The sequence below is a fragment of the Perognathus longimembris genome, chromosome 2 (assembly GCF_023159225.1).
Source record: "Perognathus longimembris pacificus isolate PPM17 chromosome 2, ASM2315922v1, whole genome shotgun sequence".
Taxonomy (NCBI): domain Eukaryota; kingdom Metazoa; phylum Chordata; class Mammalia; order Rodentia; family Heteromyidae; genus Perognathus; species Perognathus longimembris.
This window is the reverse complement of record NC_063162.1, coordinates 115,006,042-115,071,774: the sequence shown is the minus strand read 5'-3', so window position 1 is coordinate 115,071,774 and position 65,733 is coordinate 115,006,042. Positions and strand designations below refer to the sequence as shown.

General features: G+C 36.5%; 2 protein-coding genes across 5 annotated transcripts; one reads left to right on the top strand and one right to left on the bottom strand.

Annotated features, from left to right (window-relative positions):
• Positions 1 to 5,380: 5,380 nt before the first annotated feature.
• Fam237b (family with sequence similarity 237 member B) lies at positions 5,381 to 5,797 on the top strand. The gene has a single exon (XM_048337882.1). The coding sequence runs from the start codon at positions 5,381 to 5,383 to the stop codon at positions 5,795 to 5,797; it is 417 nt and encodes a 138-aa protein (XP_048193839.1).
• Positions 5,798 to 9,818: 4,021 nt separating this feature from the next.
• Cfap69 (cilia and flagella associated protein 69) lies at positions 9,819 to 59,553 on the bottom strand. Of its 4 annotated transcripts, none has more exons than XM_048339973.1 (23): positions 59,232 to 59,553; positions 54,786 to 54,845; positions 52,558 to 52,623; positions 49,874 to 49,983; positions 47,693 to 47,769; positions 44,424 to 44,522; positions 40,944 to 41,093; positions 40,664 to 40,841; positions 38,041 to 38,164; positions 36,809 to 36,857; positions 36,596 to 36,717; positions 34,184 to 34,400; positions 30,893 to 31,057; positions 27,334 to 27,452; positions 25,555 to 25,673; positions 23,596 to 23,677; positions 21,474 to 21,666; positions 18,481 to 18,618; positions 17,878 to 17,954; positions 16,257 to 16,454; positions 14,398 to 14,484; positions 12,470 to 12,574; positions 9,819 to 12,332 (listed from the first exon to the last, which is right to left on the bottom strand). In XM_048339973.1, exons 1-23 carry the CDS (start codon positions 59,355 to 59,357, stop codon positions 12,162 to 12,164), a joined length of 2,832 nt encoding a protein of 943 aa, XP_048195930.1. In that variant the 5' UTR covers positions 59,358 to 59,553; the 3' UTR covers positions 9,819 to 12,161. The 4 variants fall into 4 exon arrangements, with proteins under 4 accessions (XP_048195930.1, XP_048195932.1, XP_048195931.1 ...); XM_048339975.1 differs by having other exon boundaries at positions 44,478 to 44,522; XM_048339974.1 differs by having other exon boundaries at positions 49,874 to 49,962.
• Between the last annotated feature and the right edge of the window lie 6,180 nt (positions 59,554 to 65,733).

Genomic DNA, 65,733 nt, shown 5'->3' with positions numbered 1-65,733 from the left:
AAAGGAATCAGATCTTGTATACAGAGGAATAAAGAATATTAGAAATTATAACATTGTCTGTGGGCATTTTAAAAACATATGGCTATAATGCATGTATATTAACTATAGAGAAAAGGATGAGAGATTGAATAAATAGGCTGATAATTCACAAGATCTTTCACATTTTCTGTGAATTGGTTCAATAATAACCCAACTAATCTGTGAGAGTTGAGGGTATAAATTGTAGCCCTAGTGAAACCACCAAAATAATCAGAGAAATGAATATCCAAAAATAGTTAAATACCTTCAATGTTTCAATATTTATATCCTGGGCTGGGAATATGGCCTAGTGGCAAGAGTGCTTGCCTTGTATACATGAAACCCTGGGTTTGAATCCTCAGCATCGCATAATAGAAAAGGCCAGAAGTGGTGGTGTGGCTCAAGTGGCAGAGTGCTAGCCTTGAGCAAAAAGAAGCCAGGGACAGTGCTCAGTTCCTGAGTTCAAGCCTCAGGGCTGGCAAAACAAAACAAATCAATATTTGTGTCCTAATGAGATAAAACTATACTTCCTGTTAGTCTTAAACAAAAATATTTTGAAAGGCTGAAGTATTCATGATCTATTTTTGAACTGTGGAACTGAACTTTTTCTTTTATCTTCCTCCTTTATTTTATCTTCCTCCCTGCTGTTCCTTAAAAAAAAATAGTGCCCCTTTTTTTTGTTTCAATTTATCAGCAAACAATAATTGCTGTTTTCTCTGCACAGTGCTGATTTCAGCTTCATTTCCTGAACTCTTTTCCCCACAAGGTCACATAATCACACTCTGATAAATATGTTGTTACTCAGGCTTACTAGAAGCAAACTGGAACTATAGGTATTTTACATTAGAATCTTTCATTCTAGTGCGTCAGAAAGTCAGAAAACTGAAACATTATTCCTTTTGTAGGGACTCAGCAAAAGGGCTCAGTCCCCATGTCCCTGCTGTGTGTGTGTGTGTGTGTGTGTGTGTGAATCTGTGTGTGCACATGCACGCTCATACATCGTTCTGGGAGTGATAGTGTTTTAAAGGGAAAATAGTGCTTAAGGAAGAGGTAGAATAAACACAAGTGGGTTATGAGTCCACTCAAGTACTTGTAAATGATCATAATACTGGTAAACTGAGCACTTCATCTCTTATCTGGAAATAGTCAGAAGTACCCATTTGGCCTGCAAACCTGGAACTTGCATAACATCAAAAACTGCAAAAGGGAGACACAGATTAAGTAGAAATCAACTGAAACTCTTTATCGAATACCCTTTGCACTTTATGCTACTTACTAGAAAAATATGAAATAACGACGTCATTTGTTTAAACTAATAGGGGAAACAACAATGTAGTCTAGTGGTAAAATAAAAAGTCAACAAGTTATAGTAACACAAATGGATGCTATGTTATGTGGTAAAAATGATCACTAGATATAGTGATAAAACTTTTGTGAAAGGGACTTTGGCCTGGGGTCATAACCTATTGTAACAGAGAAAAATAGTCTGTGCTGTCATTCGGAGATGAAGACTGTGGACCATGAGGATGTTTTGAGATAGGATGGTCACACATACTTGCTAATTACAGTTTGTTTTTGAAATAACCAACTGAAGTCTCATCTTGTACATGTATGCTTTAGCGAAGTAGAATACAAAATCAACTTACAAAAATCAGTAGCTTTCCTATATACCAACAAAAAACTTGCTGAGAAACTAATCAGGAAAACAACCATATTCACAATAGCCTAAAAAAGAAAGGAAGAGAACTGGGTGCCAGCAGTTCACACCTAAAAAATCCCAGCTACTCAGGAGGCTGAGATCTAAGAATCACGGTTTGAAGCCAGCTGGGGCAGGAAAATCTGTGACACTTATCTCCAATAAACTACTCAGAAAAGGCCAGAATTGGTGCCTTGGCTCAAGTGGCAGAGTGCTAGCCTTGAGCACAAAGAGATTATAGCACTCAGGCCATTTACTCAAGCACCAGAACAGAAAGAAAGAGAGAGAGGGAGGGAAGAAGGGAGGGGGGAGGGAGGAAGGAAGGAAGGAAGGAAGGAAGGAAGGAAGGAAGGAAGGAAGGAAGGAAGGAAGGAAAGAAGGAAGGAAGGAAGAAAGGAGAAAGAAAGAGAAGGAAGGGACAAAGAAAGAAACAAAGGAAGAAACAAAGAAAGGGGAAAAATAACCCCTAGGAACAAACTTACTAGGAGGTGAAGAAGCTATATGAAAGGATGAAACAACAAGGAATGATGTTGAGAAGCACTGGGGAACAGAATACTCTCATACGCTATTGGTAGGAATATAAATTAGCCCAACCACCATGAAATAAATATGGAGATTCTCCACAAACAAAAAATAGAGAACGGCCCTATGTTCCTGCTATACCACTCCTGGACTGATAGGAATCTAAGTCAGCATACAATAGAGATTCCTGTGCATCTATCTTTATACCAGAAATACTCACAATAGTCAAAGTATAGAAGCAGTGTAGGTGCTCATCAACAGATGAATTGAAGAAAAGTGTGACAAATATGCAACAGATAATTATTCTGCAATAAAGGTCAAATTATGTTATTTACAAGTAAGCCAGATTCAGATAGATAGATCACATGTTTCTCTCATGTGTGGAATTTAGACCTAAAATAAAATATAAAGTGAATGTAAAAGGGGGCCTGTCTGTAGGAGGAACCCATGGGAAGAAAGTGAAAGTAGAGAGTGGTCAGGGAGTGATCACAGTGATATCACAAATAACATATAAATAATACATATCACAGTAATATCACAAATAAACCAGTTCATGAGTTATCATGCCATTTTTGGATATAGGTCTTGTTATATAGTCTACATTTCACTTGAACTTGAGAGCTTCTTGCCTCAGCCTCCTGACTATTGAGATTACAGATTTTTACCACCATACCCGGCTTTGATGGCCATTAAAAAATGTATTCTATCCTCTTGGGTTTCGCCACTGCACCACCTTTCACCACATTCCTTCAACTGTAAGTCTAGTGGACCTTCTAACTATATGTTTCCTTTGATTCTGTGACATTCCATTATCTGTTCTTTCTCCTCTTCCTTCAATGATTTGCTTTGTAGTTTATGGCATCCTAAATTTGAGCACTGTACCCCAAATTCACTTTAAGTTTATTTCGTCAATGTAAGGAAGCATCCAGTTTGTCTGAACAGAAGCCTTGAAAGCTAGCTGTTTTTCTAGATAACTTTTCCATATTCAGAATCATTTCACGAACCTGTGAGGATAGGTAGCCAGTTTATGGGGTTGCTAAAGCAACTGTTCTGAATTGACTTTCTCTCCGGTCCCATCTGTCCTTTATTATTGGGGTTTGGTCCTAGTTAGTCCAAATGATGTATAGAGGCTGGAACTTACACACTGGAACGACACAGGAATTGCCTGATCTTCTACTTAAGGCTAGAGGAAATTATCTGAGTTAAACGCAGGTGTGTGTAAGTTTATGTATGAATTAGTGTTAATTTAAATGATTCCTGGTTACACCTTCGACCCACAGAGAGGTTTAGGATTGCAGCACCTGTTCGGCTTTAATAAGAGAGTTTTCTTCTGACACAACATTGTGTGAGAGCAGGTGGAGAGAGGGAGAATAGCTCGGGTATGTTGACAGACTACTGGGGGGGTTGGATATTGTAAGCTAAGAGGAGAAAAAGAAAAAAGGAGAAAAAAACAAAAAGGAGAGTGCTAGGGTGGAAGCCCAAGAGTCCAGAGTCGCTGTCATCTCAAGAAGTCCTTGGAGTTGGAGCGAGGCTGGAGACAGGCCAGGGCAGAGGGTCTAGGGGCGGGTCTAGGGGCCCCGCGTGGGTTGGCAAGGTGAGGGCGGGGCCTCGGGAGCGCAGTAACGCACCCTAGAAAAGGAGACCGGGTTCTGGCTGGGAGTCTGACCCTGAGCGCCCCCCGACCCCTACACACACCATCCACCCGGAGAACGCCCGCAGCTTTCAGGGAGCCTCAACCTTCCAGAGCAGAGCGCAGCGCTGGCCAGAGGGTTCCACAGACCAGACAGAGGTCGCGGGGAGAGCGCCCCGGGAGGGACCCTTGAGAACCATCTCCGCCTTTCCCTTGCCTGCCTGGTAGATCTCTGCGATCTCGGGTTTTCCCCACTCGGAGCCAGAGCAGAGGCGCCCGCGTCCGCTCCGCGAGCTCTGCGTCTCCAGGATTCCCCGGCGGGACGCGCGCCTGGAGACTCGCCCAGAGGTAGGGATTCACACGCAGGACCCCTCTTCTGCGTCCGATGATGAGCCCAACCGGGGGGAGAAAGCACTGGCCATGAGCCCACCTGAAACCGAGGGGAAGAAAATTCACAGATTCCTGAGTCCCCCTCCCTTTTAGAACTTATACTGCAAAGTGGCTACCCACCGACAGCTCAGTTTCCACCCTTCAATTCTCTTTTGCTCACTTTCTTTGAGGGGAGGTGACTCCGGGTGGCACAGGGAAGGTAAGTCCAGTGTTCTGGATCTGCCCTCCTCATCCCAGCTCTCGGAGCTGGCTGTCAAGGCTGTGTCATGTCCACGAGGGGTTATTTCCAAGGCTAGCCTGGAATAGTAGCTCTGTGGTAATTCATTCCTTTAGACCTCGATTTCCACCTATGTTGTGAAGTGCTGATTTACTGAGCAATCACTTGGTGGGAAAACTGGTGCAGAGCAGTAGAAAATGTCAACAGTTGACTGAATGTAATTGACCCTGCTAGTTTATATCTATTTTCCTGCTCCATTGTGTGTTCATCTCCAATCAGTTCCTGAACAACCTAAAATAAGCCAGAATCTACCAAACAACTGCTCTTTTCTGTTAAAAAAAAATCAGAGTGTATTAAAAAATAATAAATGGTGCATGACATATCCAGTACCACTTGTTAGGTGGTTGGTAAAACCACTGAAAACAACAAAAAGCTTCTCATGGTTACAGGAATTAGGCTACAGCTTGACTCACTTCAAACGTGATATGGTCAGAGTCTTAGGGAGAGGAGACCCAAGAACATGCTCAGACACATCACTAGGTATTTTCTAGTCTTTGAAAAGAGTAAGGGTTGAGCAAATGCTCCGTTCCAGATGTAAAAGTGTGTGATGAAATCAATCTTTCCTGTCTTCATGAACATGTGTTGTCTTCTGAAGACTGTCAGGACATTGGTTGTGAAGTTAGAATTGCCATGTTCTTTCACAGGAAGGTCTGAGAGTCAGCAACTTGGAGAGAAACCATTAGAATCTGGTTGTATCATAAACATATGATAGAATTGTGATATTGTAGACATGATTAAATTATAACTAGTCATTGTATTTGAAGTTAAATGAGATCACCCAGTAGCTGGATACTTTTCTGAAGTTAACAAAATATTCCTTCTTTTTTCCTTTTTTTCTATATAGAATATGGCTTCTGCCACAAGATGGTTCTGCCTACAACTGGGCTGCATTATGCTTGTTAGTCTGGTTAATTCTGACTTTGAATTTCAAAAGGGGGTGCTTGCCAGCATCAGCCCTGGAATCACAGAAGACATTGATCTCCAGTGTTGGAACACTTGCTCTTTGACATTAATAGATCTCAAGGAACTCAAGATAGAGCACAATGTGGATGCTTTCTGGAATTTCATGTTGTTTTTGCAAAAATCTCAGCGGCCTGGACATCATCATATCTTCTTAAACATAGCTCAGGATTTCTGGGACATGTATATAGACTGCTTGCTTTCAAGGTCTCATGGAATGGGTAGAAGACAGCTAGTGTCTTCCAGGTATGATTTTCCACAGAAAACAAGAGGAGGCAATTTCAATGTGTACTTAACAAAGTAGCGAGTCACATTTAATCCGAATTTTCAATTTATAAACAAGATTGTAAATGTGTGCTGTTTAGTTTTTCTGAGATAATAGCCTTCATTTTTACTGATTTTATATAATTTAAAGATCCTATCAACACTTGGAATATAATACATTTTGGTAGATCATAAATATTATCTTATTTTCCCTATTAGTGTTATGTAAACCACTCAAACTTGTACACTTTAATGTGTTGGAGAAATTTTAAACATCAGAAATGTTTCTAGCTTTTGGGACTCATTTTTTTTAATAGGGTTGTAGGAAAAGAGTGAGATCTTAAAAAGTCATTTTGAATGAGTATTAAATCTCCTCTCCAATCTTTTAAAACTGTTTTTAAGCATGGGTTTTATATTTAAGATGGAAAACACAGAAAATACATCAAGCAAGAAGAGGCCACCACCTGAAAGCTTTTTCAGTATATATAAGATCAAATATTTCCTGTCATAATCACAAATAGAATTTCTATTTCCTTAATGATAATGTTTTTATTTTTGCTGATTTGTAATTGCTTTATTGATATTGAATTATCATTCTCATATTTCAGGCAATTTTTCAAGAATTTGATTTAGAAAGCATCTTTGCAAAGCATCTTTGTTGTTTTTTTTTGTTTTTGTTTTTGCCAGTCCTGTGGCTTGGACTCCGGGCCTGAAACTGTCCCTGGCTTCTTTTTTTTTTTTTTTCCTCAAGGCTAGCACTCTGCCACTTGAGCCACAGCACCACTTCTGGCCATTTTCTGTGTATGTGGTGCTGGGGAATTGAACCCAGGGCTTCATGTATAGGAGGCAAGCACTCTTGCCAGTAGGCCATATCCCCAGCCCAAGCATCTTTGTTTTAAAGAAAATACCACTTTAAATAAAAATGTGATATATTTTTAATACAGTAACGCATGGAAGAAAATTGTAACCAATTTTATAAAATATTAATTTTAATATTATGCCAACATTTTAGTACACATTATCTTGAAAAGTGATATTTAATCCTTATTTAATATACTGTACAACTTCTGCAATGTACATTTTATCACCAAATCATTTAAGTCAAAAGCTTTGTTCTCACATCTTAATTTTGAAAAAGAAACAACAGAAAAAGTCAATAAGAAACTTCATTTTAGTGAGGTATAGATTGATCAACTATTTTGTTTTAAATCTTATTCCAAAAAAGATCTCATGCTTTATAGACATATATCAAGCAATGGGATGACATGAAGTAGATTAGGAAATTAGAACGATAGGAAAAGAGATCAGAAAGCTAATAATTTGCATTATGGTTTACATTGATTTCATGACGTAAAAGCCTGTATTTTTTAAATAAGGGGAATCTGTAAATTTGATATGAGTTTCTCATTTTTCAAAGTAAAGAGAAACTCATGAGCAGATTCAAGATTTATGAGCCTACAAGAAAAAACAAACCACATGTTTAGAGAATCCTTTCATTTCCCAAGACTATAAGACCCAATATTATGTAGATTTTCATAATGGCTATCTTGGTATAGAATACTGGTTTCAAGCATCTTTATGATGACAGCTTCTCTTCTGTGAAGGTTGATATAGGCATACCCAATGTCAAACTTAAAGTTTTAGAAATAACAAAAATAATATAGAGCAAATATATAACTATCTGATAGTTTGGCTTGTTCTAGGAATAAGCACTAAATTAAAGGAGGAGACACTCTGAGTTTGGGGCCACTTTGAAATTTTGATGAATATATATTAGAGGTTCAGTAAGGACTTTATACACAGACACACATACACATACTTATGGAGAGTACATGATTAGACTAAGAATCTTCAATATTCAAGGGCGAATGGACTTTGTAGCCTTTTATGTATTCTTTTCTATTTAGTTAAGAAATAACTAGGGGGGCTGGGGATATGGCCTAGTGGCAAGAGTGCTTGCCTCGTATACATGAGGCCCTGGGTTCAATTCCCCAACACCACATATACAGAAAATGGCCAGAAGTGGCGCTGTGGCTCAAGTGGCAGAGTGCTAGCCTTGAGCAAAGAGAAGCCAGGGACAGAGCTCAGGCCCTGAGTCCAAGCCCCAGGACTGGCCAAAAAAAAAAAAAAAAAAGAGGGCTGGGGATATAGCCTAGTGGCAAGAGTGCCTGCCTCGGATACACGAGGCCCTAGGTTCGATTCCCCAGCACCACATATACAGAAAACGGCCAGAAGCGGCGCTGTGGCTCAAGTGGCAGAGTGCTAGCCTTGAGCGGGAAGAAGCCAGGGACAGTGCTCAGGCCCGGAGTCCAAGGCCCAGGACTAGCCAAAAAAAAAAAAAAAAAAAAAGAAAGAACTAGGAATAAGGGCAAACACAGTATTGACCTACATATTCAAATGGAAAGGGAAAAGAGTAGATATTTACTAGCAGTTTAAGCTAGTACTTATTTCTGGTTTTATTCTTCCTCTAAAGCATTGGAGGCCGGACTTACCTGGGATTTCAGGAGAGTTAATAGTGCTATGACGCTGGTGTCATAATAAACAGGTAAATAACAATGGATACTTGCTTGAAAAATTGTAGTTTCAAATCTGAAAGTAAAGATCAGTAGTTCACTCAAGTCCACCTCAAATACCTTGCTGAAGCCTATGGACACTTCTACAATTTGCCATTCTGACCGCACTTCATCAAAGCCTAGCACCCCTGGCATCCTGGTCCTTTGGCTCAGTGATGATACTGCAGTCTGTTCAAATACTAATGGGGGAAAAAATTCCCCAAACAGAATAGATAAAACACTTTTAATATGAATAATCATATTCAGATCAACCTCTTTTGCAAAAAGCATGTCCATTGATTTTTTTCTTCATATGATTTAAATATTGCTATTTTTTGTGCCTTTACTAAAATCACACGTGTGTGTGTGTGTGTGTGTTTGTCCTGGGCTTGAACCCAGGGCCTGGATGCTGTTCCTGAGCTTTTGTGCTCAAAGGTAGTGCTCTAATATTTGAACCATAGATCCACTTCCGGCTTTTTTTTCCCTTCTAGTGATTAATTTGCGATAAGAGTCTCATGAACTTTCTTTTCCAGGCTGGCATCAAACTGATATCCTCAGATTTTAGCCTCTAAAGTAGCTAAGAGTATAGGCATGAGGAGATTAGTGCCCGTGGCACTGTTAGTTTTATTTACATTGGCTATGTTTTTTTCTTTTTCTATTTTCCTGTGATTGATTCCTTATGTTATTCTTTTTGATGTATCTCCTAATTCTCATTCCAGAATATTTGTTCTGTGATCAATTTTACCTTACTATGTGAATAAATTTCTTATCAAGTCAGTAAAAATCAAAACATAAAGACTTGGAAAAAATCATACTAAGTAAAGTGAGTCAGACTTGAAGAAATATAGACTCTATGGTTTCCCTTATTAGTAATAATTAGTACATGTCTAGGATAGTCCTAGCAGAAGATCACAATAACTCAATAGCTATGTACCTATGAATACATAAGATGATGCTAAGAGAAAAGAACTCCAAGTTATGGAAATAAGTGGTTTATTAGTGTTGTCATTATGTTCAACATACAATGTGAAATTATGCCATTTTCTTTTGTCTTTCTTTCCCATGGTTTTACCCCTGATGTTACTGTAACTGATTTTGGTACCCTGGGTATTGTAGATACATTTATCGGAAGTAGGGAAGGGAAAGGGAACATCAAAATGGAGAGACAAAGGGTAAAAGGCAAACCAATGCAACAGCAATACTTACAAAACTACATGCTGTAAATCAACTGTACAACTTGGAGGGGTATGGGGAGCGGGTAAGGTGGGATAAAAATGAGGGAGGAGGTAACAAGTTTGATAAGAAATGTACTCACTACCTTACCTATGAAACTGTAACCCCTCTGTACATTACTTTGACAATAAATAAATCAATTTTAAAAGAAAAGAAAGCAATGAACGTGGGTTGACCATATACTTTTTAAAGAAACCATTCATTTTTATTTTGGAATCAGAGCATACTCAAATAGATTGACATTCAATATAGATAGCAATCTAGCTCAGAAACACATTCAATATATAGAATCTCAGCAGCCTATTAACAAAGTGCAGAAAACTTTTTGTTATGGTGATAAGAACTCCAGAAATGTTTGGATATTTTTAGTAAAGCTAGATAAAAGCTACTCTAGTCAGGAGATAGATCATCTTTAGGCTTCAAAAACTGGTTGTCATGAACCACAATGAAATATTAGTTTTGGCATTCTTTTATAAACATTTCACATAACTGTTATGTATAAAAATTTAACAATCAGGTAGAAAATAAAATGAGATTATGGGGGTTAATTTCTAGATTGAAAATGTGTTGTCTTGTTAATCAAGGGAGGATTCTTAAGCATATGAAATCAAATGGATTCCATATGTTGAGCTCAGCATTTTGCTGCATTTGCAGAATTTCAGGAGAAGACTGCTAGGACTTGAGGCCCCTATTACACCCAATAACTTATTTACTCAAATGGTGATTACCAAGATGAGGTAGGGTCTCTACCTTCTCTATAGGTAACTTAAGAGTGTCAGAAAGAGGTTATATTCTGTACATGGTAGAGATTCTTAACTGTGGACACTTCATATCAATTCTGGGTATATTCCAGGTGATGTACTTTTTGTGTGAGTATATTCTTGGGCATGCCTCAATCTATATACTTTTTCTGTTTTGGTAACTTTTACATAAAATCTTTATAGTTAATCATTCTGGTGAAGGGAAGGAATAAATTTGGCCTTCTCATATCTTTTTGGGAGTGGTGATAACAAAGTAATTCAAGAAGAAATAAATGCACATGTATATGTATAAATATGTATGTATATATGCATCAGCTTATCGCTGAGCTATACTCCTTCTTGAATTACTTTGTTATAACCACTCCCCAAAAGATATGATACATATCTACCCCTGTGTGCCACAAAGGGATTGGACAGCTCGGCCAGGCTGAGAGTCCACCAGCTAAAGGTGAATCAGAAATAAAATATTGTCTCTTATTGAAGACACTACCCTTTTCACAGAGGAGAGTGGAAAACTGCCAGAAGAGACAAAAACAGACAGGGAAGGGAAAGGAAGTGGGCCTTGTGGGGCAGTGGAGCCCATTGCTATCTGATGATAAGAGTGGATTCTTTTCTCTTCCCAACTCTGTGTTCAATAGCACATCGGTAGCTTGATTTTGGCCACAGTGAGATATTTACACCATGTAAATGAGCAAACGCTGTAAACTAGGGCTTTTCCCCTAGAGAGTCAGTTGTTACACCTATACCATTATGCTGTTGAAATAAATTCCAGCTTACTTTTCTGACTAAGAAAACAACAGGTTTTTCTCTGTCTATGCCCTAGATAAGAATTCAACTCTGTGATTTCTTGTCTGGAGGAAGGGTTTGATGGTGAGGAAGACAAGAGGTGGAAATGTCACAACGACACCCAGAGACATGGACACTTTGCAATGCATCCAGCCTTATGGCACCTACCTTCTATTCTTTGATGAGATACCTTAACTAGCAAAGGAAGGGAATCTCTCCTCCCTTTCTATCTTTTCATTCCCTATTAAGGAATGAACATTAGGCTTTGCTTTCTATATTTGCAAATTAAGATTAAAACCATATGTGTGTTTTTGGTGTTACTGCTTAGCTCCTAAGGTTTGCCTTGTACAGCAGTTGTATCTTATTTTACCATGACCAACATATTTGTTGTTGTCTAGTACATGTATATACTTCTGATAACAGTCCCTTGATTGCCCGATTCCCCTTCTCTCCACATTCTGGGTGGTTTGGCCTGCTTCTGGCTTCAGATGTAGAAAGTGCTCCAATTTGACTAGTGCCATAAGGAGGTACTCAAGAGTGGCATGTAGCTACCTAGTCAAGGGTTCCATAATGCATAGCCAGTTGCAAAAATGATTGAGAAACAGTCATAGACTCTTCTGTGCTGGGTATGAACCTGAGAGAATGTAAACCAGAAGCCAGAAAAGAAAAAGATTCCACTAACATAGCTGTAGTCCCTTGATAAAAAACAATGCTTATAGACTATGATAGTTTCAGATATGTGTATATGTGTATATATACACACATACATATATGAGTGAGAGAGAAAGAGAGAGGTTATAAAGTCTATACTATAGAAGGAGAACTGAAATCCGAAAGGGTTTGTGAGTATGGTTTCAGTTGAGAGAACTAGCAGTCTTTTCTAACAACTTGCCCAATATTATATGTTGATATTCTAAAAAAATAATCTATATGTCCTTATTATATTGTTTGTAGAATTTTACTAAAATAATTTATTCTAAAATATTTGCTTTACATTTGTATACAAATATATATTTTCCTAAAAATTAAAAGCAGAATTTATTTCAAGAATTTATTTCTCTAATGTCTCTTATTAGGTAGGAATATTCTTTTTTGGCTCATTCAGAGATTTGGCTGCTTTCACCCTCTGCAAGGCTCCTCCTTGAACAGGAAGCTTTTTAAGAGCAATATCTGTATCAGCCAGAGGGCCTCCTAGTAATCGGACAGGAGTACTTTCCGCTGTTACTACCGGACCAGAGGATACCTAAAAAAGCAAAAGTAAATAGCTAAGAATCTTTAAAAAGTCTCAGTGAGGGAAAGAAGACAGTCATCCTATAGAAATAACATGTTGAGGGCCTAAACTTCATAATAAGAAAAATATGTGGAGTAAAAGAATCTTACCGTTGTGTTAAGGCCTTTAATGACTGTTCGATGACATATTGCATTATGTGGTCTTTCACTGTATTTGGAAGATTCTATAGCCTTTTCTTGAAGCTTCTTTGCTTTCTGAGGATTACGTTAGAAAGGAAATAGCTGTTTTGAAAGCATTCACTCAGATATTACTAATTACATGTAAAGAATAAAGTTGCATTTCGATGATTCTTTTTGCTACTTTTTAGGCTGTCCTGGATTTGTCTGCATTTATGCATTTAGGCAAAGAAGATAGTCATTAGTGTTAAATTGGATCCTTTGGCAGTAAAGAGATATCAGGAACTTATAAAACTAATCTGGTGATTTCCTGAGGTAATAGTCACATGTGAGCAAAGAGTAAAGCAGGTCTTAAGGAAGTCAGATTTAGTTAACACATTAATTCAATAAAATGCTAAATTTATATCAAACCATGAATGTTTCAAAATAGGAGGCATACAAGTTCCTAGAACTGATTAATAACTTAGGCAAATTAGCAGGACACAAAATGAACCCACACAAATCAGTAGCCTTTCTGTTTATCAACAATATATAAGCAGAGAGGGAAATAAGGAAAACAACCCCATTCGCAGCAGCCTAAAAAAAAAGTGTCTGGGAATAAACCCAATACATTAGACAAAGGCCTAATATCAAGTTTATACAAAGAACTCAAAAAATGACCACTCCCATAAATGAATCACTAAGTTGTCATAGGAAATAAAGAGAGACTTATAAGAAGAAGTGGTAAGAATGGCAAAGAAACACATGAGGAAATGATCATTATCACTGTCCATAAAGGAAATACAAATCAAAACAACTCTTAAGATCCCATCTCACCCTAGTTAGATTAGCCAACATTTAGAATTTGAACAAAAAATGGTAGGGATGTGGGGGGAAAAGGAACCCTATTGCACTGTTTGTGGGAATGTAAATTAACACAACCAACCACTCTGGACAGCAGTTTGGTGATTCTTCAAAAAACTAAACATGGGTCTTCCCTACTACCTAGCCAAACCACAACTAGGCATCAACCTGAGCATCAAGAGCCAGGATATAATAAAGACACCTACACATCCATGTTCCGCACTATTCACAAGGGCCAAGATATGGAAATAGCCCAGATGCCCCACAATAAATGAGTGGATCTAAAAAATGTGGTACCTATACACATGGAATTTTACACATCCAGTAGAAAGAGTAAAATGTGCCATTTGCAGTGAAATGGATGGAACTAGACCAAATCATGTTAAGTGAGGTAAGCCAAGGTCAGAGAGACAAATGGCTCGTATTCTCTCTGATATGCAGAAATTACACTTAAAAGACACTGAGATATGATAAGTTTTTCAGGACTCTAGGCAATCATACACAATGAGACCAAAGGAGGATATTCTTAGGAGATGAACAGTAAAGTGCTTATGGGCATCTGATCATATAAAATAATATTTATGGACATGAACTCCAGAAAATGGATACAAGAGTTGTTTTTTTTTAATCTTTGCTGATGTCTTTGTTTCCTTTTCATCCTGTTTGTTCCTTTATCTGTCTTTGGGAGGGTTAGAGAGACACAGAAGTGGAAAGACCTTTCTTACAGAAATGAAAGAGTTGAGGAAGAAGATTCAAAGTGAAAAGTAGTGCACATTCCTGCTCATACAAAATGGAAAGCAGTGCACATTCCTGGCTACCATCTTCCTTTACTTGGACATGAACAACAACACCCTTACACTTCCTCTGTCTTCCCAAACCAAATGCAAAGTATCCTCTCCTGTGACTGTGAAAATGCAGTTTGGCTTACCTAAATTGCACATGAGGATCTAATGTGTATCTTCCACAGAAAAGCCATCAGAAAATAGTAAATAGATACTTCTTTTGAAAAAACATCTGTTCTGAAGAGCTGGCTATTTATAATAACTTTTAAATCTTACCTTTAGTGTTTTAATATTAGATGTCCTAGCCAAGAAGTTTTCCCATGATTTATTAGCCAGTTCTCTTTGCTTGTATGTACCTTGTATCTGAAATAGAAAGATAATCAAGGGTTATAATATTGATAAAAGAATACTAAGTGGCTGGGAGAAGTTACTTTTCTAAGATAAATTTTAGGTTTGATTATAAAAAAGGATTAAGTATTCACACAACTTAATTTTTTAAAATCTCATTAAATGGCTGAAATTTATTTTCTCATAAAAATAATGTAAAACTGATATATATGTGTATATATACATACATATATATGTATGTGTGTTTTATTTTTGCTGGTGGCCTGGGCACTGTCCCTGAGCTTTTGAGCTTAAGGCTAGTGCTCTAACACTTGAGCCACAGCTTTACTTCTGACTCTTTTTGTAGTGTTTTGGAGATAAGAATCGCATGGACTTTCCTGCCTGGGCTGGCTTCAAATTGCAATCCTAGGATCTCAGACTCTTGAGTAGCTAGGATTACAAGTATGAGATACCAGTGCCCTGCTATTTAATAATAACTGCTATTTTAATAATAACTCTCAGCAAGACTGATTGCTTTACATGATTATCATATATGAAGGTATTACAAGCCAAAGTAAACTAAATATATAATTTAACAGTAAATTTACAGGAAAAAATAAAGAGATTCCCTGCTAGCCACTGACAATTAGTTTAGACAAAATTTTATTGGTAGAACTACTAATTAATGTCTGCATCATAGCAGGCACTTTTGTCAATTTCAAATTTGTCATTTTAGTAGTCTAGAGAAGTGACTGATGAACTGCAAAATGTATTCTCAACAGGTTACCTATTATAATCAACATCATTTAGTTACTATGTCAAACATCCTGGCACTCAAAAGCACTAACGGTAAAAAGCAGTATAAGGTGCACTTCAAGACAAACCATAGGTTAAATGACAGGATTTACACACACACAAAATGTGTTGTAAGAGTGCAGGTATGGCTCAAGTAGTAGAGTACCAGCTATGAGCATAAAAGTCTTTAGGAAGTAAAACTTTCATATAACTAAGAGTATAAGATGGAGAGGAATCCATAGGTGGACACATTGTTCCTACTAGGCTGAAGATATAGATATTTATAGTCTATGTGAAAAGATCAGGCATACTTTGGAAATCACCAAAAGGAGTGTAAAGTACTTAATTGTATTCATAAAAGATCACAAAGCAGAAGTGAAGAATCTATATCACCATATCTATGGGCAAGTTCAAATTAAGAGACCATTTAGCTTCTCAAAAACAAATGATACATTCACTTTCCTGCTCCTGTACCTTTAGGCAAACAACTGATATGCTCCTGATAGGCCTTTACAGATTAGATAAAGTCAGAGACCAGTTTTTCTCTGATTTGTAGTTTGGCACTGAGATGAGGATAAATTTGACTACTTGTTGCAAACTAGTAAGAATGAGAAAATAGGGCTAACTTTCACTCTCATGAAGTTATGATGCAGATTCAAATAAATGGTCATACAGAATTAGTTATACATATACATTTAAATAGGCTATAGTTTTTGGAACCTTGTTGAACATTTCAGAAAATGGAAGTGATTTGCGTTCTCTTTACCTGTTAAAATGACTATAGAAATATAACAATAATAATGATGATGCCATAACAGTACTGTACATATAAATTATATCTTAAATTCTTAGCTTCATGGTTTCTTTTAAAACTTCCAGAAGACACTGACAGTAAGTATTAAACAAAATAACTTCAGCCTGAGATATTCACAAGTAAGGAAAATATGTCCTATATATTACAGTTTGAAATTAGTATCCTGTGCTTCAAAGAATTAATGGTTTCTGCAACTTACTTTTGAATATACTTTTTGTTCATTTTGCATATCTTGACGTGCTTGGCTTTCAATCATTTCACTTTGCAAAGAAACGACCATCTTTCCAATATTGTGTGATGCTGTTGTAATAGATTCCAAAATTGTTCTATCTGAAGTGACTGGTATTAACTTTTCCATTTTTATTTCTTCATATATTTCATTCCATATTTCTCCAACCTATTTAACAGAGTTTTACAAAATTAAATTAACCAAAAATAGTTGATACAATTAGGTCTTCTCCTTTAAGCGGGTGGTCATTTCTGTTAACATTCAAGCTTTTTAATTAAATATTGAAAGGTAGGTAAATTGGGAATAACTTAGGCACTAATCACACTTGAGTATTCAGAAGTTATTTATCAAGTGTTTAATTTACACCTTTAATCAGAGGCTGCAATCTGGAGATCATGGTTTGTCAGCACAGGAAGAAATTCTGTGAGACTCTATCTGCAGTTAACAAATTAAAAAAAAAAAAAAAAGCTGGGCCTGAGGTGTGGCTCACATGCTGGAATGGCAGCTGGGAGCATAAATGCTGAGTAAGGGTGTCAGGCCCTGAGTTCAAGCCCTGGAACTGGCACCAAAAGAAAAAGAGTCGATTACAAAATGTTTTTCAGTGATTCAATGTGTTCATTTATAGGGCACTATCACCTATGCCTAGTTCCCTGCCATACTCCATGCCCTCAATATTATAGTTGCTTTGTTTAGTTAGTTACCACTAGTCTAGGCTAGTCTCAGTTTTTAAACTAGTGCTGCTTTTCCTTCCTAAATCCCCATTGAAGGCTAGGTCAAGCTAAACTGGTAGGAGAATGCACATAAGGATTCCTGGTACCCCATTCAGGTGACTCAGAGAAATAGGGCACTGGCCCTCCCCTAGCAAAGACAAATCACAATTGAATTTTAACTTGTTAGCTCTATGGTTCCATCTGCCAATAGCTTCACTCATAGTCTGATATGAATGTGTTAGAGTATTTAAAACTAGAAAAGTATTTATGCAGCTAACAATTTGATAACTTATAGTTGTCATTAGAAAATAGGGGCTTATTTATTTATAATGCTAAAATAATGGTACTAATGTTAGTAGAAAGAGGGTATTTACTGAAGATTTTCTTAGAACTCCAAAAGCATTTAGTTACTGATAAAAATATAGACTGTAATCAACTTTATTTCTTTTAACTGAATTTGGTGAAATGATTAATAATATATTGATAAAAATAATATATAAGCGGCCTTTTATAAGTTATATATTTTATTTTAACTCCTGATGTTCTCCAAAGAAAAGAAATTATATGGTAAGTTCCTATTAGGTTCCTGAACAGCTCTATGTCAGGAATATTATCTTCTTTCATAAATTCATACTTGGATGACATCTTATTCCATGAAAAATACCAAGTTAATGTTTTTAGCTTCCGAGATGAGGCGAGATTGGGCGTGTTCAGGATGGTATGACCGCAGACCAAGTTAATGTTTTTAAACAGCATTGGATATAAAGCAAAATAAAACTACACATGAAAAAGCATATGTACACAGTTATGATTCTATATTTTAATTCTCTATTTTCTGCCATAATATATTTTAATAGTAAAGTTATTAAAATTACACTTACTTTAAAATCAAGGTATCTGTGTATGATACAGAGGGTGACAAAATCTTCAGCAGATAGACCAGGTAAATTTTCAAAATCTAAACCAAGTTTATAAGGAGAAAATCACTTTGGTTCCAAGAAGTACATATTTATCATAAAAATAAATGTAAACATTTACTTCTGATATAATCCTAATTTATGAAAACTTTCTGTGAAAGTCAGATCCTCCTATAACAAAAAACTTGTGCCAGATCATCCTTATCTATAGCCCTTAGAAGATAAATCATCCTTTTCATGTTGTGGTTAAAGACCTTTCTTAGAAGCCCAAGTTTAACACAGACCTTTTTCCTTAATGAAAGCAAAGACTTAAAAAAAATCCAACCCAAACCAAAACAAAATAAAAGACTCAGGTGATTCAGAATGCTAATGTTTAACCCTAAACATCTGAACTATGTCTTGAGTCCTGGCTTCACACTGGAAACTTTTTTAAATTGCTGCTTGTATATTGGGAGACAATGCATTTGTTTGCAAACAGGGAGGTTGATTCATGGAGAAATGGACTCCAAAGTAACACCAGTGTGCGGTAACGCTCAGAAACACAGGGGATCAGAGGTAGCATCTTACCTAGTTTGCTCAAAACAGCATAAATTTTTGCTCTGATATTCTCAGCAACATCCATAACTGCAATGGATGGGCAGTTAGCAGGCAGTGGCATGATTCTTTGCTCTTCTTGAAAACTAGTAAATAGAGGGTTCTTTGTATCTAATCATTAGATAGCATGAAAATATAGAAGGGTCAGATAGAAATGAAAGTAAGTAAATACTTAATCCTCACATTTGGGTCTATGTATAAACTGTATTACAACATTACAATAGGAAAACAGTGCCATCTATCTACATCTATCTATCTATCTATCTATCTATCTATCTATCTATCTATCTATCTCTATCCATCTGTCTATCTAGTGATATATATATATATATACATATATTCACATATATACATATATTTTTTTACCTTTCTCCTCTTAACTTTTCCCCTCACTTTTTTTTTGCCTTGGTAGATAAAGAGGCTTGTTCATGCTAGGCAAACCCTCTAATACTGAGCTACATTTACAGCCATGTTTTGTTGAACACATAAACAGAAATTCTCCTTCATACTCTGTGGCAACACGTATAGCTTTAATTTATATTACTTGCATAAATATGAAAAAATTACAAAATTATTCATTGGATGTGGAATTTTTTGCAAACAGCTTCTAAAATTTTGAGATCCAGAAAGAAAATGTCAGATTAACAATGTCACCTCCTTCAATTTTGTTTTCAGTAGTACACTACAAATATAAAAGCTACTTTATGATGATATTCATCAAAATTCAGAGTAAAAGCAGATTGAAGATAGTTATCACCAGAAAGTAGATCACAATAAGAATTTGTTTTTAAATGTGATAGGAAAGTTTATTAGAAAAGACATATGGCAAAGAAAAGGAGCACATGACATAGATATGCCACGGGAAGCAGCATTACAGCTCATTCCAGCCGTCTTGGGATGTCTTCCACACTAAGAATCTTGAAGGGGGGCTGGGAATATGGCCTAGTGGGAAAGTGCTCGTCTCGTATACATGAAGCCCTGGGTTCGATTCCTCAGCACCACATATATAGGAAAAGCCAGAAGTGGCACTGTGCCTCAAGTGGCAGAGTGCTAGCCTTGAGCAAAAAGAAGCCAGGGACAGTGCTCAGGCCCTGAGTTTATTAAGCCCCAGAACTGGCAAAAAAACAAAACCAAACAACAAGAATCTTGAAGGCTTCATGAAATGTAATGTAGTATTATGAAAATTGTAAGAGAACAATACATTCTGACACTAAGCCTCAGTAAAGTTAGGTAATAAAAACTATGAACACTTGATTTTATTAGCAAACAATATATTCTTTCATGTAAAAAGTAAGTTACATAAACACTTATTAATGATATATTGTAAAAATTGCTTCCAAGCAGTTTGTTTACATTCCCAAACTTTATTGGTAGACAAATGTTCCTGAATGCACTTTTAAAAGCAGGACATCTAATTAAATTTCCTTATAAAGTATTATTAGTTTTTGAGGTAAAGAATGAAGTCAGGCTGGGGATATGACCTAGTGGCAAGAGTGCTTGTCTCGTATACATGAGGCCCTGGGTTCAATTCCCCAGCACCACATATATAGAAAATGGCCAGAAGTGGCGCTGTGGCTCAAGGGGCAGAGTGCTAGCCTTGAGCAAAAAGAAGCCAGGGACAGTGCTCAGGCCCTGAGTCCAAGCCCCAGGACTGGCCCCCCCCCCAAAAAAAAAGAATGAAGTCAAACACAACTTTTGGGGACATTCTACAACAATATAAATGTGCTATCAAGTTGCTTCCAATTATTGACACAAAGTGTTGGTAAGTTCTTTAAGCACTTGTGAAAGAATTTTAGAAAGTGAGGAAAGGGCTGGGAATATGGCTTAGTGTTAGAATGCTTGCCTAGCATACATGAAGCCCTGGGTTTGATTCCTCAGTATCACATAAACAGAAAAAGCCAGAGATGGCGCTGTGGCTCAAGTGATAAAGGCCTAACCTAGAGCATAGAGAGGCTCAGGGATAGAGTCCAGACCCTGAGTTCAAGCCCCAGGACCACCAAAAAAAAAAATCGGTGGGCGCTGGGAATATGGCCTAGTGGTAAAGTGCTTGCCTCATATACATGAAGCCCTGGGTTCAATTCCGCAGCACCATATACATAGAAAAAGCCAGACGTGGCACTGTGGCTCAAGTGGTACAGTGCTAGCCTGGAGAAAATGAAGCCAGGGACAGTGCTCAGGTAGAGTTCAAGCCCCAGGTATGGCAAAAAACAAAAACAAACAAGCAAACAAAAAGAAAGACAAGAAAGTGGGGCAAAAGTCTTTGCATATTTTTAAATTTAAAAATAATTGTTATTGTAAAGGTGATGTACGGAGAGGTTAGTTATGTAAGTCAGGTAAAAGTACATTTCTTTATGGACAATGTCACCCCTTCCCTTGCTCTCTCCTAGTTTTTCCCTTGCATCCCCACCCACAAGTTGTATAGTTCTTTTTCCACATAGTGTCTAGTATCACTGCTGCATTTGTTTACCCTTTGTCTCACCATTTCTATGTCTCCTCTTACACTCCAAAAGACAGATAAACCAACAAACAAGGCAAAAAGAAAGGAAAACAAAAAAAACCCCTGTATCCATGTCCTGGAGTTTATTTTGTTAAATATTATTTTTTATTAACTATTTTTGGTTGGTTGTGGGTCTTGATGCTGTCCCTGAGCTCTTTTTGCTCAAGGATAGTGTTCTACCACTTTGAACCACAGTTTCACTTCCAGTTTTTGAGTGGTTAACTGTAGATGAGGGTCTTACAGGCTGATAAGAGTCTTCTGCCCAGGTTGGTTTTGCACTGTAATCCTCAGAGTCAGCATCCTGAGTAGCTAGGATTACAGGCATGAGCCACTGGTGCCTGACTGATAATTATTATTTTATATGATAAGATACACTTAGGCATATGGCTTTGTGTTCCTCATATTTTCAGATTCCCTTTAATGATCTCTTTCTTTAAAAAAGGCATCTAACAATTATGAATACACTTACCAACAATCTTCCCATTTTTGTCTCGTTTTACTCCTAGTTCTTTCTCTTCCTTTCTCCACAATTTAATTAAAAGACTAGCCGCTGTCTGATCCTTCTTGCCTCTCCAGGCATTGACATGAGCCACAGTTTTGGGATTATCACAAAATTCAACCATTATTCCAAGTATTAGGTTACAGAATTTCTTTTGGTTCAACTTCAGCAAGAAAACAGAAAATGAAGAGTTATAATAAATATTAAGAATGGTTATCTTTCTAAAAAAGAGAGATATGCATAAGTTTTTCCATGTGAAATACTTTTGAAGTTATTCTAGTCTATTGTCAATAAGTAGAATAAGGCAAAGAAACATGTAACCTTTCTGAATTTAAAGGATGTTTCCTTTTATAAGAGGTTTTATTATCTGCAAAGTTTTTTTTTCTCTTTTTGTGCCAGTTCTTGGATATGAACTCAGGGCCTAGGTGCTGTCCCGAGTTTTTGTGCTGAAGGCTAACACTCTACTACTTGAGCTATAGCTCTACTTTTGGCCTTTTGGTGATTAACTGAAGATAAGAATCTCATGGACTTTCCTGTCCAGGCTGGTACTGAACTACAATCCTTGGATCTAGGGCTCCTAAGTAGCTATGATTACAGGTGTGAACCACCAGCTCAGTTTTATGAGGCTGCCTGACATACAATAAGCTCTGAATAATATTTAACTATTGCTAGAAATTATTATGGTAATTCTGGATAAATATTTTAGCAGAACTATATAAAGTAGACCCCCCAATGAAGAGATCTTTTAAAAAATTATTGTATTTTCAGGAGAGACAAATGTCAAACGTTGAAATTAAGCTGGGCACTGGTGGCTCATACCTGTGATCCTATCTACTCAGAAGGCTGAGATCTGAGAATCGCAGTTAGAACCTGCATTGGGCAGGAAGGTCCATGAGACTCTTATCTCCAATAAATAACAACAAAAAAAAAGCCGGAAGTGGTGCTGTGGCTCAAGTGGTAGAGCACTAGCCTTGGGTACAAAGTGGCTCAGGGACAATGCCTAGGCCCTGAATTCAAGCCCCAGGACTGGCAAAACCCAAAAACAAAAGGTTGAAATTAATATCAAAATTAGTTTAGTTATAATTGTAATTAGTTTATTGGATTTATCCACAAAATAGTAACAACAATAATGCAATAGCAAAAGCATAGCAATATGTACCTAGTACATATTAGGTATCATTTTAACAAATGTCTATATGTACATACACATACACATGCACACCCGAGTGCATATGTACACCTATGTGAATATGTATGTGTGCACAGGCACACATGCAGTGTCACTCATTTAATCCTTCCAATGGTGTGATGAGTTACATACTGTCATTATCCCTGATGGATAGATGAAAACTAGTAATTTAGCTGTTTTCTTTCAGAAACACAAATAATGACATTTGTGAAAGTAGACATATTATTCTGTAAATAAAATAAAGAATGATGGCAATCATAGACAGTGACATAGCTAGAACTTTGCATGAGAATCTCTCTCAACATTTTACTATAAACCATGTTTTCCCCCATATCATGTTGCCTATGGGACCCACTTAGAACTGAGGTTTATATTTTTCACAACTGCTAATGGTGACAGTCTTTACAGAAGGCCTTATAGTATGCTGGCTCCAGCTCATCCTGCAAAATAAAACAGTGGTCAAGGCACACCAGGCCTCTTCATACTGCCTCCAACCACACACAATTCTTTAATAATGCTTACTTTTGTCTAATGTGGACAATAACTTTTCATACTGGAGGGAAGGTTGTAAGTTATTAACTGTGACTGGTTTCTCTTATAGATTAGTTCATTACAAACTATTGGCAAGTTGATGGAATACAGAGAATAAACCCAAATCTCTGTCTGTGTGTATTTTGAAACACTGACCTAAGTACACTTGATTTCTTAACTGGACGAGTTTTTAGAAACTTTATTATATTTGTGCTTTCTGAGACTCCAGGGAGATTTGGATTAAAAGAATACATTTGAGCAGAATGTAGGGGCACAATTCATTCACAAACATGGGTACTGTAGTACTTAGTTTGCCAAGGTTAAGACAGATTTATATATCTTTTGTCTTAAACTTGTTGTAACCATACTTACTGACAATACATCCAAAAGGAGAAAAATGCCTTCCTTTTCAAGAAAATAATCCTCTGAGGGGTAACATCCCAGAATGCAGCACCTTAAATTGAAGGAAAGTTACTTGTTCACTATTAAATTCATTTTGTAGAGCTTTCTGTCTATCCAAACATTCTCAAGGAATACTTTTGTTAGTAACTGACTTAAGTAACTAATGACTCTTACTGACATACAGAACTTTGGAGAAACTTTACTAATGTAGTTTAGTTTCAACTATTCTTAACAAATACCAGTTAATTCTTCCTTGGTGCCTGGTTCTTTTCCATAAGTGTACCACTCAGCTGTGCTTTCATGCCATTACTTATTCTTAAAGATCTTCTCTGTTTTCTTTTTTTTTTTGGCCAGTCCTGGGCCTTGGACTCAGGGCCTGAGCACTGTCCCTGGCTTCTTCCTGCTCAAGGCTAGCACTCTGCCACTTGAGCCACAGCGCCACTTCTGGCCGTTTTCTGTATATGTGGTGCTGGGGAATCGAACCTAGGGCCTCGTGTATCCGAGGCAGGCACTCTTGCCACTAGGCTATATCCCCAGCCCTTCTCTGTTTTCTTGAAGAACTAATTTTACAAAGTTTATCTGCTTGTTATCTCTCAGTGTTGGCATACCTCAAATATTTGACAATTATGGATTACATGTTGTATTTGCAGTTGAGATTATTGGCTGACGAGCCTACTGTTTAACACTGTGCAGAGCATGTAGGAGTGGAGGACTGAAGTTGCTGTCATGACTATTTTTATTGTTTTCTCCAATGTGCATAGAGCTGGAAAAGCTATTTGCTGGTGGACACACATACCTGTTCCTTTCAGAAAAGTAGGCTCATCTTTTGGGGCAAATATAGTTCTCTTTTGAAAACAAGATGCCTTGTTTCATGACCATGTTTGATGGGGTTTGATATGGAGGGTAGAACTGGGCACTCAAAAATTCAAGAACTTTGTTCTGCCAACTCATATGGTTCTAGTTTTTACTACCTTTAGGTGACTAGGCATATAATGTACAAAGGTGTTCCTGGATGATATAACCAGCTGAATTAGTGAATAAAGCTGCTGGCTCAACTTACAGTCAATTGAAGATCTGAACAGAAAACTTTGCTTGACTGCTGAACCAGGATGCAAACCTTCAGACTCAAACTGAAAAACTGGCTCCCCTTGGTCTCAAGCCTACCAGTTTTCAGAGTAGAGCTCAGACTATTGGCTTTCCTAGTCCTCAGACTTTCAGTCATAGAGAGGAACCACATCACTAGCTCTCCTAGGTGTCTATCTTGTTGGGTTCCCCCCCTTAATTTGGGACCTTTCAGTATTTATAACTGTTTGAGCCAATTCCTTAAATAAATATTTCCATATAATTTCTATTGATTCTTGTTCTGAAAAATCTGGAGATTTTTTTTACATTGTTTAAATTCAAATTCCTTGACAGAGTAGAAAAAGTTGCAAAACTTACTCTACCAGGTATCCAGACTCAGTAAAAAGATGTAATTAATTATTAACACAACTCAATATGGAAAAGTCTAGACATTGGTTACTAATCTCATCAGTAAATGAGCAGAAAGCCTAGGAACAGAGGCAAACTATAAGAGCACACTTTATGAGGAACGGTGGATGCTGTGTTGTCCCCAGACCAGGTCAAAATGCCATGGGTTTAAAATCACACACACACACACACACACACACACACACACACACACACACACACACACAGGATTTGGTTTACATGCAAGTATGCCTTTTCTATTTGAATAATAAACAAGATTATCTTCAAAGAACAAGGATGTCACTTTAGGACAAGGGTGTCACTTTAGATTATCTACGAACAAAACACAGAGAAAGTTTGTTTGGCAAAGTTTTGAGGGACAAAATATTGATGCACATACTGGAAGAATAAATTTTCTTCAACCGTGCTTCTATTGAACTCAATTACAATAATACTTACCAAATGCTGTCCAATGTACTAAAAAAAAGTACATTATAGCCTAAGCCACTCTGTAACTTCTTGGGGTCAGTTTTCATTACATGGAGAATTAAATCCACTCCTTCAGTTCCAAAAATTTCCTGTTTAAATGATTTGTTTAAAATTATTTCTCAAAACAAATATGTAATATCTTATTTCCCCACTTCATCCTATTCCATAAAACCATTTTTATGAGAAACTATTAGTGACAATGTAGGGAAAACTGCATTTGTAACTTGTTTTCAGGAATTTAAGACAAAATTTTAGACAAAGTTTTATAGAGTGAATCATTTTAAGAGAAGGCATTAATCAACACATTTACTGAATGTCTCTTCAAAATTTAGGTTTCTATTTCTCTCTTAAAAAATAATTGTGAATCTTGCCATTTGTACTTTTCCATGTTATAACAAAAACAGTATAGAATTACATCAGATGGCTACAGACATTAACTATTATCATAGATGATAATGCTCTCAGGAGAGAGTAGAGGTTTAACGGTAGTTGTACCTTTAATAATATGTATTACCATTTAGTATTTTCCCTTGACCAGAGTGGTCTTTCTTATTGCCTTGTCTCTTCTGGATCCTAGCAAGCAAGCTTATGACTGTATTTCTAGAAGAGCAGACACAGGATAAAAAAGGACAAGAAATGGTAACAAGGCTGGGAGCTACCTGGACATGCATTATTCTTGTTGCCTTTACCCTAAATCCATCTATCTAACCATTGTGACTTTCCCCTCCCTCCCTCCTTCCCTACCTCCCTCCCTCCTTCCCTCCCTACCTCCCTGCCTGCCTGCCTTCCTTTTCTCTCCTTCCATCCCTCCCTCCCTCCCTCCCTTACTTTCTCCGCCCCCCCCTTACTTTTTGGGGCTTGAACTCAGAGCTTGGGTGCTGTCCCTAAGCTTTTTTGCTCAAGGATAGAGCTATACCACATCTTCACTTCTGCGTTTTAAATAGTTAACTGGAGACAAGAATCTCTGGCCTTTCCTGCCAGGGTTTGGCTTCAAACTGTGATCATTAGATCTCAGCCTCCTGCGCAGCTAGGATTATAGGCTTGAGCCAAAGCTCACTCTTGTTCTAACTTTCAGATTTAGGCATGAGCCCAATTGATACAATAATACAGTTCACTTTGGAAAACTGTCAGTTTCTCATAATAATAAGCATATATCTACTTATTTCTATCAATTCATTTCCTAGGCATTTATTCTAGAGAAATGAAAACATATCCATAAAAAAGCCTAGTTCAGGAATGTTCATTGAAAATTTGTTCATAATGGCCCCATATATCTATCAATAGAGTAATCAACAAACATATTTTTGTATACTCATACAATAGAGTACTATCAAGCAATAAAAGGAGCTATTGGTAATGCAGCAATATGGATATATTTAAGAATACCTGATATTTCTTTCTAGGTGATGGAAATAAGTCAAAAAACTGTGATTCTAGTACTACAGTGTTAAGGCTAAGAGGTGGCATGGTTGCTAAGGAAATAATGAAAATTCATAGAGACATGGGAATTTACAGGGAAATGTATATGCTCTTTATACTTGTCAAACCCTACACCAAAAAAAACTACTTCAAATCATTCATTTTTCTGTGAGCAATATTTTAGTTATAAAAATAGTAGATTTTGCTATACTACAAGTAATAGCAAAATAATATCTTAATTAAAACATTAAGTTTTGACAGAATTAAAAATATAGGCTTCCAAAATATTTGGGAGATCCGAACAAAATTTACATTTACAGGAATACATACCTTCCTTTGAATATGATGTTCACAAAGGCCAGATAAGATAAGTAATATATCAGACTGGATTTCTAAAACAATAGCTTCTTCCTTTTTATTAGGCTCTCTTATTGCATTTTTGAAGATTCCTGGTGTGAAAATAAAGCAATATAAAATGATTATGTCTTGGTCAGTTGCTGCTGAAAAACCTCTTCTAAAAAGGTTTCTTTGGCTAGAGAAACTATTTTGGAAGGGGCTATGTTCATCGCATAAAAATCTAGAAACTGTGGACAGAGTATGATAAAGACGATAAAGAGTCCTTAAATTCTCAATACTATCCATATATATATACAGAATTCCCATATATGCACATTCATATTTCCATGTATACAGAATGTGTCAATATAACAATTAGTCTCACATGTTATATTATAAAACTAATGGAGTGTTTTTAAACGATGCCCTAACAAATTGACATTTTGCCTGCCAAACTCTTTAAAAGTATGTAGACTTTCAGGAGGACCTTTATAAATATATAGCCAAAATATATGATTGTACTTTGCTCCATCTCTTGTGGTTACAAAGCCAATACATGTGAATGAGCTCTCTAAGTAGTCTTCTATCTCTATTACTTTTTTTTTTTTGGCATCTTCTCCTTATATCTACTTGAAATTGCTCTTCCAACTTTAGATATTAGAATTCTATATAGATTAAAAACCTTCCCTTGCAATCAAAACTGAAAAGGACTTAAAAACAGGAAGTAATAATTGATTAAATGCCACTCACTTAAGGACCATCTTTTAGGTTTAAATAATTAACAAAAGTCACTTTTTTTTTCTTTCTTTTTTTTTTTTTGGCCAGTCCTGGGGACTGGACTCGGGGCCTGAGCACTGTCCCTGGCTTCTTCTTGCTCAAGGCTAGCACTCTGCCACTTGAGCCACAGCGCCCCTTCTGGCCATTTTCTGTATATGTGGTGCTGGGGAATCGAACCCAGGGCCTCATGTATATGAGGCAGGCACTCATGCCACTAGGCCATATCCCCAGCCCCACTTTTTTTTTTTCTTTCTTAATGGGGTCACTGTCATTAGAAAGAAGGTATGGAGTCACATTTCCAAAGAAATCCCAGCCTATCCCTAATAGTTGGCTCTGGGGGGGGGACTAGTCTTGCTCCTTTAAAGCATAAACTAAAAATGTGTAATCAGACCCTAGTGGTTGGCTGAACCATCTGTGGAGGCAATTCAGGGCATGACATGGACAGAAGAGTCTATTGTTCCTGTATCAGGAGCACCTTCAAAAAAATCCTATGGACTGGCCACAGGTCTCCAGTTTTCTTCTAGACAGTCTTATTCTCTTTGGGTGTATGTCCATAGATTTCCTTATAGTCAATAACACATAGCATGATAATATGGAATTAATTTATTCATATTTAGGTACCCATTAACTCACTGCCTTATTCCCTCTTTATTATATCTTAAATCATTCTATTTCTTTCAGATTCTTTTTCTGATAACATAGTATTGCATACAAAATATCAGGAACAAGACCCTCAATGTCTTTTCATTTAGGGTGACATTCAAACTGAAAACATTTTCTAGCTTGGTCCCTGACTATACAATTAGCCTTGCCATATAGCACTTGTCTTCATAAAACCTGGACTTCACTTAGCCATCTCTAAAACATGCCATCATGAATATTTTAGCCTGTTTCTTTTCATGCGCTCTTTGCGTAAAAGACTAAACTTTCCTCTTACTGGTTTCTAAGATTGCCCAAGCTTCAAAATCACCCATACTTCTTCATTTCTGTGGCATTAGGTGTCTAACTGATGGTACAGAGTAACATATGCTGTTTTTCTATGATATACATATATTTGTTTTGTTCTTATAAAGGAGATCCTGATCTCTATCCACATTTGCAATCCCTTCATCTACATAGAAAATATATTTACCGAGAAATTACATTTAAAATATACCTACTTTATTTTTGAGCATGCTACTAGATTAAAAATGAGGAGGCCCTTACTTTTACTCTCAAGAGTAAACTTCTTTCCAGTTACCAGGAAAACATCCTAAGAAGCCGAGAACCTTTGCTGTTAGCTTCCTCTTTTCCCAAACACATTTCCAGTTTCCCCCATCCCAGCTAGGATTAAAATGGATGCATGGAAGATTGCATTCCAGTTAGGGACCCCAAGACTGAATTTAACCAATGATATGTCCACAGGTGTGACAAAAGAGTAAGAAAACTTGGCAAGAAGGTAAATGTCTTGCTCAGCCCCACTTCCAAAACATATATCTTTTATCCTATGTGTGGAGGACACCATCCCTTTCTCCTGACGATAGAAGGAAGGTACTTTAATGAGTAGAAGAGGCTTTGTGTAGGTCTAGCACTGTTTTAGTTTGGAAGTAATGTATTTAAGGTGGCCCCCAGTTTATGGTGCTGTTGGGAAGTTCTGGAAGAGGAGGGGGCCTACTGGAAGGAGGGGATATTGGGACTCTGGCTTCTTCCTGTTTCTCTTCAGCTTCCAGGCCAGCAGAGATGAGCAGCTTCCCCTACCAAATGCTTCCATCATGATACATTGCTTTACCCCCAGGCCCAAAAGCAATGGGCTACTGACCATGGAATGAAACTTTTGAGCCAAACTATGCCTTCATTTCCTACATTGCCTACATTGAGTTATCTCAGGTATGTGTCACAGGAAGACAGAGATAATACAGATTATATATGTTTCTTGATTTGTTATGTGATTGATTCTAGAATTTTCTTAGCTATCAAAGTCTAGGATGCCCAGGTCCCCTGTGTAAAATGATGCAGTGTTTGCATATAAACTATGCATTTCTTCCTGTGCAGTCTAACCTTAAAATGTTAAGAAAATAGTTCTTATATTATATTGTCCAGAGAGTGACAAAAATAATCTAAACATGGTCATTACAGTTCAATGTATACTTATTTTCTTTTTCAATTTTTTTAATCTGTAGGGGTTGAATGCATGGATGCCAAAGCCAATGGATATGGAGAACTGATTTTATATCATTTACAAAAGGCAGCTGCTGAATATGAAGGGGGAAATCACTTTTCAAAATAAGGAAAGGTTTTTGCTGGAAGACTATTTTTTAATAAGCAGGAAATCAGCTTTAATTATAAAGTAAAAATCAAAGAAATCCTCATATTTTTCTCCATAAATGAAACCCCTTTATATGTTTCTGTTATACTAATACATAAGTCAGTGTTCTGATATGCCAAATGGGTCCAAAAATGTAACATTATCCTCTTTTAAAATGGTTCCAAAAGGCTTGGCCCAAAGTTTTGATCTCATTAATAGAACAAAACATTACAATAGTCCATTAAAAAGAGACAATTGTTGATGAAATGACCTCTGAATTGTGGAAAACATGTTTAAAGGATTAGTGATTATGGCATTTGATAAGAGGAAAATCTGATTTATGAAATATAAAACAAAGATTAAGTTTTCAGGACATTCATAGCCTTTGAAACAAAGTAAGTTTGTAGAAAAATATTTGAGACAAACTTCTACAGGTAAATACAATGTGTTTTTTTTTACGTTTATAAGTAAAACTGCCAGGTTGTATTTTACCTATCAGTTGTTGAATTGTTCCCTTTTCACAAAGATCTGTGTTTATAGTCTCATTTTCAAGATAGACCATGGCTCTCAGAAGTCTTAAAGTGTAACGCATCTGGGCAAACTTATTGCCACGGCCACCTGTGCCATGAAAACTATTACCATGGCTGAAGAAGGGATCTGTGGAGAGAAATTAATAAAATTATTTTATGTGAAAAACTAAAACATTTAACATAAACAAACGAATGCACTAGATACCTTATGTGTCTACCCATATGTTTCAATATGTTAACATTCTGTTATATTTGCTTTTTGTCAGAGAAATAAAATATCCCTCTGTCTCCTTTCTACTCTTTGCATCTTTTGCAACATTTTTCAGTAAATATAATCAGTTTAAGTTATTCACATTGTCCTAAGAAAATCCAGATCACCTGTTTCAGTCTCAACATTCCTTGTATAAATCAATTACAGTTTATACATTTACTAACTGCCCACTACTACACACTGGTTTATCTCTCCTTCCTACTGCTAAATTTTTTCAAGTGATTAGGGAATTAAACAAGCATACTCATGTTTTGTTACCAAAGTTGTCAAATATAATTTCCCCTCAAGTCTGTTAAATGAGAAATGCTCATTCATTTTTATCTTAATTTGATTTCTCTGATTACCGAGCAGGTTGAGTGATGTGAAACTATTTTTGAAAATGTAAAATTTTTTTGATATGGCAGTCCCTAACCTTGACATACTTTTCTCTGAATTTTCTTCCTTTTAAAACATAGAAGCTTTTACAAATCTTGACCCTAACTTCTCAGTTAAGGGGTAGTGAACATTTTTCAAGTTTACACTGATACATTATTCAGATTTTTTTTCATATAGTAATCTCTACGTTTTGTAACTGGAGATTGGGAGAACAATCCCATTCACAACAGCCTGTGTTTGGTGGGGAGTGGTGGGGGAGGAGATTAGGGAGAAACTTAGCAATAAAACTAAACAAGGATGTGAAAGACCTCTACAATTGAAATGATAAAACCTTGAAGAAAGAAACTAAAGAAGACACTAGAAGATGGGAAGACCTTTTCTGCTCATGAATTGTCAAGACAAACATTGTAAAAATAGCCATGCTATGGAAAGCAATCTACAGATTTTGTGTAATCCTCATAAAAATTCCAATGTCAATCATTATAGAAATAGAAAAGTCAATCTTTAAATTCATATAGAAGCACAGAGAACTCCAAGTAGCCAAAGCATGAGAGAGAATAATTATAATACCAGACTTCATATTATACTAAGAGCCATAAGAAGAAAACCAGCATGGAAGTAGAGTAAAACAGACATAAAGACCAATGGAAGAGACTAAAAGACTCAGAAATGAGCCCATGCACCTACTACCATCTGATTTTTATCAAAGACTGGAGAAGAAAGACTTCAAAAAATGGTGTTTGGAAAATAGTATCTACATGCAGAAGACTGAAACTAGATCCTTATCCCTTGTCCTGAACTAACACCAATTTCAAAGCAGATCAAGGATCTTAATGTAGGACCTGAAACTTTGAAATGACTACAGGAAAAACAGAGACAACACCAGAAAATATTGACATAGTACCTTCCTAACTAGAAACCCAAACGGTCACCAAATGGAGCAAAGATTGGACAAAGGGATGGCAATAAGCTAAAAACCTACACAGCAGAGGAAATAGTTACTAGACTGAAAAGTCAGCTTAGAGAATGGGAGGAAATCTTTGCTAGCTTTACATCTGACACGAGGAACTAAAAAAATATAAACTTTCAAAGAATCAACCTAATTAATATTTGAGCAAATGAACAGACACTTCTCAAAGAAGAAGTACAAATGGCCAATAAATACTTAAAGAATATGCTCAATTTTCTTCATCATAAAGGAAATGCAAATCAAAACAACATTGAGATTTTATCTCGTTCCAGTCAGAATGGCCATCCTAAAGGACAAAAGCAACAATAAATACTGGTGACGATATGGGGAGAAGGAGCCCTTCTACACTGTTGGTAGGAATGTAAAGTAGTACAAACCTTAGGAGGCAAGCACTCATGCCACTAGGCCATATTCCCAGCCCAAAAATGGAAGTCTTTAACTCTCATTTTCTGGATGGGGAGTAGGAAATGCTTTAACTTGGCCCTTGAGCCATCTGGCTTGGGCCTGCTATTTCCCTTTAATGGTATTCCCTCTCTCTTTCTTTCTCTCTCAGACTCCTTGCTGTACCACTTAAATAAACAACAAAACTAAGCTGAAAATAAAACTACTCTATGAGCCAGCAATACCACTCTTGAACATATATTAGAAGGAATGTAAGTTAGGATACAATAGAGGCACTTGCACATCCATGTTCATTGCAGCACTATTTACAATAGCCAAGCTACGGAAACAGCCCAGATGTCCTACAAATGATGAATGGATCAATGATAAAGATCACATGCTTTCTCTCATATGTGGGTACTAGACCTAAAAAGACAAACATAAATGTAAATACATGATCACAAACACATATAATCAATCTGGTTAAAGTATGGTGTATGCATGTATGAAATGACACAGTGAAGCCCCTTTGAGCAAATAACATGTCCCTTAACAAAAATTAATATTACAAAGGTGAAACAGGATACTAATGGGAGTGGGAGGGCAAATGGAGAAAGTGAAGGAGAGTGAATGTGGTAAAAATACTTGATGTGTATGAGTGGAAACGGACCAGTGAAGCTTGTTGAGATTGTTTTAGAAAGTGGGAAGGAGAGCAAAAGGAAGTGATGGAGGGAGGGAGTCTGATCAAGGTACGCTGCATGCATATATGGGCATGTCAAAATGAAATTCCTTTGTACAACCAATTGATGGTAATAAAACAAGTTTGGGTTCTCCTAAACTGGTAGACTACATATGGAGTCATTACTTCTAGATAGAGACCTACAAGATTTTAAACTCCATAAAGATAAGAATTCTTACTTATTTTAAGCATAAAAATATATTAAACCACTGAAACAGTATATGATACTTTGTAGACATTCAATAAATATTTGTTGAAAAGAAGCAATAAAATATTGTCCCAATTTATTTTCTTTTTAGATATAATTTTGATGGGCCTAATACAAAGATTTAAATCAATTATATTCTTACTTTATTTTTATTAGTAGATATTAAATTGTACAAAATGGTTTCAGGAAGGAGACAGAGACCTACATGTATTTATTTCTTGTTACTTGAATTAACTTTGTTCCTTTTTCTGTGCATGTTATTGAGTTCAAGTCCACTGATTTTGACTGGAATCCCGAGGAGCCTCTCACCTTGACTCTCACACCATTCCAGAAATGCCAGGATCCGAGCATTTCCCTGGCACGACATATAGTCCTCTATTAACAAGGGAGCCACAGAAGATAAGGTGGCGATTGCATGCAGCTGTAATTCTTCATGCTGTGCCAGAGACCACTCTATTATTTTCTGTTTCTCCGGTTTCTTAACATAAGTAAATAAGGCCAAAACAACTTTGCCATCAATTAATAGCTATGAGAAAGGGCAGAAGATACTTTGTTAGGAGGACATTTTAAATAAGAAAATTAGACTTGCATACTTAAAACAATTAAGAAAATTTAACAATTTCAGACACAGTGTTTTTCAGCCATTTATGTATTTATATTTGTGGAACAAGGATTGAACTCAGGGCCTCATGCCACTGATATCCTATCACTTGAGCCATGCCTCTAGTCTTTTGAGCTTTAGTTGTTTTTTTCAGATAAGTTCGCACTTTTTTTTTTTTTTTTTTGCCAGTCCTGGGGCTTGAACTCAGGAACTCAGGACCTGGGCAATGTTCCTGAGCTTCTTTTGCTCAAGGCTAACACCCTACTACTTGAGCCACAGCACCTTTTCTGGATTTTTCTGTTTGTGTGGTGCTGAGGAATCGAGCTTCATGAATGCAAGGCAAGCACTCTACTGCTAAGCTATATTGCCAGCCCAAGTTCTCACATTATTTAACAGGGCCAATATTGAACCAAAATTTTCCTACCTAAGCGTTCTGCATAGCTTGTATTAAGAAGTGAACCATCGTAAAGGCCTTGTTTATTGACATGAAGTCTTGCTAACCTTTTTTCCAGGATAGCCTCAAACCAAAACCATTTTATTTCCCAAGTAGCTAGATTCACATGTATATATCATCTTGCCTGTCCCAAATTTGATGTTTCTATTGGTAATCATTTGGAAGTATTTTCTTTCTAAATATCAATTTACAGGAGATAGCCAAAGCACAGCAGTTGTTTATGATCCATTCTTCTCATTTCTAAGGTGTGAACTCTTTAGCTGATAATAATATAAAATATGGGTTTTGTCTACAGTGCTTATACATGTAACTTATCCCTTGCTTATGATAAAAACATAAAAGTACAAAATATGGGGTAAATAAGCCACTGGCATTTCTTCCTTTCTTCCCTTTCTTCCAAAGAAAAGTGATTTGGTTTTACAGGGCTAAGGATCTGACCCAGGACATGGTAGGCAAATATCGTACCACTGAGGTCTACCCCCCCATCATCAAGGTAAACACTTCATAGACCTGTGTATGATAAAGCACATTTTTCCCCCTGAAGTATGGCTTATATGCAGGTACACACAATAGAACTTATATAAACACTCTGTCAAACAAAGGTCAGTCGGGTGACAGGCCATGCTTACTAATATGCCCCAAATTTAAATTTTTATTGAATGTAGCATGTCAATATTAGTAAAACAAAAGTTATAGAAAATTTGAAATGACAACAGAATTAATATTACAGCTGTTTTTGATGGTTACAAAGTGATGTAATTCACTGAGATTCTGCATTAAAGCCATACCCACTAAAGTATCCCAGCTTTACATTAGCTGTAATGATAATGAGAGACTGTATCCCCTTTATGTTTTTCACAAAGAGGAGCTTGGAAAAGTTTTACGAGTAACTTAGCTAATGGAATTGTTACCAATATATTCTTGTAGCATTTCATGTCAACATCACAGGAGCCCCACGAATGGGGCAGATGTGTATTCATCTTTTTTTGTACAAAGGAAATGGAAACTCGGGAAGTTTCAGCAATTTTTTAAAAACTGCCTAGCTAGCGGGTGATAACACGGAGTTGGAATTTTGTCTGAGAGTCCTTCAAATTACATTACGTTGTTACATAGGAAGTTAATTATTAAGATAGATTCATTAGTAATAACAAACTGGAAATGTTAGGTTTGCATGAAGACAAGGCAGGTTTCAACATGTTTGAGAATGAGGCTAACCATTTTTTATATGGTCAGAGTAAATTATTTAACTGCATGGTGGTGTAAGGGTATGGCTTAAGTAGCATGCTTGCCTAGTATGCTTGAGTCCCTGGATGCAAGACCAATCATCTTGAAAGGGAAAAGAAGATAGAGGGAGAGAAATAAGAAAGAACAATGGGAGAAAGTGAGGAAGGGAGGGAAATGAAACTGGATGTGTTTGTATGAACTTCTTTTATGTTCCCGTATCCAGAGGATTTAATATAGTAATCATTCTCTTTGGTTTATGTTTTTTTTTAACATTAGGTCTCTTACTATGTATGAAAATAGAAGCAAAGGAAAATTTTAACAGCTAAAATTCAGGCTGGTAAATTTGTTATTCTCTGGACAAGACATGTGCTGATGACAAGTTTGTAGTTATGGCTAAACACATTACAAAGATGATTTTTATTAACTTTCTCACTTTGATTACCTGTACAGTAGATAAATCTTTACATAAGATCACAATTATATTGAATAGCAATTTCTTCAACTCAAAATCTTCATAGGAATTAGAAAGCTTAAGACCTTTGACCAAAGGATTCTGACTTTTAACTGTGAAGGGGAAAAAGAGTGAAATGAAAGCTAAAATGATACACAAAATTCATCAAGACAATACAAGAAGTTTAGAGTTTATGGCTTTTACCTTCATTAAAGGTTGCAAATAGTATCAAATCTCTGGTAAAGCCACTTTCCTAGTAGAAATTGACAAGATGGAAGACTAATTAGAATGACAGTTAAGTAACATGTGTCCATCTAACCTACTATGCAAGTGCATTTATCAAATTCTTCTACTGTAATTACTTTGAGATTTAAGCACTAAGTATATCAAGGAATAAATGCAAGAAAAAGAAAGCATATAGCTAGTCAGACTTATTAACATTATTAACATAATTTTAATGTTGCTTCTGATGCTTCTAAGTATTTTACATTCTCTTATGAATGTTTCACTTACAAATTCATTTCAAATTTACTAAGAACAAAAACATTAAATCTGCATAGTTCTGTAATTCATTAGATGTATCTTTAACTGGCATAGAAAGGGAGGAATGACAACAAAAGACAATGAATTTAAAGCTATATATTAGTACAACAATCTAATCTGACTAATATACAAAGGAGTGAACACAGACTTATATATTTGTGGGACAATAAAAAAAGTCAAACGTACAAGTAATTGGAATCATAGCCCAAGAGGAGAAGAGAATGGGACTAAAAATATTTCAAGAAATAAAAAGCCAAAAGGTCTCAAGTTCTGTTAGAATTAAACTTACAATTCAAGAAAGTTTATGAACCTCACGAATAAAGAAAAAGAACACAACTTGGTACATCATATTAAAAATCAAAGATAATGCTAACAATATGGAAACTGCCAGAAATTAATGTGATAAATTACACAGAAGGGAAAATAATTTGAAATAATAAATGCTTTTTATCACAAACAATGAACGTCAGAAGACAGTGAAATATTACTTTTAAGTGCTAAAAGATGTTCAAACTAGATTTTATCCATTGAACATACACTTCAAGAATTAAGGTGAGTTTCTGATATTTTCAAGTAAAAGAAAAGTAAGACAGTGATAGGCAGTGGCTATTACGACAGGTAATAGTGAGGTTCTAGAAAGAGAAATGATGCCAGGTTTTCATTTTGAATTATAAATAACATTATAAATGATAAATCTGTTGGTAAATGAAAATAAAAATGAAAGACACCAAATTTCCAAAAGAATGCAAAGGATTGGCAGAGGAAGACTATAATACAGATCATCATGACATTACAATACTACATGGCATTACAACAGGATACATAAAGATAATTTACAAATCCTCCCCTATGTCTATTTCAATTAAGATAAGTGAAATTTGACTTATACTTACAATCATTGGTGCTCCAGGGTTTTGAGCTATTATTGTTGTGATCACTAATAGATCATTTCTAAGTTGACGATCATAATGAGTAAAACCTCTCACGAACAAATTTTTAAATACTTCCTTCAGAACGCTAAAAATAAAACATATTTAAAAAAATTATGGACTAAATGTCTTTGTATCTCTAAAATTCCTTTGGTGAAATCCTAACTCCTGGTATAAAAGAATTCAGAGGCGGGGCCTTGGGTATGAGGGTAATCTTGCTGGGACACTTGTCACCTCATGCTTCACCAGGGTTGATTTGGCTCTGACCTGGCTGGTTGGGTGAGTGTCCCCTAACTCCCACATGCTCCACGCGTGCTCATCCTGAAGTTTGGTTGAAGAAGACCATCTCTGATAGAGGAGGACCATTCTTTAGTCAAGGGTATATAAGTGGTTGTGATACCCTTCAAGAATCTCCAAAAACGCTTTCAAGAAGTAGTGTCTTTGTGAGATAATTAGGCCATGAGAGTCCCTTATAAAAGTCCCTTATAAAAGGGACTCCAGAGAGTTGTCTTGTTCCTTTTTCTTCCATATGAGGAGATAGGAAGAGTAACCCTGTCAGATTTCAGCTATTCTGGTTTGGGGCCTCTAAAACTATGAGAAAAAAAATACTGTTGATTGTATTCCACCGGCTGTATGAAACTTCATTATAGTTGCTTGAACTAAGACACTAATTCTATGGAAATACTACTTCAGTTCCCAATCACAAAATCTTGCTTTTATACTATTCATTGAAGTGGTTGTAATGTTTTGCACACTTCCCAATCTGCCTCTATGTACCAGATAAGAATCCAATAATGCAAACTATATATGGTATTCAAAATGACTGCTTTAAAATATTTGATAAAACCATGTTAAAATTACTAAAAGCCTTTTATAAAAAACAAGGCCACAGGGGCTGGGGATATAGCCTAGTGGCAAGAGTGCCTGCCTTGGATACACGAGGCCCTAGGTCCGATTCCCCAGCACCACATATATAGAAAACGGCCAGAAGGGGCGCTGTGGCTCAAGTGGCAGAGTGCTAGCCTTGAGCGGGAAGAAGCCAGGGACAGTGCTCAGGCCCTGAGTCCAAGGCCCAGGACTGGCCAAAAAAAAAAAAAAAAAAAAAAAAAAAAAAAACAACCAAAAAACAAGGCCACATATCTTTTGCTGAGTTTTAGGATAAAGTCCTCCCTCTCTAATAAGGCTTGTCAGGTCTTTCATGTTGTGGTACCTACTAACATTAGCTTTCTCTTCATTCTACTCTGCTCTTTATGTTCTGACTATACTCTATTTCTTTTGATTTTGCTAAAGTTTACTTTTGTTTCCCCTGCCTAGAATGTTCTCTGTACATAAAAAGTCTTCTGTGATTCTAATTTCTAATTAGGATTCTGATTTCCAATTAGGATTCAGGAAGTATGTATTAACTCTTCAATTCTGAGTGAGGTTCCCTCTATAGTTGCCATTTGTCTCTTGAGATCCACCTGAACTTTTATTCTATTAACCCTATCAGTGTTTTTATGTAGGTATTCATTCATCTTCAACTTTTGGCCCTGTGAAGCTGCCCTTAGCTGCTTTTTAGCCAATGACAGCATTCCTTCTCTCTGGAATTGGAATGTGCACCAGCCAACATTATACTATTCTGGGCCAAGAGAGATTGCATTTTATGACCTATTTTCTTTGAGTTTTCAAGTAGCAACCTTCCTCTGCTTAATTTGGGGTTGAGATGATATGAGCCTTCACTTCCTAGTTCTTACCACCTAGTTCAGGAATGAAGTCTACATAGTGGAAGATAATGGTGGGAGATATAAGACCAAGCCCTGATATTTCCTGAGTCGTGAATAAACTTGCACATAAACTCAGTTTTATCCTTCATTTTTAGTTACATGAGTACATAACTATCCTATATTGCTTAAGTCACATGAGTTATAGTTTCTGTCACTTACAAATAAGACTGGGCTGATTCACTTCCTTCTGAAGAAGACAAAGCATCTTTTGTGTTTATACCACTTATTTTCAGATGCCTAGTTATCAGTCCTCTTCTTCTAGATAACATTAATTCTTTGAAAATAAAGACCATGTCTGTATTGTTTCCAGTTCTATTTTCATAATCTAGTACTGACTCTGGCACAGTTTGTTGGATAAATGAGTAAACAACTCGAAGGCTTACTCATTTTATGGCTGATTTTTTCTCACAGTTTCTGGCAAATAGTAAGCACTTACTAAGAAATTTAAGGATTAAGAGAAACATATTTTATATGTCTAAGTTTACTTTAAATATTTATAAAGGTAAAAATTAGCTTCACATGCTAATATAAAAGGTTTGCACATGGAAAAGTGTGGTTTGGGGTTGGGCTCAGTGGTAATGGGCCTAACTATTATAGATGAGGCTTTGGTCTTCATCACCAGCACTAATTAAAAGAAAAAGCAGGAAAGAAAAGACTGTCCTCTTATTGAGAAGATGCACTTAAACAATGGTGAGAATATTCTGAATTAGTCATTCTATGAATCAAAAAAAATTAATCGAAACTGACTCAAAGAATGGTATCATATCATTGGCAAATATAATAATTTTAAAATAAAATAAATTTGTCTAGCTACATATACTTACAGCAAACATTCCAAGTTACTAAGCTGCTGTATGATTTCTTCCTTTGAAGACTTCTCCAATAAATTCCAAAGTATTTCTGATGAACGAAATAGAAGCTGTCCGGAGGGGTCGGGATCATTGAGATGAGCACAAATTCTGCTTGCTGCTTGTGCTTTTAACATTACGGCACAGTTAACTTCTGAAAAATAAAATTTAAAAATGATTTAGATTGTACAGTGTTGACATTCTTAGGTGGAAACAAAATAGATGTCAATGAAATGTTTAAGAATGCTATACAAACCAGAAGTTGAGAGATGCTGCAGAACTTTAAGTACCCAAAGTTTCTCAACTAGCTGATTTTCAAGCAAGATCATTGACTGGACCATTCTTCCAGCCAATCCTCCAACCTCAGCCATTTTGATCTTGTATGATGAACTAGCTTGCTGGTAACCTAGCACAATTATTTGGAAAAACGCAGTTATTTCCCGGAATGATCAAGAGAAAAGTGTGAGTAATTTACCATTCAACAAGAGAAACAAGAACACTTTAAAAATAGTATGGCACTTAAAAGCTATATACATAACACAAATTCATATGTACATAAATTAATATCCAGGCTAAAGAACTCCAAAGATAAGGAAGCAAAAGACATCTTCATAATTAGTCTTAGAGAATTTAAAGGATCCTATACCCTTTCCCTCACTCAAGGTATACACATGAGCACATCTGAAAGAAGCTGGGAAGAGGGCACAGAATGAATGGAAAATGGGGGGAAAATACAGTAGAAAGGGCCCAACAGCTGCAATGGACATTGATGAGAGCAAACTAAGCAGCTCAAGGGCAGTGGGGAGGAGGGAAGAAATTAAGAGAAAAGAAGGAACAGTTTGCACTAAGCAAAAGAAAAGAAATGTATATGTATATATCACCCAATCTGGAAGGAATTGTTTTATGGTTAATAATCATAGCAGTCATAAGCACTGTGGACTAGATTGACAAGGTACTCCAGGGTAAGAATTTAGTTTTGAAAAAAAAATTTAAAAAGCAAGATGGGTGGGTTGAGGGGATGGGAGGAGGGAAGGAGGGAGAAAAATGAGGAAGGGGTAACCAGTATGAAAAGAAATGTATATGTATTCACTACCTTAAGTATGTAACTGTAACCCCTCTGTACATCATCTTGACAATTAAAAATATTATATATAGAGAGATGGGGAACCTTTTTCTGTAAAGAGCCACATAGTATATGTTTCAAGTTTTCCCCATCATAAAGTTTCTGTCTCAACTACTTAACTAAGAATATTGTGGCATGATACATATTGTATCAAGTAAGTGACAACAATTCCAAAATAAATGGAAATGGCTGTGCTCCAACATTTAATATGTGGTATGCCACTTTTGACATGGGGTCCATAGTGTATTGATCTCAGATATTAGTGAATACAAAAATAAGCCCAAAGATTTTGTAAACACTCTTTAATACCCTTCTTCCACCAAATAACACTGTTGTCAGTAGATACAACTTTTTGTAAAACAAAATGGCATGATACAAATAGTCAATGTTTTCATTGTTTGGACAATGAATTTACTTCAGTGCTTCCAAGGGACAGTAACATTGTCAGGAATAAAATATAAGAAAAATGTGATGCTGCTCTGAAAAATGCTTGTTAATATAATGATACTTTATAGATGTTTAGTGTTTAGTGATAGCCCTTATAAAAATTTCCTATTCCCTATAGCCTACAAAGAAAGAAAGCCAGGGACTGCTGGTTGATCCTATCTCATCTGAAAATAACATTCAATTTCAGCCCAGGGAAGGCAAGTCTAAGACTCTTATCTCCAATTAACCACCAGAAAACTGGAAGTGGCGCTGTGGCTCAAAGTGGTAAGAGTGTTAGCCATGAGCAAAATTACTCAGGGACAGCACCCAGGCCAGGAGTTCAAGGTCCTTATCCCCCCAATCCTTCTGTGTTAGATCCTATGAGATACACTTGAACTTCGGTCGCATAGGTGCTTGCCTAACTACATTCAACCAAAACGATTAAACACCTAAAAGAGATAGAGCCATTTTATCTTATAGTGATCTCACTTACTAATTCCATGACAGCTTCACTTTTGAGGTCAACTGGCTTCCTCAACTTTGACACAGTTCCATGTCATAGAAGTAAAACAGTTCTATAATGTCCATTTTGATAAATTCCAAACCTGTTTTTCTGGCCCATGCTGTTTTTAGTATAAGAATGCCTACTACCTATCAAATGCTTTTACCTACCAAATTGATATTTCAAAGTTTACATTTAATATTATCCTCACTCATTTATCTAGTTCCAATGCCTTCACATTTTTCCTAGTTATAAAATCAAGAACACACTAAAGCCACCAGCACAACAATGTTCATCGCAGCACAATTTGTCATAGCTAGAATATGGAGCCAACCCAGATGCCCCTCAGTAGATGAATGGATCAGGAAAATGTGGTACATATACACAACGGAATTTTATGCCTCTTTCAGAAAGAATGACATTGCCCCATTCATAAGGAAATGAAAGGACTTGGAAAAAATTATACTAAGTGAAGTGAGCCAGACCCAAAGAAACATGGACTCCATGGTCTCCCTTATTGGGAATAATTAGCACAGGTTTAGGCAAGTCACAGCAGAGGATCACGAAAGCCCAAGCTATACCCTTATGAACACATAAGATGATGCTAAGTGAAATGAACTCCATGTTATGGAAACGAGTGTTATATCACTGTTGTAACCACTTTCAACGTGCTATGTGTAACCGTAGCTTCTATTATTGATGATCTACTTGTATCCCCTTCCTGTGGTGTACCTGCACTATCTCTGTATCTTATCTGAGTACATTGGAAACTGTGTATACTGGTATTAGAACTAGGACACTGAAAGGGAATACCAAAATCGACAAACGACTACAAAAGCAATACTTGCAAAACTGTTTGGTGTATATGAACTGAACAACTCATGGGGGAAAAGGAAAAGAGGGAGGGGAAAGGGGGGAATGAGGGAGGAGGTAACAAACAGTACAAGAAATGTATCTACTGCCTAACGTATGAAACTGTAACCTCTCTGTACATCAGTTTGACAATAACAATTAAAAAAATACTATTGTGAATTATCATATACTTTCCACCCATACTAAATAATATATTACTTGAATTATTATTTATATATTCTCTCCCTCCCTACACTGACTATAAATTTTACACACTCTGAAGACAGAAGACTCTAAACTAATATAGTATTCCAGTCTTAGTGCACTGTCTTGACATTGTTCATTTCAATTTCATTCATTTGCCATTATACACTAAGATTCTTCGCTGTAACATACACATTTCTTCCCCTAAATATACTGGCAAATAGTACCAGTATGAAAAATGTATTATCTAGATTTTATCATTAATATAGATATTATCATTAATAGATATTATCATGAATAGATAGTATCATTAATATAAAAGGATAGTAGGAATAATTTTATCAACTTATTAAGCAACATTAATAGTATGAATTATATTCATTTGGGTATAAGTATATGAATTATGTGTAAATATTTATCATAAGAATAAAAGTTTCATGCACATCCCTAAACCGAAGGAAACACATGTAGTTTTTAAAGATAACTGAAGAGGTCGACTACAACAAAATGTTGCTCTCAATGTATTACATTTGAGAGACTACTGTTTCTTTGAAATTTAGAAAGAAGTGAGACAAAATGTTGTTTTGTAAAAATGTAAGTTATTATTGGAAGATTATTTCAAACGTTACCTGGAATATGCTTCTTTGGAGGCTCTGCATGATAAAAGTCAATAATACACTTACAAATATGTATCCTCAGTTCAGAACTTGGTATTTTCATTAATTCACCTGCCAGAAGGATAAATGAATGTTGTATAACAACACTGGTGTAAGTTTATTTAAAGCATATAATGTTAATATGATAGTGATTATTAAACACATTGTCATCAGGTTAAAACTGGATCCTGTCATTTCATACACACATGCGTGCACATACACAAATAACGTCATGCATCATTTCATGATGGAATATTTTCTGAGAAATTGTTACTTGGTTTTGTTGTGTGAACTTCATAGAGTGTACTCACAAGATCAAATACAAGATCAAATTAAGCATAAAACAAAATGGTTCAATTAGAATATGTGTTAATCCAGATTGGGTGGTTCCCACAAGTAATCTCAGGTCTCAGAAGACTGAAGTAGGAAGACTGAAAATTTGAGGCCAGATTGGGAACCATAGCTAGACTCAGATACATAACAGACCATCTAATGAAACCATCAAACACATAAAAGAATTTTAAAAAACAAACAAAAAACAAAAATAAGTAAAGGAGTAACTCTAAATGACAACATAATTGCTTGTTACTATTAGTATTATGTCCACATATCATTTTCATACAACTGGCAGTGCAGGTTTGTGATAATGAGCTGTGATGTAGTATTGTATTATATCACTATTACATATCAGATTTTTTTCACTCAATTGGGTTTTATAGGTTCCATCTTTCATGTGGTCTCCTGATGACTGAAATGTAGTAAGAATATGGAGTGCATTATTATATCTACAAACGTATGTTTGTGCATACATATACAACACTGAATCTTTCCTTATACATTTAGTCTGTCTGTCAATTCAATCTTTTCTTTCTAGGGAAAACAAAACTTTAAAATTAATAACATAAATACTGGAACCAGACCACCTAAGCTTAAATCTTGGCTCTTCTAACTATTTATGTAATTTTGTGTCATAGTTTTTTTTCTGTAAAATGGCCATCACAATAGTTCCTACATTTACATTTTTGAAGATTAAATGAGTTACTATAAGGGTTCAGAAAAGTGTCAAAGGTATAGTAAGAGCTTCACACGTTACTTATTTTGGCAAGATACGAGTTAGTAATTTTCTTCCTAAAGAGTGAGTTGGCAATTTTTCTCCTATCCTTGTATGCCCTTTCCTTAAAGTTACCTTTGCTCTTCAACTTGTTGGGAGTTTGGAGAATTTGTTTCCTTGCTAATCATATTTGCCCACAGGCAATTTTTTTACTAGGTGGAGTTGCAAAAGTGATGTCCATATCGCTAAATGGGCTTTAGCTTTTCAATAGCCTAAAGTAGATTGCATGTCCTCCCTGGAAATGAATTCCTTGAGGTAATCTGATCCATTCTCCTTTGGTGCATAAGGACCACTGCAGTCAGTAGCTAACTAAGCAAGCCAAGCCACAGAAGAAGGAAGTTCAAAGGAGTCTCATCCTGGTTTTAGGACAATCTGAGAAAGACACCTATTTTATTTTTGGCCCTTTCTTTTGGAGTTAGAAAATCACAAAGTAACAGGGAAAGTATTAGACAACAGGAACAACTAAACTTTCTGAACAAAACTACTCAAACATGCAAATTAATGGGAAATTCCTGGATTTTTCCTCATCTCCACCCACTTAGATCACTTCTAACAGCTTTCTGTTTTATCATCTTGGGGAAGAGCATCTTCTCTGTAATATTTCAGAATTATATTCCTGGGTCAGAAATATCTATATATAATTAGAAGAATATATAACTTATTAGTACACAGTATAAATGGGCAGCAATTAGTAGAAGTCACACACATAGCTTTTGCTCAATACTTCATACTGTAAACAATCACTTTGGTTCAGACTCATGTTTCCAGCAATTTAAAGAAAGCGAGGAGAGCAGTACTTGAAGTGAGCACGCAGTGAAGGAGGTTTGTAGTGAGCTAAGAGTTCTAACTGCTGGAGATAGTAAGGTGTTCTGCTGGTGGACTGACACTAAGTACTGTTGGCTGGCACTCAAAAACTGGGCTACATATTTGAAATACAAATGTCTGTCAATACTCTTGAAGGTAACATTTTAGAATAATAAGGGCCACAGAGACAATTAAAAATAATGTTACCAATGAAACCTATTCTTTTTATGTGTTAATGCTACCGTGTCTTCTTTAGGATTGCTTTCTATTTTAAGAGTTCTACTTATAACAGCGATTTAGAGAAGTAAAACCTCCCATCATTTCTTAACCCACCTGCTCTGCAAGCTCTTCCTCTTTATCAATCCATATGTAATCTAATTTCTATTGCACCTAGAGTAGGGTAAACTTCAGGTAACTTTACACTGAACACTGTAATACTAAACATAAAACAATTGAAAACACAAACACCGTGTTAACAAAATGTTAACATAAAAACATAAAACAACATGTTAAAAATTAAAGTGTTTTTTTATTCACTGCAGTTAAATCACTAAAGCCTTTCTTTGTAAAATTCAGTAAATACCTTAAAAAACTTATTTGGTTGTTCTTTTATCTTTATTTCTCCTTTACAAATAAACACCTAAATTAGTTAAGTATAGATTTTATATAGAGTTTGTTTTGGGAACATGCTGTCATGTCCCAAGATCTGAGTCAAAGAACTAGAGTTTTACTGATCTCATTTATTAGGAAATTAAATTCTCTCTCTAGAAAATTAAGGAACAACTTATATATGAAAGCATACTTTTTGTGATTTTAAAAAAAGTGAACTAAATATAGTTTCTGCATCTTTATGTACATTATGTTAAAGTTCTTAAAGTTCTAGTTTGTGATTTAATTATTTAAATTTTTGATTGCTTAATGAAGGAACAATGATGCTAGTGATTACGTAGGAGACTTCAAGGTTGAAAACATAGCTGTGATTACTGAAAGAAATGGATATATATTTTCTCATTAACAAAAAGTTAGCAAACATTTCATTAAATTAAGTAGCATGAAGTAAAATGAAATAGTATCAACTCAGTAAAGAGAAAGCTTGAGTAAATGTTTTCTAGTATTTGCATTTAAGGCACATTGAATATTGTTATCATCATGAAACACCTGAGCAGAAAAAAATACCAGAATGATTACCTTGCACACTATGGTTAATTCTCAAGAAGAAAATAAGAACTTTGGTATGGTGAGAGAGTACTTCTAGTAAAAATAATTCATTTGTCAGTAGGGCATGTCATATCTTATACCTTTCTACCTTAAGACAATCTTAACTTACCCAGAAGTGCAATTGCATTAGCAGTATCTTCAGCATAAGTTATTTCATCTGATACTTTCTTTTTCAAAAAGGGCAAGCTTCAATAAGAATGAAGAATATCAGAATGAATATTAATGAAGTCTTTAATTGAAGCATCATTTTTAAATTGGGGACAGTCAGATATGGTAGCACACACTTAAAATCCCAGTCACATAGAAGGTGGATGTAGGAAGATTACAAGTTCAAGGCCAGCCAAGGAAAGTTATTGAGACTAGGTCTGTCTGTCTGTCTGTCTGTCTACCTACCTATCTAAAACAAAAAGGCTGGGAGTACAGTTCTGGTGGTAGAATGCTTCCCTAGAATGTGTGAAGACCTGGCTTCAATCCTCAGTATGTGAGAGAGGCTGAAATTCTAGTTAACCATTTGAAGCCTATTTGTTTTCAAAGGTCAGTGCCGTTTATTAACTGCCTTAGACAATATCGACAAAAGAACAAAATACCTTTGGAGACAAGAAAGGTAACTGTAGTTGTGAGGGATGGGAGAGAATATGAAAGTGGTGACATTGATCAAGATGCATTGTACTTTGAAAGTGATTTGAAAAATTGTAATCTATTTATACAACTACTTAAAGATAATACAAACAGAAATTTAAAAATATTTCAAGTTTAAACATACTAATTATATTAAAATGACATTTTACAACTACTATAACCAAACCTGTTTGAAAATACGCATTTACAAATCCTAAAAACCAGACACAAGAACCCACCATCACCAGTCTAACTTTCAAAGATTTGTTTTTTTTTAAGAAGTTTTTTTTTTTTTTTAAAGAAGTTGAGAGGGTGAGTAGGGAGGGGGGAATAAGGGAGGAGGTAACAAACAGTACAAGAAATGTAGCCAATGCCTAACCTATGAAACTGTAACCTCTCTGTACATCACTTTGACAATAAATAAGAAAAATAAATAAATAAAATTCCTTTTTAGATTAAAAAAATAGTTGTTCTTTTTTTTAACTTACATTAGTTATAAGGGAAGTGCACAAACAACTTCATTTTTTCTCTTTTTGTCTTTTCTTTTTTGGTACTGGGGATTGAACCCAGGACGTTACACTTGCTAGGCAAACACTTTGCCACTGAGCTACATCTCAGTCCCCAAAGTATTCTTTTTTTCTATCTCCACATGTTCACAATGTATTCCAATCAATTGCACCCCTCACTCTGCCCCCTTTCCAGAACAATTACAACAGGCTTCATATTTCTACTTTCATAGTTCCAACAATCTATTTCAGTTGTATCCCTTAACCTCCTTCCTTATCTTGTTAGCCCAAGACTCTCACACTAGTACTTAGAGAACCAATTTCTCTTTCTTTCCCTGCCTCCATCCCTTTTATTGATCAACAGCTTTCACTGACTTTATGCCATTTTCACATATACTTGCAAAATACTATGAAATTACTCTTTTTTTCTTTCCTTTCCCCCCCCTAGCATAATCTTAGTCAGATTTATATTTGACATTTATTCATATAAATATATATGCAAATGTACATGAATATGTATGTAACTTAGGTCTAGCTTCCATCTATGAGTGAAAACATGATATTTTGGCGTTTTTTGAACAAATGTTGTCTCACTCAATATGAAAACATTGAGTGAATGAACAAAGTAAACTTCCAGCTGGATGTGTGGCTCAAGTGGCAGAGCATCAGCTGAGCAAGCAGATCAAGAGAACATGATGATTTTCCAAGTTCAAACCCCAGTACTACAAAGAACAAAATTTCAAAACTAGTGTAGCATATATCTTGATTAGTCATTGTGTGGGGCACAAAAATCCGTATATATGTTGAAGCAATATATATACATATATACATAATAGAACAATAATAGAACACTTAATAGATGAGTATTATCCCTAGGTTTATTCAAGGATTCTCTAAAAATAAGGTAGCATTATTCCTTTGTTTCATCTATTAGCTATCATTCACTTGAGAGTAATTAATTTCCTGAAACTATAAGATTTAATACATTTTGGCTAGCAATCTGAAACAAGAAAAGTGACTACACTCAATATTCAAACTGCTGGAATGGATGAAGTTTTCTGAGTTCTGCAACACTCTGCTACATGGTAAATCACAGAATGTTTGTAATACAAAATAAAACACAACACTACATGTTAATACAAAATAAAGCAACTGAAATCACTTACCCACACAGTTTTAGGATCTCATATACAGATTCTATAAAACGTGGCTGGTTTTCAACTTTTATTGCACACAGATTCAGAATTTTAAATATCTGTGTTAACTCTCTTAAGGGCTTTAATAGTTTTAGTTAAGAAGTCAAATTAATTTTTTATTAATATGCAGTTCATTTATAACATTTGTCAAAATACTACAGAATTCTATTTTAAACATATGACATACCTTACTTTAATTATTGTTTTGAAGAATAGAGAACAAATTGAAATTATATATTTGCAGCATTATTTAATTTTTGCCTCTGTGATGTTTTATTCATATTTATTTACTTTTACCACCATTCCAGTATTGATTATCAACTATTATAACACATATGTAGTTGGTTAATAATTTACTATTGACAATGATTAAAAACACATTGAAGAAAGAGTTATACCACTATTGTAATTATTCTCAACATGCCATGTGAACTCGTACTACTTTTTTTTTTCTCTTTTTCCTTGTCTGTTTGACTATTTTGTTTAGTTTTGTTTCTCTTGTACTCCCATCCTGTGGCTGTACCATCGCTACCACTGTATTACATACAAGTACCCTGGATACTGTTTATATGGGTAATAGAACTGGGGAATGGGGAGGGAATACCAAAATTGAGAGACGAAGAACAAAAAGACAACCATTCAAAAAGCAACACTTAGAAACCATTTGGTGTAAACCAACTGCACAACTCTTGGGGGAGAGGGGAAAGGGGAGAGGGAGGGGGAAATGAGGGAGGAGTAAACAAGTAGAACAAGAAATGTACTCACTGCCTTTCATATGAATCTGTAACCCTTCTGTATCCCACTTTGACAATAAAGAAAAAAAATAAAGCCAAAAAAAATTGAAGAAAATTAACTTGATGGTTAGGCTTAACCATACCTTTAATATCTGCTCTCTTTCTCTCTCTCTCACACACACACACACACACAAATATATATATATATACACACACACATATATATATATACACACACACACACACTCCTTTGGAACAATTTACTCTTCTGCATTATTTTATTAGCATTAACTCAGGTGCATTTCATTGTATTTAAAGTTTAAATAGGGAATTTACTTCCTTGAAAATGAATACTGAAGGAAAAATACAGCCTCCCTAAATCTGCAGATTAAGAAATGCGTTACCTGTTTTAAAGACCTGAGTATATAAATCATTTCATTTATTCAGTTTTATGGCTAAAAGATCATGACAGTTATAACTTACATTTCTTGACTGAATTGTTTTATTTCTAGCAGCTTCTTAGAAAGAAAAATGACTGCTAAGTATGCCAGAAATATAAAGCCAGGCTATTGAAGGCATTCAGAAATATAGATATATTCCACCAACTGTCTAATCCTGAAATAAATGATGGAGGTGTTGAGGTGTTAGATTAAGACAGAAAACAAAATCATTTGTGAGTATACTTTCTTGGTAAATAATGCTTAAATATTCATAAGCTCTCATATTTACAGCAGATCCACATAAAATCAGGCTAAAAGAAAAACAATTTAGGTGAAATTATGTGGCACATTTCTCTGAACGGGAGGCTTCAGGCATGTTAAGTGAGACAAACTATTAGTAGACTGACACATTCTTTAGAGCAAATCAGACAGCTGTCAGAGATGTCAGATCAATTCCATTCAAAGTGGGGTCTACAGTCCATTGCCTCTTTGGAAATTAAATGACTGGTTTGTGAAAAATGAATATGGAAAGCTAGAGTAGAAATTTAAAACTTTTATAAGTCCAATATTCCTATGACACTTTTACTCTATTTTATCATAACATGTTTACACAAAGGTTGAAAAGCAAACCACTCACTCACTCAGCAAGAAACTGATTCTTAGGCACAGATAGTTCTGCGGTCGGAGATACACTGCTGCTCTCAAATACAAATATATATTGATATATTTTGCAGAATACATTTCAAGCACTTCTATCAACATTATCCTATGTTGATCTTGTATGAACATTATCTCATCTGATCTTCTTAACAACCTCATGAGGTATCATTATACCTCTTTCATAGGATGGGGAAGTTAATGAGCACATCAAAGTGCCACTGGCCCAGTAAACTGGCCTTCCTGACTATATCAAAGATGTTCTGAATCTACAGAAATGAACATTATCCACAGGTAATAACAGCGTAATGAACAGGATAACAGCCTCCCCAAAGATGTTCATGTTCTAGTCTCAGGAATGTATGCGTATGTTACCTCATATGGAAAAAAGGATTACTCATATGTGATTAAGTTAAGAATCTAGCAATGGGAAAATTATACCAGATTATCTAGGTAGGCCTAGTATAAGGAAGAGGAAAAGTAGATGTAATGACCCATACAGAGATGAGAGTGATAACACTAGGAGGAGGAAGATCATGAGGCAAGGTATACAAAAAGCCTCTGAAAGATGAGAAAAGACAGGAAATAGATTTCCCTCTAGCACCTTTGAGGGACCATCTCTGCCAACACCTTGACTTTAGCCAAGAGAGACTGATTCTGGATTTCTGACCTCTAGAAGTAAAAGATAGTAATTTTATACTGTTTTAAGTCACTAAGTTAGCAATAATGTATTAGAGCAGAAACAGGAAGATAATACATTTATAATAAAAATTCTTTCATTTCAAGATAAACAAAACAAAATACCCCTATATGTAAAGGATACAAGTCCATTTTGATAACATTGTACCATTTTCTTGACATATTTAAGCTGTTTTTCTTCTGAATCATCCTAAAATAAACATACTATATTAGTTCTTTTATACAATTAAATCTGCTGAGATTTTTAAAAATTTCTTTAACATAAAAAGTAAGTAGAAACATTAAAGTTATCAACTAATTTTTAAATTATGAGCATAAAATGTTTCCTGAAACCGTGGAGGTAAAAATAAGTTATTTAAATTTGATTTGGAAAGTATAAATCAAAATTAGTCAACATAAAGCTATAATTTTTCCAGAAAAAGTATTAGCAACAGTTGAAATATGTTGAACATTTTCTTGGCTGCAATACCATATCGGCATTGTATATATTATCTTTAAAATGCATTATTGCCAAGGTATTATTATTCCTCTTTTACAGAGTTGGACAAATAAACTGAACTACTTTATTTTTTTCCAACAAATATACAGATAAAACTGGTTCTATTTGGAGTTTAACCTGGCAATCTGCTCCAGAAATAGTATTTACATTGTCTAACAAATGCTCAGTGTACTGTGCAAACTAAGCATCTTTAGTCAACTAAAAACAAAGACAAACCAACACAGACACAGTGAGGTGTTTGATTTTTTTGTTTGTTTTTGAACAGTTCTGGGGCTTAAACTCAGGCCTGAGCACTGACCCTGGCTTCTTTTGGCTCAAGGTTGGCATTCTACCTCTTGAGCTATAGAGCTACTTCTGACTTTTTCTATATATGTAGTGCTGAGGAATCGAACCCAGGGCTTCATGTATATGAGGCAAGAACTCTACCACTAGGCCATATTCCCAGCCCACAGTGATGTGTTTTTAAGACTGAATTTCTTCTGTTCTTCAAACTGTGAAAAGACATTGTCTGGACATCCATCCACCTAGTCCTGCTTATTAAGACTAATAGGAACTAATAGAAAATCTCTGTAGTTGGAATTCCTCTTTCTAAAAATAATGGGGATATATTCAAAATTTAAAAATAATTTTTCTTATCATCCAGTAAAAGTTAAATTATTCTTGGTCATTTTTATTGTTCCTGTAGAGAAAGTAGAGACTAAAAAATGGCAAACCAATGACTACATTTTCCATTTACTATTCATAGCATGTTGTTCTGTTTTGATGACTCTGGTGTGGTAACTCTATTTTTTTTTTTTTTTACTTATTCAGAATGGACAATCTTCTCTGGAAAAGAATTTGGTAGTGAATTCTGACTTTTAGTAATTTAGTGGACTCTTGGGTACTGTTTCAAGAGTGTAATATGTAAGCAAATAAACGTACATGCACATTTATTATCGTTTTCCCCCAATATGTGAATTCTCAATTTTGAGTGATGTTTCAAAGATTTTATTTCCATTACATTCTCTAAGAATTCTCTCAACATAAATAATCTGGACATAGGCATCAGTGTGTATATATGCTCTGATCTCACAGCAGAAATTTTTTTTTTTTTTTTTTTGGCCAGTCCTGGGCCTTGGACTCAGGGCCTGAGCACTGTCCCTGGCTTCTTCCCGCTCAAGGCTAGCACTCTGCCACCTGAGCCACAGCGCCGCTTCTGGCCATTTTCTGTATATGTGGTGCTGGGGAATCGAACCTAGAGCCTCGTGTATCCGAGGCAGGCACTCTTGCCACTAGGCTATATCCCCAGCCCTCACAGCAGAAAATTTTTGATGGTGCACTTTTTCTATCATCTCATTTCTCCAATCTTTTTTTTTTTTATTTTTGGCCAGTCTTGGGGCTTAGACTCAGGGCCTGAGCACTGTCCCTGGCTTCTTTTTGCTCAAGGCTCTAGCACTCTGCCACTTGAGCCACAGCACCACCTCTGGCCTTATCTATATATGTGGTGCTGGGGAATTGCCAGGGCTTCATGTATATGAGGCAAGCACTCTTGCCACTAGGCCATATTCCCAGCCCTCATTTCTCCAATATTAATTGGTTATCAGCAATTAAACAGAAGACAGGCTAGCCTTTCTTTCCTCTTACAAGTCTTTGTTTTAGCCACAGTAGAGTTTGTCTATCTCATAAAACAAATTAATTTTCCTAGTCTAGCCTTCCTAACTGCGTAAATTCCCTCAAACTAAATTTAAATATACTGTGTGAAAATTTTCAGTGAAAGGAGATAATTGAGACATATACTGGGGAGATTGTATATTATCTCTCTCAGGGAAATAAGTTTGTAAGTATTGGAGCAGAATAATTTTCTCAACACTTACCTTATCATTCTCTTCAAGTATTGTGATGATACGATGAAGGTCCATAGGCTTGAAAACACTCTAAGAACATACAACTGTTAGAATTCTATGTCATGAAAGCATATCATGTACACAATTTTTACATGACATTTTTCTTTGGTAACTTAAAACTATCTATAACAATAAGATAGTAAGCAGAAGAATAAAAAACATGAGGCCTTATCAGAGAGCAAATACACAAGCCCCTCTTAAACCTGAATATTATCTTATGAAATTAACAATTTAAATTTTAATTAGCCCTAAGGGGCCGAAGAGATTATTTGGAATAAGAGCACTTCCATGCTGTAGAAGATAAACTTTTCAACTGTATATATACATATTATACTAACCTCGCCTATGTATATGATAAAACTACCTTCTAAATTACAGGTAGATAACTTTTTTACTGAACTATGTATCTCCCTTTCATTTGGTATCTTCACTGATGTAGTCATCAACACTAGAAAACAAGAATTCAAAACTCTACAGATTTCACTTATTAAGTATTTCCTTAGCTCGTTTCAGTGACTTATTTCATTATCATCTCACACTCATTTTCAGACTTACTGCTCTGCTTACTCTCCCAGCCTCTGCTCTAGCACCCATACACAGGGGCTCTAAGGTCAGAATAACAAAACTAATCTGGACTTAGCCAATAGAAGCCATTCAGTGAGCCCCCACACCGATTGCTTATCTCATTCTTTGAGTTTTACTTATGTTGTTGCAAGCCTGTTTCTGGTCTTGCTTAATTCTCAGGTCCTTCAAGATGATGCTCAAGTGTCACCTCCCCAAGGCATATAAAAAGCTAGAAAAATATATCTTCTAAATGTACATAGAGACTAACATATATCCATGAAAATTTCCAACACTTTCTTCAGAAAAGGTTTACATGTTTATACTCTATGATTCCCTGTCCTGACGTGTGCTCGAGTGCAAAGCTTTTGTTTCTGTTGTTCTCAGCACAGGGGCCTGGCATGTAGCATTGTCAGTAGCTCAATAAGTGCTGGTTAAATGCAATGATTTACAGGTAAGTGGAGAAAAAACCAGGAAATGCTATCATTGAAAGTTTAAGAACTTATGGAAACCTCCAAACTTTAAACACAATTATGGCTATCTTGCTCTGGAAGATGAATGCTTTGTTGAGTGAGATTTTCTTTTTCAATTCAGACATTAGGTTAATATTGCTTACTCCCACTATGGAAGGTAAGCAACCCAAGATCCCTACCTCCTACATTTACACTTAGATTTACTTTAACGTAACTGTGACTGTGTTGCAGGAAATGTGTAGAAAATGCTGTAGCACGGTTTACCTATCACATAGTAAAACACAGGGGGCTCCAAGCAGCAGCACAAACTTTACCTGGAAACTAGAAAAGCAGAATCTCAAGGTCTAGTTGACATCCAAATTATAGAAAGATCTGCATGTGCTTCACCACATTAAAATTTGGGAAGTGCTGCTCTTAGAAGACATGAAACAACACTGAGCTATATAGAAAACAGATAAAGGCTAATCCAGTTGCTTGTCAAATTCCACATGATTAAGGTAAATTTCATTGCTCTGTCCATCTCTTCTCAGGGGAAATGTACTTCTCCTTTTTGTTCGTTTGTTTGCCAGTCCTGGGGCTTGAACTCAGGGCCTGGGCACTGTCTCTGAACGTCTCTGTGCTCAATGCTAGAGCTCTACCACTTGAGCCACAGAGACACTTCTGGATTTTTCTGTTTATGTGGTACTGAGGAATGGAACCCAGGACTTCATGCATGCTAGGCAAGCACTCTACCACTAGGCCATATTCCAGACCTGTACTTGATCTTTAGTAGAAAGCCATTCTAGTAGAAAGCCATAGTACATGAGCACATGAGAGTAATTTTAGAAAACCCATATGAGAATTATCTGTCTACTTGGCTGCCCTAGAATTATACTTGGTGAAACTTCACAGGCTCTGAAAATTCATCTGAGTTACTAATAGCAGGAAAAATTTAAAAAGCTGTTAGTCATCCATAATAATCAGAATAGTTACCACTTATGGACACTTAAAATGTGTGCTAAGCTCTGTGATAATTAAATGCCTTGCAAGCACTTTGAAGTTTAGTTCTTACACTATTTCCAGGAGGAAGGCATTTCTAAATGTCTTTATAGATGAGGAAACCAGGACTTGAAAAAGGTAAGCAACTTACTCAAAGTAAACAATCAGAAAATGTCTAAATTTCTAGTAACGTTTTATTTCATGAAACCTATGAAGTATGATAAACTTGTTTTTAAAGAAAACTTAGAATCACTATAGAAGGTATTATAACAAAAACTTTTGCCAGTACCAGGAACTGAACTCTGGGCCTCATGCTGGGTTTGCTTGCTTGGTCACAGTTAGCATTCTACTATTTGAATCACACTTGTAGCCTAGCTTTTGCTGGCTAATCAGAAATGGTGCCTCATGTACTTTTCTGCTCACTCTAGCTTTAAACTGTAATCCTTCAGATTTCAGGCTCCTAAGTGGTTAGGATTATAGACATGAGCCACTGGCACTACTTTATGTTTTTTATAGATAGAATATTTAAAAATAGAGTGCTCAAGAAGAATATCTTCTGTGAAAGCACAACATGGTCCAAAAATTACAATTAAAAATTCCGGATTCTTAAATGGTTATTTCTATTTATTGTTAACTGAAAAGTCATAATCTGTATTTCAATTTCTCGTAGTTCCATCTATAAGCATTTCATGTTTAATACAGTTAAAATTTAATATTCTGCAAATAAAATTTCCCAAGGTCTTCCCACCACAGCACCAAAGCAGAGGTCTATAAGTTCATCATTTTTAGTACTACTAGAAACACTAGTTATCATTCTTTGACTAAGGAAACTAGGTAACTCTTAGTTTATTTCTCATAACTTTACTACCTCATTTGTAAATACAACCACAAATTTGAAACACAAACCGTAAGCGATTGCTAAGGCTCCTCCAGGCAAATCATTCTGTTCTAGTTCATTTCTTTGGGTACAAACTGTCTTTCTCCTCAATACTTTCAAAAATGTTACTTCTAGAAGTAGAAGCAGAAATGTGAACGAATGCAAGTTGATTTTTTTTTCCTGAAAGAGAATCCCTAGGTCTGCTTAGAAGGAAAAGTAGTAATGCAAGAAAAGAAGAAAACAAGAGGAAAAGGATAGAGAAATATACACATACATATACGGAGGAATACTGACGTTTTGTGGTTAAGGTTTGGCAATACCTTGTTAAAAGTATTTCACCTTTTATCTTTTTAACCTATACTTGCCGGCCTCATATAACCTCAGCTATTATTTCTTACACTGAATAAAAAAAAAAACGGGAGCCACCAATTACCAAATTCACCTACTTTTCCGTTTTTCCCTTGTGCCTAGGAGTCTTATGGTCTTGAGCTCCTTGGCAGCCTTCGGAGTGGACAGCTATGGTTGCTTAAAGTTCTTCCCTCCTGGATTGGAATATCTCCACGAAACCGATTGGGTAATGCCATCTACTCTTCAACAAAGGAACTCTGCAAGTTCTTGCGTAAATGTCTGATGGTCCCTAGAGAACTCAACCCTATTCCCACAGAAGACGCCTCCAGCCACCTGGCCACCCTCAAGAAACTCTCCATGGGTCCAGATATCAACGCAGAAGACCGGTTCCTGACGCAGCCTGAGACTTGTGAAGCCTCAACAGGAATTCCCATAGTGGCCCCATGCCATTATTGTGAAGCAGCTTAGGATTCAGGGTTTTTGGTACAATCATGGCTCTCCAGGGGCTGCTAAAATGATACAAATGACCTGGGGTTTTCTAACATCCTCACCAGGAATGCAGACCCAAATGGGGGTCTCCAAGTGTAAATTTGTGAATTGAACTTGAAAAAAAAAGTTAATTTTGTACGCAAAACAATACCACACACAAGCACAATAAATTTTTTTTCTTTCTCCCAATTCTCTCTAACCTCCTCCCTGTAACAACCACTTTCTAATTCAACATTATTTTCCTCTCTCTGAGTGCAGTTTACAAGTAGCTGTAAAAAAAAGCATGGGAGAATTTATTGTATGTATTAAGAATATCGTTTGATATCTGACATGTACAGATTAAAATCCCAATGCAAACAAAGTTGATCAGGCTATCAAATCAGATTTCACAGAGAATGATTTATTCCTCCTCAGATTTCCCAGCGAGCAGCAAGGCCTGACTACTCCACGTGTAGAGGGATGCTCCAAGGATGCTGCAGTCCCCAGACAGGTTGATTGACGACAGCCAGGCCCCTGGCCAGGGCGCAGATTCCCGGGGGCAGCGGCTTTGCGCGGGAACGTCCTTCCCGCGGGCCCCGGAGTCTCCACTGGGGTCCTCTTTTCCACCCTCGTGGCCTCAGGGCCTCACTTCCTCGCCCCCAGACTTCTTCCCCACTGCCCGCCCTCGAAAGCACAGCCGCCTGCTGATACCTGCATCTCCTCGTCCTCGGTCACCACACCGATCACCGGGATCTGGCGGGGTCTGCTGGACTTGCTCCTGATGCCGGGTTCCTGGGCCTCGGCCATGGCCGCAGCATCCGCGGGGGAACTGGCCATGGCGGTAGGCTAGGGGCTGACCCGGCTGGAAGTGTGTGTAGGAGGGGTGGGGAGTGGGGGTGGGGTCTTCGGGTCCTACACTGTGCCTGCAGCCGCTGGACCCCAAGAGGCCCTCTACGGAATAGGAAAGGCAGCCCGACCCTTGCTAGAGTCGTCAGAGGCCCCAAGGGTCTGGAGGTTGGCTCGAACCTCGAGCAGCAGCCTGCCTGGCGCAGCCGCAGCCCACCCGGGCGCCGGCAGTCCGCGAGGTTGTCAACACGCCCGGGTGTTGCTAGGGGGCGGGGCCAAGAGCAGGTGCCTACGGAAAGCCAGGGTGGCAAACTTCCCCAATGCGTGGTCGGTACGCCCTAGAGCTCCAAGTGGGTGCATCTGTAGATGTGGAGAACGGCGAACAGAGATAGAGAGCGGAGATGGAGAGCCGGGTATCGAACCTTAGACTTCGAGCGAGGCTCTGTCATGATGGCTTGCGCTGGCCTTTGCTAAAAACAGGCATGTGTGGGACAGCGGTGAGGGTGGAAATGGGGGGGGGGGGGCAGGTGGCATGCACTCTCTTGGTGTTCCGATGGCCAGTGTTGAAAGCACAGCAGCCTACCTCACCCCAGAGATAGGAGCAGCCTCACCTAAATTCCCAGACTTGCACCTCTCCCGGACTTTAGTGACACAAAGCATTGTACACAAGTTAAAAAAAAACTTTTAATAGGATTGGGAGTGTACCTCAGTGGTAATATTTCCCTAGCATGCACCGGGCCCTGGTGTTCATTCCTGGCAAAATGAGTGGGTGGGTGAGTGGTTGTTGGTGGTGCTTAAGCTTTTGAATCAAATTATTGAATCTGGAGTAAGTTATCCCTTACAGTCCCAATTTCTCATCTGTGAAGCAGAATAGTTGCTGTGCTTGAATTAAATGATAGTGTTCTGTTAGATGATTCTTGATATAAACACCCAGTATAATCAAGATTATCATCTTTACTATTACTGCCATTTATCTACATGTTCTAGGTACACTCTGAATAATATGCAAAGGTAAGGGCCTGACTAGAAAGTGTTTTATAATGATCATTAGTATAAGTTTGCTCCAAAAACAATTATTTTTAAGACTTTAAAACAATCCTTTAAATACATACATATATATGTATGTATATTTTAAAACTTCCTGAAAAGTCTTCAAGATTTAGATGTATCTATACAATGTATACATAATCAACTCAGAAAAAGTCCTTCACTTCTTCTCTGGGCTTGAACGGTCACCAGTGATTTCTAGATTTCCTTCTGGCTCAAATATTGGCCCTAAAGTGGAAAAGGAAAAACTATATTGCATTTAGCAGCACTTGATGTGGATTATAGCCAAGAAATGAAGGTTCTTTGAAGGAATACTGAACAATTACTGTTTCTCCTCATAACTCTTGTGCTTTCTTCTCATCCTCAGTCTTCTGAACTGCTAACACTTACCAGTATATGAACACTATTCTGTCCTTATCCCACTGTACTGTATATAGTAGCATAGTTTATTTTTTTAAATTTTTATTATCAAACTGATGTACAGAGAGGTCACAGTTTCATATGTTAGGCATTGGATACATTTCTTGTACTGTTTGTTACCTTGTCCCTCATACCCCCCCCACTCTGCTCCCCCTTTCCCTTTCCCCCCCTGAGTTGTTCAGTTCACTTACACCAAACAGTTTTGCAAGTATTGCTTTTGTAGTTGTTTGTCTTTTTTTACCCTGTGTCTCTCAATTTTGGTATTCCCTTACAATTTCCTAGTTCCAATACCAGTATACACGGTTTCCAATATACTCAGATAAGATTACAGAGATAGTGTAGGTACAACCAAAGGAAGGTGATACAAGAACATCATCAATAATAGAAGCTACAGATACACATGGGACTTTGAAAGTAGTTACAACTGTTATATAACAATCGTTTCCATAACATGGAGTTCGTTTCACTTAGCATCATCTTATGTGTTCATAAGGGTATAGCTATTGGGCTCTTGTGATGCCCTGCTATGACTTGCCTAAACCTGTACTAATTACTCCTAATAAGGGAGACCATAGAGTCCATGTTACTATGGGTCTGGCTCACTTCACTTACTATAATTTTTTCCAAGTCCTTCCATTTCCTTACAAATGGGGCAATGCCATTCTTTCTGATAGAGGCATAAAATTCCATTGTGTATATGTACCACATTTTCCTGATCCATTTGTCTACTGAGGGGCATCTGGGTTGGTTCCAGATTCTAGCTATAACAAATTGTGCTGTGATGAACACTGTCGTGCTTGTGGCATTACAGTGATTTTGTTTGTGGTCTTTTGGATAGATACCCAAAAGTGGGGCTGCTGGGTCATAGGGGAGTTTTATATTTAGCCTTCTGAGGAATCTCCATACTGCTTGCCAGAGTGGCTGAACCAGTTTACTTTCCCACCAACAATGAAGTAGGGTTCCCTTTTGGCCACATCCCCTCCAACAATTGTTATTGTTAGTTTTCTTGATATATGACATTCTTACTGGGGTGAGATGGAATCTCAATGTTGTTTTGATTTGCATTTCTTTTATGGCCAGTGATGTAGAGCACTTTTTCATATGTCTCTTGGCCATTCTCATTTCCTCATCAGAGAAGTCTCTTTGTAAGTCTTTAGCCCACTTGATGAGGGGGCTATTGGTTCTTTGTGGTTCTATTTTGGAAGAAGTTAATTTTTTTAGTTCTGCATATATTTTAGATATGAGGCCTTTGTCCGTTGAATGTCCGGTAAAGATCTTCTCCCAGTCTGTGGGCTTTCTGTTTATCTTGCGAGCTATGTCCTTTGCCCTACAGAAGCTCTTCAGTTTGATGCAGTTCCATTTGTCCAACCTTTCTTTGATTTGTTGCCTTTCTGGGTCTTTGTTAAGGAAGTTCTGTCCTGCTCCAAGGAACCCAAGTGTTTCTCCTACTCCTTCCTTTAGTGTTTTCAGGGTGTCTGTTTTGATTTCGAGGTCTTTAATCCATTTGGAATTGGGTGCAGGGTGATATATAAGGATCTAGTTTTAGTTTGTTGTATGTGTTGAGCCAGTTTTGCCAGCACCATTTGTTAAAGAGGCTATCTTTCTTCCAAACTATTGTTTTAGCTCCTTTATCAAAGATTAAGTAGGCGTAGTTCTGTGGGTTCATTTCTGGGTCTTCAATTCTGTTCCATTGGTCTTCAGGCCTGTTCCGGTGCCAATACCAAGCTGTTTTTATTACTGTAGCTTTATAATGCAGCTTGAAGTTGGGTATTGTAATTCCTCCAGCACTGTTCTTTCTGCTTAGGATTGTTTTTGCTATTCTAGGTCTTTTATTTTTCCATATGAATTTCTGGATTGCTTCCTCTATTTCATTAAAAAATGGTGTTGGGATGTTAATGGGTATTGCATTGAATTTGTAGATAGCCTTTGGCAATATTGCCATTTTGATTATATTAATCCTCCCAATCCAGGAGTATGGGAGGTTTTTCCATTTCCTTAGTTCTGACTTAATTTCGTTTTTCAAGCTTTTAAAGTTCTCATCAAAGAGGTCTTTCACTTCTTTGGTTAAGGTTATTCCTAGGTATTTTATGTTTTGGGGGGCTATTGCAAAAGGAGTTGCTTTCCTGATTTCAGCCTCGGTCTTCGGGTCGTTAGCATAGAGAAATGCCATTGATTTTTGAGGGTTTATTTTATATTCTGCAACTTTGCCAAAGTTTTGGATCAGCTCTAGTAGCTTGGGTAGAGTCTATGGGATTCTTTAGGTATAGGATCATGTCATCTGCAAAGAGAGAAAGTTTGACTTCATCTTTTCCTATTTGGATCTCCTTTATATTTTCTTCTTGCCTAATTGCTCTGGCTAGGAATTCTAGTACTGTTTTGAAGAGCAGGGGAGAGAGTGGACATCCCTGCCTTGTTCCTGATTTTAAAGGGAATGGCTGTAGTTTTTCACCATTTAGAGTTATCCTTGCTGTTGGTTTGTCATAAACTGCCTTGATTATATTCATGAATGTTCCCTGGAATCCCAGTTTTTCCAGGGCTTTTAGCATAAATGGGTGCTGGATTTTGTCAAACGCTTTTTCTGCATCCAGAGATAAAACCATGTGGTTCTTTACCTTGCTCCGGTTGATGTCGTGGATTACATTAATTGACTTCCATATATTAAACCAACTTTGCATCCCTGGGATGAATCCAGTTTGATCGTGGTGTATGATTTTTTTTTTGATGACCTGTTGAAGTCGATTGGCCAGAATTTTATTGAGAATTTTTGCGTCTATGTTCATCAGGGAAATCGGTCTATAGTCCTCTTTCCGTGATGAGTCCCTGCCTGGTTTTGGGATGAGGGTTAAGTAGCATAGTTTTATAGTTTGTTTTATTGTTCCTTTCTTGAAATCCTCTTGCTGATACTTCCACATTCTTTTTGCTTTTCTTTTGTCTTTACAGCAATGCATTTGTATCTTTAAAGCTATTTGTTCTTGGGTTGAGTACTTGGAAACAAATTCAGTAAGTATGATGTTGCTATCACTCAGGAAGTATGCAAAGGGTGCCCTAAATGTTTCATCTATATAACTCAAATTGCTAGTGAACAGTCCAAGGACACAAATGAAACAGACTAAAACCACTTAGATAAACAAAATGGAATCCCTTTATAATAAGACTCAAAAACCAATATGGTAGTGGAAAGCTGTCAATTGATTCAGTTCCCGATGCTTTCTGTGGTTATTCTGGTGGTATTTCAGGATAAGGAAAAATATATAGTAAAGGTTGCAAAAGAAAATTTTCCACTTAAAGCAGAATGTGTCTAAAAGATATCAACTGTTTTTTGTAGCAGTCTTGAAGCTGGTAAGGGTTCTTTAAACATTAGTGACCCTGAGAAATCAGGCTCTTCTCAATGGACCAACACCAAGCCACTTTCCTGCCTAATGAAAAATATATTTTACATTAACCAGTTGTCTACAGACATGTAGATTCATTGTGTCTTATATCCAGAGTGCCAGTTTCCAGTGTTTTATTAGCAAAACTTGTGAACTTTTTATTTCTTTTTTTTCCTTCATCTTCTTTATTTTCAAAGTGAAGTACAGAGGGGTTCCAGTTTCATATGTAAGACAAGTAAATTTCTTATCCTACTTGTTACCTCCTCCCTCATTTTCTCCTGTCTCCCCCCTCCCCAAGTCTGTCCCCCCAACTTTTTATTTCTGGTACTCAGAAACCTTTACTTTTCTCATTCAACAAAGTAGTAAAATCTTCATTGGGTGAGTTCTCTACCTAGGAAAATTAGTAACTCAATTTTGTAATGGGGAGTGGGGCTTGGATGGTATTGGTTTATTCATTGACGAGGTGAGGTGCTATAAGGATGGATGTTGTCAAACACCCTATACTCAGTAAATCACCCTGTATAAATTACATGTAGTTTTCCAAAGCTGCTACCCTTCTGCCTTCAATACTTTTGACTTGCATTGTACTGCTATCCTTAGGAGTTTGGTTCCTGTCTACTCTCAATACCATAAGGATCCAAGGATCCAAATCCTTTACATAAAACAGAATAATATGTATATGACCAATGCATATCAACTCATGTACTACCTTCTATCATCTCCTAATTATAATGTAAATGCTATATACAATGTAAATGCTATATACAATCTTGTCAATTGTTAATTGACAAGAAAAGTAGTGTGTAGATGTTCAGTACAGACGTTTTTCTGAAACTTTGTGTTTCACTACTGGCTAAACTCCCTGATACAGAACCTATGGACGGATGGGGCCAACTGTATATGCCACCATCTTCAGACGGCTGATCTCTTATGGAATTCAGCCTACCAGACCCTTTTCAGGAAATCTAACACGCTTAGTGAGAATTTGCCTTCTGGGCTCTTAACAAATCTAGATTTTGAGTTTCTAGGGTCTCGTGTGTGTGATTTTATTAAAACCATTTATTTCCTGCTTCATTTTCCATTCAAAGATGCCACTGTGCTAGCCTAGATTGTCTGAGCTTGCTGACAACTTACATATCCCATATTTTAGTGGGGAATGTTACCTTGGGTAGTAGTTGGGGAAAAAAATGGAAGTGAGTCAGAAAGATGGGAAGAAATACAGATGTTACTATAGTAGTCACTGCATTGGAACAAATTATAGTCAATTGCTTTGTCTTTTAGGATATTTTTATAAATATCTTTTGAATTGCATTTTGGAATAGCCTCTCTGGAGGAAAGGAAGGGAGGATTTATTCACTAGCTCCATCTTTGGATACATTTCCTACCCCTTAGGTTGGGTGACAGTTCTGTATTTCATCTAAACAGTCGTGCTGTCAGGATTGGGATTCATATTTTCATACAGCGTCTGTGTGACCCTATGCGCAGACACAGAGGTTGGTTTCTCCTCATCAGTGCTGAGTTGTACAGGG

What these genes read in the sequence shown, in the direction of transcription:
- Cfap69 (XM_048339973.1), bottom strand. Translation starts at nt 59,357, where the DNA reads ATGGCCAGTTCCCCCGCGGATGCTGCGGCCATGGCCGAGGCCCAGGAA. An exon ending in AACAATTCAACAACTGATAG is followed by an intron (nt 27,453 to 30,892) that starts GTAAAATACAAC and finishes TTTTCACACCAG; the next exon opens with GAATCTTCAAAAATGCAATA. An exon ending in CAAAAATGGGAAGATTGTTG is followed by an intron (nt 18,619 to 21,473) that starts GTAAGTGTATTC and finishes TCTAATGATTAG; the next exon opens with ATACAAAGAACCCTCTATTT.
- Fam237b (XM_048337882.1), top strand. Translation starts at nt 5,381, where the DNA reads ATGGCTTCTGCCACAAGATGGTTCTGCCTACAACTGGGCTGCATTATG.